The sequence below is a fragment of the Rattus rattus genome, chromosome 1, assembly GCF_011064425.1.
Source record: "Rattus rattus isolate New Zealand chromosome 1, Rrattus_CSIRO_v1, whole genome shotgun sequence".
NCBI classification, from domain to species: Eukaryota; Metazoa; Chordata; class Mammalia; order Rodentia; family Muridae; genus Rattus; species Rattus rattus.
The window spans coordinates 156,079,262-156,140,209 of NC_046154.1; the positions used below are offsets into that span (position 1 = coordinate 156,079,262).

Genomic DNA, 60,948 nt, shown 5'->3' on the forward strand with positions numbered 1-60,948 from the left:
GCTTTAATACAAAAAATAAAAAAAATTCAAAAAGGAACATTTGCTGCTTTTGTTGATTCAAATTCAGCACACTGCCTCTGAGTCTTTGATTCCAGTTTCAAGGGATCTGACACCCTCTTCTGGCCTCCTAGGGCACTGCACATACGCTGTCCACATATATATAGGCAAAACACTCATACACATAATTTTTTTAATTAAATATTTTAAAAATATATAAAGCACATAACTTTTTAAATTAATATTTATAATATATAAAAATGGTATATTAATATTACTTAAAGGAATATATTTCAAAAAAGCACACGCAAACGACTTTGTACAGAATTACCAGGATGTGGGGCAGTGGTGGCTCACCCATTTAATCCCAGCACTCAGACGCAGAGGCAGGCAGATCTCAGGTATGGGGACACTGTGGCGTACACAGCAAGTTATAGGACAGCCAGAGACTCAATAGTGAGACATCGTCTCAGAAAATGGGAAGGAGGACCTCCCTAGGAAGAGGGGATAGAATAGAGCATTATGGATGGGTGGGGTTGGAGGCTGGAACAGGAAAATCAAACAGGGAGAGGTAGGGAAGGGGTTAAGAGGGACTATGGGGAGAGACAGCCCAAAGCAAGAGCCATTTGAGGGACACATGGAAACCTAATACAGTAGAGCCTTCTTAAATAAAGGTGGAGAGAAAGCTCTAACATAAGACACATTGGCGAAACAATGACCAAGAGTTATGCAAGGAACCAACCACCACCTGATTGGACGTGAAGCCCTCTCCATAAGATGGAATACATGCCTGACACCGCTCTGATGGCCAAGAGCCTGAGACTGGATAGGCCATAGACCGAGGAGAAAACCAAACGGTGCTGTTCTACTGAAGAGTGCAGCAACAACATGATTCCGAGTTGATCTGAGCCTCGCCAGACGTCATCAGAGAAGCTCCCTCCCGCAGCAGATGGGATCGGACACAGAGCTGCACAACCAGACAATGCGCAGAGAGGGACAGACCCTGGACGGAGCACTCACTCCTAAAGAGTATGTCTCCGCCAAGTCCCTCCCCTCGGGGCTCAGGGAACCCTGCTGAAGAGGAGGCAGAAAGGTCAGGACTGACACACAGAGGCACTCACAGGACCTGAAGCAGCAGGCACAGGGTCTCACAGATCTAAACCAGGGGATCCCTGTGCCGAGAGGGGAAGTAGACACACACCCCTCCATACCTAACCCGGAAGCTATCTCCAATTGATAACTGCTCACAAAGGAAAAATTAGTTTTCTCCAACAAAGTCTCACTGGAGGGGTTGGGGATTTAGCTCAGTGGTAGAGGCCCTGGGTTCAGTCCCCAGCTCCGAATTAAAAAAAAAAAAAAAAAAAGTTTAAAGTCTCACTGGATATATATATATTTGTTTCATAGTGCTTTGTTTGGGCATGAAATAAAAAACAAAAAAAAATTTGTACTGGTCCTTTACTTATATACGATGGCTTCTATTTTTGTATTTTTTTTTTTTTCCTTTTCTTTTTTCGGAGCTGGGGACCGAACCCAGGGCCTTGGACTTGCTAGGCAAGCGCTCTACCACTGAGCTAAATCCCCGACCCCCCTATTTTTATATTTTAATAGGATTTCTGTGTGTGTCTGCATCTCTATGTTTTTTCGTGCTTTTTCCTTTGGCTCTTTTTTCCTGTTTGGTTTTTTTTTTTTTTTTTTTTTTTTTTTTTTCCGGAGCTGGGGACCGAACCCAGGGCCTTGCGCTTCCTAGGTAAGCACTCTACCACTGAGCTAAATCCCCAGCCCCTGTTTTATTTTATTTTATTATCATCATCATTGTTTTTGATGCCTGCTTTCTATAAAGATTTATTTATTTATTTATTTATTTTTAAAGACTTATTCATTTATTATATATAAGTACACTGTAGCTGTCTTCAGACACACCAGAAGAGGGCATCAGATCCCATTACAGATGGTTGTGAGCCACTGTGTGGTTGCTGGGAATTGAACTCAGGACCTCTGGAAGAGCAGTCGGGTGTTCTTAACCGCTGAGCCATCTCTCCAGCCCCCCAGATTTATTTATTTTTATTTATATGAGTACACTGCTGCTGCCTTCAGACACACCAGAAGAGTGCATCGGATGGATGTGAGCGACCATGTGGTTGCTGGGATTGAACTCAGGACCTCTGGAAGAGCAGTCAAAGCTCTTAACAGATAAACCATCTCTCCAGCCCTGATGCCTATTTTTTTATTTGTTTGTTTTTTTTTTTTTTAATGAGAGAGAAAAGAAAGGGTGTGGTGTTTTGGGTGGTGGGTGGGATCTGGAAAGAGTTGGGGAAGCAACAGTGTAATCAAAATATATTGCATGAAAAAAATCGATTTAAAAAAAAACGGCAAGGGTTGGGGATTTAGCTCAGCGGTAGAGCGCTTGCCTAGCAAGCGCGAGGCCCTGGGTTCGGTCCCCAGCTCCGAAAAAAAAAAAAAAAAAAAAAAAAAAAAAAAACAAAACGGCAAGGGGCTGGGATTTAGCTCAGTGGTAGAGCGCTTACCTAGGAAGCGCAAGGCCCTGGGTTCGGTCCCCAGTCTCAAAAAAAAAAAAAAAAAAAAAACGGCAAAAATACATGAAAATAAATAAAAATAAAAACAAATTTGTTTTAGGAGCTGGAAAGATACCTCAGTAATTAAGAGCTCATGCAGCTCTTCCGGAGGACCCAGATTTGGTTCTCAGCACCCGTACCAGACAGCTTGCAAACACCCGTGACTCCAGTTACAGTGGTCTCTGCAGGCACCTACCTACCCCCACCTCCACGAATATATATAAATAATAAAAATAAATATTCTAAAATATTTTTATCGTAAAACAAAATGTAAGCATGAATTACCCTGCTGATCTAAAAAACATGACATATATATATATATATATATATATTTTTTTTTTTTCCCCCACATGGAAAGGTTTAATGAGAGAAGAGTAGAAAGGGGGATAGATAAAGGCCAGCCATGAGCACGTGGAGGGAAGGGGGGGATGGGGAGATTAGGGACAAAGAGAAGAGAGCAAGAGAGCAGAGAAGAGTAAGAGCAAGGGCAAAAGAAGAGTAAGAGCCATGACTACTATGGGCTCCTGCCTCTCACAGTTATTTCTCTCCTTTTCCACCCTGTGGGACCAGGGAGAGACTCAGGTTGTCAGGCTTGGTGTCAAGCATCATTTACGTGCTGAGCTCTCTCCCCAGCTTACCGTTTAAATGAAGTTCCTGAGGTTTGGAAAGAGTACATCGCGTAAAATTGCAAATGAACAGAATAATGCGGGAAAAATTGAAAACTCAAGTTAGTCTCCTAAAACAGGCTCTTAACTGCTGCACCATGTCGCCCCCTACCGTCTGCCTAATGCACTGACATCCATGCCGCATCACTTTTAACGAGCCGGAGGAGCTCTAGTGTGACGCTGGAGCAGCTAGGTTCAGGCCGGAGAAAAGGAACACCACCAGAGCAACTCTCACTGGCCCTCATCTTTGGCTAGTCACCACGAGAAGCTCAGGTTTAGCCACCCCTGGTGATAACCACGTGAACTCCCAGCACTCAGGGAAGCAGAGGCAGGAAGAGTTCATGAGATTTCGGCCAGCGTGTTAACTCATAGAAAGTCCCAAGCCAGCGTGAGACTTAGACTTGCTTCAAACTTGAAGCAACCCTTCTGCCTCTGACTCTGGTGTGTTAAAATTAAAGTTTCCGGCCACCCCACCTGGTTCCTGAGTGTCTTTTGTTTGTTTATTGAAACGGGGTTTTGCTGCGTTGCCTTGGCTGGCCAATAGTAGTTGGTATGTAGCCCAATCTGGCCTCAACGTTTTGGTGATTGTCCTGCCTCAGCCTTCCAAGTACTAGGTCACAGGTGAGAGCCACCAAACCCGACTCTTGGTCAGATCACCTCTCACCGGTCCATCTGGTCTTTCCTCTCCATCTACCCTGACCTAGGATAGTAAGAGAAAAAGGAAAAACCAGGCATGGTGGCACATACCTTTAATCTTAGCCCTCAGGAGGCAGAGGCAGGATCTACATATGATGTTCCAGGCAGCCAGGGCTCTACAGAGCGATCCTCAAGACACGGAGAGTGACACGTACCTGTAAGTCCAGCACGTGGTAAGTGGAAGTGAAAGACCCCTGGAGTGGGGAGACCCTCACTCAAGTCTCGGGATGACGCGACCCCCCAAGAACTCACACAAGACCGTCCTTGTTGTAATCACATGAGGTTTATCGATAGCAGCCAGTGCACTGGGGTCGAGACTCGTATCCCACGCAGGGGCAGTGGAGTTCGACCCCGAGAGGCTGGGAGAAGAGGTATTTAAAGGGAGAAACCACAACCCGAGGGGGCAGGGATGGCGTCATTGGAAAGTGTGTAGAATAACAGTGAAAAATCACAAGGAAGAACTCTCTGTCTCCCAAGATTGTTTCCTAGGAGAAGCTGTCTCTTACTTCTCAGATTGTTTAACTTCATGGTCCGCTAGTTCCTAGGAGAAGTTGTTTCCTGCTTCTCAAGATTGTTCTCTAAGATTTATGGTCAGCTAGTTTCTGGGAGAAAGCTGTTGAGCTGGCCAATGTAATTATCCATTCTATAGCCCTAGGAGAGGCTTCTTGGAACATACAGTTCTGGGGCCTAACCTGTTTTCTTTTTTTTTTCTGCTCTAAACTTTGTGTCTAGGGGGGCAACTTTAAAACTTTTATCTTTCAGAAGCAGGGATGGGAGTTGGGGTCATCTCTACTGCATAGGTTGAGGCCATTCTGAGCTACATGCGATCTCATCTTACAGATCGATAATAAAAAGCTGTGGCAATCCACTGAGGAGGTTATTCATGTGCAAGTGCCCCACCACTAATACACCCCAGCTCTTGGCTTACGATCCATTCTTACTGGCTTTGAACGTGCTGTTGTAGGCTTATATTATTCCCAACCTACTTTAGTAAGGGTCCTTAAACGCTTCAACCTCCTTTGTAGCCCACTGACCAAAGGCAGGGGAGAAAGATGGTTGGTAGGACAAGCGGGATGTAGACCTGGTTAGAAGTGGTTCTTTGGAGTGATTTCAATTTGCTGCAGCAGCAGTCCAATCCACCAGCAAGGCACCAACCAGGAAGCAGCAGCAGCACATCCAGAAGAAACCTTGAGACTCTGCGATCGGCGCTGAGGCTCTTGGTTTTACTGTCTATTGTAGTGTTAAGTGCAGCCCCCAAGATCTGGAGTCTGTACACAGCCCTTGGGACCCTGTCACCAAGTTAACTCTGATCAGTGAATAAAGATGCTGACAGCCAGGAGCTGGAGAGATGGCTCAGTGGTTAAGAGCACTGACTACTCTTCCAGAGGTCCTGAGTTCAATTCCCAGCAACCACATGGTGGCTCACAACCATCTGTAATGAGATCTGATGCCCTCTTCTGGTGTGTCTGAGGACAGCTGCAGTATACTCATATAAATAAAAATTATTCTTTTTTTCTTTTTTTCTTTTTCTTTTTTCGGAGCTGGGGACCGAACCCAGGGCCTTGCGATTGCTAGGCAAGCGCTCTACCACTGAGCTAAATCCCCAACCCCTATATAAAAATTATTAAAATTATCTTTTAAAATGATGCTGGGCGGGGCTGGAGAGATGGCTCAGTGGTTAAGAGCACCCGACTGCTCTTCCAGAGGTCATGAGTTCAATTCCCAGCAACCACATGGTGGCTCACAACCATCTGTAAAGAGATCCGATGCCCTCTTCTGGTGTGTCTGAAGACAGCTACAGTGTACTTATATAAATAAAATAAATAAAAATAAAAAGAAAAAAAAAAAAAAAAAAAAAAAAAAAACCCTGTCAAAAAATTAGCTTTAAAAAAAAAATGATGCTGGGCAAAAGAGACATAGATTTTGCAGGCTTGCAAGAGAGAGCACAAAGGGGAAGGAACCACCATGGGATATTCGAAGACTGTATAGGAGGGGAAGGAGAGCTTCCATGGGCTAGGAACCAAGAGAATGTGGCCCAGAGGGCTACCTGGTTGGAGTAGACAGCAGCCCAGGTGGAACACAGTTGAAGATTGCTGTCTTTATACAGGCGAGGGTTGGCACAGGATGGGACAGGGCCTATGACTGGGCAGTGAGAAAGTGGGGTGGGCACAGGGGTTTGGTGAGGGGGGAAGAGAAGAGAAAGAGAGAGGAACCCAGGGAGGCAGAGAAGGGTGACCCAGATCTGTGTGGCCTTAAATGGCCATCTTAAGGGGTAGGTTTTTATAGGCCAGTTTATCTTATCTAGGTGGGCTATTTATATCATTATCAATTGGTTGTGAGTTTATTGTGTGGATGTTTTGTGAAATAAAAATTTAAGTTATAAATCTGATTGCTAAATTCCAAGCTTTTGGGGTCTTGATTTTAACGGGTTGCTGGGAGTTGATGCTATAACCATTAGGGGGCAGATGCTGGGAATGTGCGTAGAGTTCGGAGGCAGAGAGCCAGGAGGGCGGCTGCAGCTGGGAACAGAAAATAGCTGGGGGTGGCGTGACATGGTGCTCTAGAGCCAGGCACCACTGAGGTGAATAGACTCTGCTAATGCCATACGTCTCGACGACGCTGGCTATCGAGGGATTGTGGATATTTCTGATATTTACCACTACACACAGTAAATAGTGATAACCTGGGCTTACCAATGGGAAGATAGATTAGCAGCTTGAAGGGTAGCAGCTGCCCAGCTACTGGGATGCCTAAGGCATATTAAAGTTTAAAGGCTGTGTGTCTGTCTTTCATGCGGGAACACAAATGGTCTAAGGCGGGGAAGAAATCCCACACCAGATTTTTAATATTCTTTTCTACAAGTCGGCACAAGTCCACTGAAGCAGGAAGCAGCAGCCGGAACACCACTGTTCTCTGAGGCATTTCTCTCTATGAAGTCAGGACAAGTGCAGATCAGCGAAGAAAGCAAGGTGAACCAATGCCAGAGCGGCATCCACTGTCTGTTGCGTTATACTCTTTCCAAACATCACACATCCTCACAAGCATCCGCTCAGCAAAATATCACATGCCCTTTCTCCAGGCTGCTTCCAGAAAAACATCCCATGACACAACTGAGTCTCCAACGAAACCAAGAATCACCACTTCATGCTATGTAGCCCAGGGTGGCCTCCAGTTGAGGGCCTCCTGCCCTCATCTTTTTTTAAAGATTCTTATTTATTTAATGTATGAGTACACTGTAGCTCTCTTCAGACACCAGAACCCATTACAGATGGTTGTGAGCCACCATGTGGTCACTGGGAACTCAGGACCTCTGGAAGAGCAGTCAGTGCTCTTAACCGCTGAGCCATCTCTCCAGCCCTGCACTCATCTTGAAAATGCTGTGATTACAGGGGTGCACCACCATGCCTAGGATTTGGAGAGTTCTGAGCCGTAGAACAATATAAAAAGTGATATAGAAAGAGCATTCGGGAAGTAGTCCCCTAGTATTTCAGAAGGAGCTGTGGCACAATCTAAACAATAAACAATGTTAGGCAACAGTGGCATGCACCTGTAATCCTAGCACTTGGGAGGCAGAGGCAGGAAGATGACACCATCAACCTGGGTACATTGGAGGCTATCTTGGGCTACACAGTAAGATCCTGTCTAAAAGAAAATCCTGATCAGGATCAGAGAGGTGGCTCAGTGGTTAAGAGCACCGACTGCTCTTCCAGAGGTCCTGAGTTCAAGTCCCAGCAACCACATGGTGGCTCACAACCATCTGTAATGGGATCTGATGCCCTCTTCTGGTGTCTGAAGACAGCGACAGTGACAGTGTGCTCACATAGTATAGGTAAATAAACAAACAAATCTTAAGAAAAGAAAGCAAGAAAGAACATGATGAAGATCTTGCTATATCTCTCTAAGATATTATTATCGTATATGGCTGTAAGAAAGGGAGGGAGTTGTGTCGAGGAGGCAGATAAAGGGGAAAGAGCAGCAGGAGAGATGATGCTCAGTTAAAAACTGGTGCTGCTCCGTTGGGAGGCTCACGACTGCCAGCTCTGGTAGATCCAAACTCCTCCCCAGGCACTACATGCATGTGCACAGGCACACACGTACACATAATTACAACAATAATAATAAAACATTGAAAAGGGCAGGAGAAGGCTGGAGGAAGAAGCCGGAGGAAGGAGGGAGGGATTTTATAAGACTATAGAAATACGAGCACGAGAGGATGGGAAGATAAATACAGAGAGGAACAGCTGCTTTAGGAGACATGGAGAGTGTGTCCTTTCGTAGCCAGGAAGTGGGGCAGGTTCCCAAGTGTGCAGATAGAAACTGTGCTGGGCAGAAGCAGGGAAAGTAATCTGTAGTAGAAGTCACTGGACACCTTTGTGTCTCCGTGAAGTAGGAAGCCAGATCATGCGCTGATAGTGATGGCACAAGGGGTTGGAAGCAAAAAGATAAAAACAAAAAAGTCAGTATTTTGGAACTTCCTGGTAGGAGCTCTCTATGTAGGTAAAGAAGTCCCGCCTGTCCTCTCTCTCTCTCTCTCTCTCTCTCTCTCTCTCTCTCTCTCTCTCTCTCTCTCTCTCTCTCTCGTTTCTTTGAAAGGGGCTTTTATCTTACTCTGTAGCCTAGGCTCCTGGAACTCAGAATCTCACTAGCCAATGCTGACCTAGACTGTCCATCCCGCCTTAGCTTTGCAGAGCCGCTGACCTATTGGGATGAACAGGGTCTCATTGTGTAGCTCTTAGCCCGAAACTGTGTAGACAAGGCTGGTTTGTAGTAGTTATCGTGCCTCTTTGTCCAAAATGCTGAGCTCACAGGGGCGGGCCAGCACACCTGGCATATATACTTTACTGATAAAGATTCTCATTGCTGTTTCAAATCCCTTCTAGGATGTTATATACTGGGTAAATGTGCAGTATATTGCTCCTTAGTCTTGAAAATCATGCCAAAGTAAATAAGGACCCAGAGATAAAGGATCATAAACCTGAACCGGTCCACCAGCTCAGTGCAACTTAGCCACCGCCACCTCTCTGCATCATACCAGCTCGGTGGGCATGCTCCTGCCTCAGATACTTTGTCTTGTCACATTCAATGCTGGAAAGATCTTTTCTCATTTATCTAAATGGCTTGTTTGCCTTTACAGCACCCCTCCCCCCTCTCCTTCTCTGGGAGAGTGTTGGTTTATGAGACCCAGTCTTACCTCAAACTCCCCATGTACTTCAGGATGAACTTGAACTCGGATTCCACACTTCCATTACCTAACGTCTGGGATTACAGGCGTGCACCGGTATCCTAACTTTCCTTCACTTCTTTAGGCTTATGATTAAACATCTCAGTAGTTAATTCTATCAAAAAGCTACTGGGGCTGTAGAGATGTCTTATTGGTTAAGACACACTGGCTGCTCTTCTGTTAGGACCTGGGTTCAAGTCCCATCTTTCGACATGCTGGCTCATAACCATCAGTAATTCCAGTTCCAGGAGCTCTGATATCCACTTCTGCCCTCCACAACAACCAGGTATGCACATGGGCACATACATACAAACATTCATACATACATACGTACATACATACATGCAAGCAAAACACTCATACACATAAAGATAGTGTTTTCAGATGCAGCAGCTACCCTGGGGCATAGTAGTGCACGTCTTTGATCCCAGAACTCAAGGCAGAAGCAGGAGGAGGATCCCTGAGTTCCAGGCCAGCTGGTCTACAGAGTGAAACTTACATGGGGAGGGGGAAGAAAACAGAGGGAGGGAAACAGGGGATCAGGAAGGAGAGGGGGACCAGAGAATGGGAGGGAGACTGGGGGAGAGGCTACTGTAAGAGCCAGAGTTGGGGTCAATCTGAGGCAGTGGGAAATTCCACCACAAACCTCTGAGCACAAGGACCTCCAGGAGGATTAGCGCCAGCTTAGTTCCTGGAACAAGTGCAAGCCAACTGTCAGACGAAGCCACCGACCGCCTTGGAACATCCTGGATGGTCCACTGACCATGAGTCAGTTTGAGGTCGCTTCACTCCGTCAGTAAGTACCCTGCCTAGTTACTACTGTTTGAATTCTGCCCTTATTGTTTGAGATCTGCCCTTATCAAAGGTATATAACTCTCTGTTAGAGTCTGCTCAGGGGCATCTCCTTTTTTTTTTCTCTTTTCTTTTTTTCGGAGCTGAGGACCAAACCCAGGGGGCATCTCCTTCTTGAAGTGGGGTGACCCCAACATGCTGGAACAATAAAACTCCTCTTGCTTTTGCATTTTCTACCGCCTCTGTGAGTCTCATTCAAGGGGTCTGGGTAGAGGTCCGACTGGAACCTCACACTACCCAGAGCTGGATTGTTGAATGAAGCTCAGTTAGTAGAGTACGAGCACGAGGCCCTGGGTTTCCTGCCCAGGTATGAGATAATGTGCCTGAAACCTAAGCACTGAAGAGGTGGTTACAAGAGGATCAGAAAGTCAAAATCATCCTTAGCTCTTTATTGAGTTTGAGGCCAGTCTCAGCTACAGGAGACCATGCATCAGAAATAAACAGTCTGGAGAGATGGCCCATCTGTTAAGAGCTGATACTGCTTTCCAGAGGACCTGAGTGTGTGTTCCAGCACAACACCAAGGGATCTGGTACCCACTTCTGGTCGCTGTAGGCACCTCCACACACAGTATATATACTCATTCATGAACACGAGTAAAAATAAATTTTTCCCCTTTTGTTTTGTTTTTCAAGGTAGGGTTTCTCTGCATAGTCCTGGTTGTTCTGGAACTCACTATGTAGACTGGGCTTGCTTCAAACTCAGAGATCTGCCTGCCTCTTCCTCCCTGTAGAGATGTTTTAATCCGGCAACATGGCTGCTCTGGCAAGGGATCACATCCAAAGACTTTCTAGGTATGTGTGATCCAGCTGGAATGACAGACACACCTTTAATCCTTCTGGGTGGAATATAGAAACACCTTTACCCCACACCCTGTGGAGGTAAAGTTTGGAGAAACAGCAGTGTTTGGAAGTGATGTGTGATTGGTGGAGCGCAGTTCAGTGAGTGCAGTTGGGTTGAGTTCAGGCAATGCAGTGGAGTGCAGTGCAGTTCAGTTCAGTGCAGTCTGGTGAGTTCAGTTGAATGCAGTTGAGTTCATGCAGTCCTGTTCCGTCAGCTGCGAGTCAGTGCAGTGAGTGCAGTGTAGGTCAGCAGAGGTAGTTGAAGCCAGAGAATAAGAAAGAGACAGAAGCTTAGAACAAACTGCCAGAGTAAGTTTGAGGCCAAGCAGAGCAATTCAGTGAGACGCTTAGAGAAGCCAGATTGAATCAGTCAGCCTGGAGAGGAGTTTGTGTCAGAACAGCTGAGTTGAACCAGCCAACCAGAGTTCAGAAAGAACTGGAAGGAGTGTGTTTATTCATCAGTAAGCCTTCAAGATGACAATTACGGGGTTGGGGGATTTAGCTCAGTGGTAGAGCGCTTGCCTAGCAAGCACAAGGCCCTGAGTTCGGTCCTCAGCTCTGAAAAAAAAAAAAGAAGAAAATTACATTAGGTGAATAAAAGTTATTTTTATAGTCCCAAGTACTGGGATAAAGGTGTGTGCCACCACCACCCAACTTTTTTCTTTTTAAAAAGGATTTTATTTTGCTTGGCAGTGGTGGTGCCACTTGGGAGGTAGAGGCCAGTCTGGTCTACAGAGCAGGTTCCAAGACAACCAGAGATATGGAGAGAAGGGGCTGTTGCGGGGGAAAGGCATTATGAAACTTATCAAGGAGTCAGATGGGATTTAAACTGAAGAATTAGCTCATATTTTTGTGGGGGAAGGGGGAATGATTTCTATGCAGGCCTGACTGTCCTGAAACTCTGTAGACCAGGCTGGTCTCAAATTCACGGAGATCCACTTGCCTTTGCCTCCTAAGTACTGTGATTTAAGGCATGTGCCACCAAACCTGACTCTCTTTAGCCAGTTGACTTTGTATAAAAAAGACTTGGATTCTGATGAAAGTCCCAAACGTATAGGAAATGAATATTTATTGAACAGGGCTGGAGAGCTGCCTCAGCAGTTAAAAGTACTGGCTGTTCTTCCAGAGGACCCAGGTTGAACCCAGATGAACCAACCTGTGGGAGAGAATCCACTAGTAATCCTAAGAGTTGAGAGAAAGTTTTATTTTCTAGGTAAGAGGAGGCCAGTGCCATGTTGAGTCATGTGATGTCTCAAGCCCGGGAATTTTAAACAAAGAAACACAGAAGCAGCCTGGGTTGGCAGGCTGTAGGTCCCCTGCTGTGTGATAAGTAATGGCAGATCAGAGAGTTAGAGATTAAAAGCTGCTTTTTAAAGAAAATTGTTTAGAAAGTCTTTCAGGATACTCATATTCCTTCTAATATGGACTCCTCGGGAATTTTGGGTTGAAATCCTAGTTAGACAAGCTACTTCTTTTTTTTTTTTTTTTTTGGTTTTTTTTTTTGGTGCTGGGGACTGAACCCAGGGCCTTGCGCTTCCTAGGCAAGCGCTCTACCACTGAGCTAAATCCCCAACCCCGACAAGCTACTTCTTAATGACAAGTACTATTAGAAGGTGATTAATTTGTTTTTAAAAAGAAGAGAGTACAGAGAGTACCTGAATCACGTGGGAATTTTCATCCATGGTTCGGAACTTAGGGAGAATTAGTCACTGACTCCAAGTAGAGAATTGTGATATTTACAAGTTATTAAGGTTAAGTAAAAATATGTGGCTCTGGGTAGAGAGCTTGACAGATTGATGTATTTTGAGCTAAAGTCCTGGTTTGATAAGTTGCTTATTGGTATTAGACTTGATAGAAGGTGTTTAGTTTGTTTTATGAATTACCCCACTAAAGGTCATATGGTTCATTGATGCCAGCTAGTGAGGGTTTGTGGTTACTTTTGATATTTGCCATAACAGGAAGCTCAGATTCTCTTTTTTTTTTAAAGTTATTTATTTTACGTATATGAGTACACTGTAGCTATCTTCAAACACACTAGATCTCATTGCAGATGGTTGTGAGCCACCATGTGGTTGCTGGGAATTGAACTCAGGACCTCTGGAAGAGCAGTCAGAGCTCTTAACCGCTGAGCCGTCTCTCCAGCCCTCAGATTCTCTTAATGTGGACTCCACAGGAAATTTGGGTTTATTTCCTGATATCACAGAGTACAAAAGCCTATCAGGCTCATTGTTTAACACTATTGTTTAGCTTACTTTTTAAAAATTGTTTAATCTTCATAATGGGTGTGACTTTGAGTTTTATGGTTATATTATTACTCTGGGAGAGAGTGAAAGATACAGCTTTTCTGGTTACAGACTAAGGAACACAGTATTTTGGGAGAATGATTTTGTCTTTGTTTTTTTTTAAAGGCTAATGGTTTTTTTTTTTTGTTTGTTTGTTTGTTTGTTTCTGGAGCTGGGGACCGAACCCAGGGCCTTGAGCTTGCTAAAGCGCTCTACCACTGAGCTAAATCCCCAACCCCTTTGTCTTTGTTTTTTTTTTTGGTTCTTTTTTTTCGGAGCTGGGGACCGAACCCAGGGCCTTGCGCTTCCTAGGCAAGCACTCTACCACTGAGCTAAATCCCCAACCCCTTGTTTTTTTTTTAAAATGTGATTAGGCTCTGGGAACCTCACAGAGTCATACTGATCAGATTTGATAGAGGTAGACCGCCTGAAAAACTAGATTCAAGAGAATCAAACAAAAAGATATCTCGATTCTAAACTTTTGTCTTGAGAGTTGTATTTTGCGGAGTGTGACTTCTTGGATTCCTGGTCTCAAGGACTTTCAGCTGGGTCCAGTCAAGACACATCTGGCTACAGCATTTCCTTCATTCTTCCTACCCCCTACCCACAAGGATATCTAACGCCCAGGCACAGCTTGAAGAAGTTATGGAGGAGTTGTAGCCCCTGGACTTTTGGGGGGCTGAAAGTGGTTATTCTAAGGTTGTTTTATGAGGAATTTAGAAATGGTTGTAATTTAACAGGGAGGAATTAGCTAGATTGTGTTATACAGTCATAATCTCATTTGGTAGCTAGGCTGAGATCATATCTTTGCTTTGGTATAGAATTTATTTGTCTTGCCTCTAGCGCAGGGACATAGTGTGCTCCAATATGGCTGCCTCCATGGATCTGGAGTTGAAGAAGCTTCAAGCCAAAGTTATCGATACTCAGCAGAAGGTGAAACTTGCAGACATACAGATTGAACAGCTAAATAGGATGAAAAAGCATGCACACCTTATGGACACGGGTAGATGAGACTAACATGTATGAAGGTGTAGGGAGAATGTTTATTCTACAGTCCAAGGAAGTAATTCACAACCAGCTGTTAGAAAAACAGAAAATCGCAGAAGAAAAAATTAAAGAGCTGGAGCAGAAAAAGTACTACCTGGAGCGGAGTGTTAAGGAAGCTGAGGACAACATTGGAGAGATGCTGATGGCTCTAAGGGCACAGTAGGAGCTGCTGGGAAAGTTATTCCCTTCCGATCCCTCTCATCCTGCCAAGGCAGGGGCTGTGCAGGACACTGCCATCCTTCTGCCCTGTGGCCCCATCTCTCCGTCACCTTGAGCCCCTTCAGGTCCCAACTGAATGTCTGCCAACACTGCCCAGGACACTCTTCTTTCCTGGGGCAAGCCAGGAGCTCTCAATAGAGGGAAGACTGGAGGGCACAGGGAGAAAGCTGCCCAAGCCTATCACTAGGCATGTGGGTTAGATCAGGTTAGACCAATAAAAATCTATGTCTCAAAAAAAAAAAGAATTTATTTGTCAAAAGGTTTAAAAGTACAAGGTCTAAGCCAGTCCTTCTATTGATGTCATTGCAAACTTCTGAGTTGATTACACCTGTGAGTTCAGGGCAGATAGCAAAGTCATGGCTCTGAGTTTGTAAGAGGACTTTCAAGATATTATTAAGATATAAAGACAACAGTACAGATTACCTTATATAGATAGATGGTTTTCAAAAACGTCAGAAATCCACAAAATTTGAGATTTAAGGTTATTTATCTTTTGTTGAGACATATCTGCCCCTAACAGTTCCCCTTTGGCGGATTTAATGAAGAATGTGAACATCTCTATCTCCAGGTGAGGCAATACTTTGTGGCTAGGCAGCCACTGGACAAAACTGCCTGTTTCATCTGCAGACTAATACTGTCCAGAAAAGGACAAATTATGCAGAATAGTTACTGACAAGCCCTGCCAAGACAGGGTGATCAGCCCTTCAACATGTGCATTTCTAGAGTCTATCTGTTGATTTGGGGCCAGAAGGCTGAAGACTCGTGCTCACATGTTGCTAACAGGGGACTGTGCTACTGGAGATTTGTCTCTACAACCCTTCGGTTCTGAAAGCTGTGTCAGGCTTCCTATGTGTATAGAACACATTGGTCATTCTCATATTTCTGACATAGTTGAAGACTGGTAGTCTCATAGACAACCCAAGCTGTTTAACATTGAAAAAGATAATAAATTTAAAAGGGTGGTTTTTCAGGTGGCATATGATCTCAAACCAGGATATAAGTCAGGTATAGAATTAAAGTCTTTTAGGATAGATGACAAGGTGCTTTAGTTAATGGACAAAATTGATGGACCGGGTGTTGAGTGTATTGTATGTTTTATAAATTGTAGAATGGTAATAACTGTACTCAATTTATATATAAAGGAAAAGGCCTTTTAACTGGACAAAAAGGGGGAAATGTTGTGGTTTACCCTGGAGTTATCTGTATTTTGATGCTAATTCCACTGCCCCAAGGACAGCTGCCTAGTCCCGTACTCAAGTGACTTCACCAGAACCTTCTCTTCATTGAATTTGTAAAATACAGATGAGGGCAAGTACAGGATAAAAGGAGGCCTGTCATTGGAGGAGAGGATGGGCGGGAGAAAATGTTTAAGGGAAAAGGAAGAGAGGGGAGGGGAGAGAGAGAAAGAGAAAGAGAAAGAGAAAGAGAGAAAGAGAGAGGTTAAGATTCCAGGTTGTACCTTTACAGGTTGTTACGAATGTTCTTAAGGGATGGATATGGACAGGGCTTTGTATGTTTAGGTGGGCAATTATATCTTATCAGTTGGATCTGAGGTTATTGTGTTGTGTGTTCTTTCATGTGTAGATTTAAGTGTAAGGGAGTGTGGGGTGGTTGGTCTGGGTGGCCATGGAGTTGGGATGTGTTTCTGCCAAGATATCTAGCAGATTATCTTGGGGCACTGCGGTGCTGGACCTAGAAAAAAGACTGTTTTATTTTTTATTATAATTTTACAACAACAAGGTTCTATGTCTGGTAACCACACTGGATCTCAAAACCATCTGTAACTCCAGTTCCAGGAAACCTGGTGACCTCTTCTGGGTTCCATCGACACTGTATCCATGTAGTACACACACATATATGAGCAGGCAAATCATCTGTGCCACATAAAATAAATTTAAAAGTACTGAACATTTATATTCCAGCCCTTTCTTTATATTCCTACTGGTCCAGTCTACTTTAATAAGACTCATTAGTTTAACTAATTTATGGTGGTTAAAGAAACTTTTTCCTCCCAAGACAGGGTTTTTTTGTTTTTTGTTTTGTAGCCCTGGCTATTCTGGAACTCACTCTGTAGACCAGGCTGTCCTCGAACTCATAACAACTCATCTACCTTTGCCCCCTGAGTGCTGGAACTAAAGGTGTGTTAGCGAGAAACTCCACTTTATACAAGGCATCCTTCTTTGTAGCCACTGTTTGTTCCATCTCTAACTCCAGTCCCTGGAACTCAGGTTCAATGATGCCCCACCCAAAAATGTTCAGCACCACCACCTTGTAAGTTATTTTGGCTTTTCTATGCCCATTCTAGTTCCTAAATAAGGACACCGAGACTTACATTTACTATAAGCTTCAGCAGTAAAGCTGGGCAGATACTGAGCTATTCTAACCCAAGTATGCTGGCCTGGCTCCTTCCCAGCTACTACCTGCCCTCTTAGTCTTGCCCTTGGCTGCTCCTGCTCCACTGGTGTCTCCATGCCATGTAGAGCCATGCGCCAACCATGTGGCAGACGTAGACTAGTACAAACAGGTTAAATAAGTTGCAAGCTAGTGGAGGAACAAGCTTGGCTTAAGGCCTAGGCATTTATTAATAAATAATAAGCCGAGGGCTGGAGAGATGGCTCAGTGGTTAGAGCACTGACTGCTCTTCCAAAGGTCCTGAGTTCAAATCCCAGCAACCACATGGTGGCTCACAACCATCTGTAATGGGATCCGATGTCACTTCTGGTTCACAGCAACAGTGAACTCAATACATAAAATAAATAAATCTTAAAAAAAAAATAAGCTGAGGCCTGGGGCTTGGGTGGAAAATCCTGTGGCTACACCACCCACCTGTTAGGACTAAGTGCTTTTTTGTCTCTGTAACTTGCTTACACAGATACCCAAAGACTGTTTTTGACTGATTGATTGATTGATTGAATTATTTTGAGACAGGCTTTTTCTGTGTTACCCTGTAGACCAGACTTGAGTTGAGCTCATAGAAATCCACTTGCTTCTGCCCCTATGTGCTGGGATTAGTGGCATGTGCCACCACTGCCTGGCCAAAGATTGTTTTAAATTACCCTAACCACTTAACCAGTTCTTACTTGCTTGCATAGACATTAAAGGTCTTCTTGTGGTTTTCCCTTTAAAATCCCTTCCCCATACCCCTCCTTCACGACATGCCTGAGACTGAGCTTCAAGCTGTTACCCTGCTAGGAGCTAATCAATAAATCCTTTGATTATAGTTGAATCAAGTCTTCCCCAGGGGTCATGAACTCTGTAACACATTAAATGGGCGTACCCTCACCCCAGATAGTAAGAGTAAACTTTGGGAGCCAGCAAGATGGCTTGACAGAGAAGGGTTGGATCAGGCCTGACGAACACACACGGTAGATGAATGTAACAGAAACGTTTAAAGGGGAGGGGCAGAAAGATGACTAAGCCCCGTTCTCAGCATCCATATGGTGGTTCACAACTATCCATAACTCCAGTTCCAGGAGATGCCTCTCTTCAGACCTCTGTACACACATGGCTCACAAACATATATGCAGGCAAAATACTCATACACAGAAATATTTTACTTTTTATTTATTTTTTTTAAAGATTTATTCATTTATTATATATAAGTACACTGTAGCTGTCTTCATATACACCAGAGAGGGCATTGGATCTCCTTACAGATGGTTGTGAGCCACCATGTGGTTGCTGGGAATTAACTCAGGACCTCTGGAAGAGCAGTCAGTGCTCTTAACCACTGAGCCATCTCTCCAGCCCCACAGAAATATTTTAAATGGTAAAAAAAAAATGTCTTGGAGAGCCAGCTGTGGTGGACTCATGCTCACTCGGACGTGAACCACCACTTAGTCCTGTGTCATATAAGCTTGGTCATGTCTGTGGCATTGAGGCCTTTAGGAATTTGGGAGCACTAGGAACCAGCTTGACTAGCAGAAGTGGCTAACTCCTGGAGAATGCAGGCACTATTGGTTCCAACTAGTCAAGAAGCTTAGTTTTGTTATTGTGAGAGGGTCTCACGCACTTCAGGCTGGCTGGTCTTGAACAGTGTAGCTGAGGATAACCTTGAAATGCCAACCTCCACCTCCCAAGTGTTGGAATTACAGGTGTGTACCACACGCGGATCATGCCACATGCACCAAGTGTGCTGGTTAGTTTTATGTCAACCTGACACAAGCTGGAGTCACTGGGAAGAGGGAACTTCAATGGAGAAAACGCCTCCACCAGATTGGCCTGCAGTGCATTGTTTGAAGTTGAAGGTTGATGCAGGAAGGACCCTGGGCTGGATGGAGGTCCTGGGAGCTGTAAGCAGGAAGGGTTGAGCAAGCCTCAGGGAGCAGGTCAGTAAACACAACTCCTCCAGTCTCTGCTTCCTGCCCTCACTTTCCTAATGGACTGGGAACTGAGAGTAAAAGATGAAATAAACTCTTTCCTCCCCAGATCCCTGTTGGGCAGTGTTTTGTCACAGCAAAAGGATCCCTGAGACACTAGGCAAACACTCCTAACTGAAGTATAGCCCCAGCCTCCAGCTAACTTGAACTACGGACTCTCCAGCTCCAGGGGGCTAGGATTACAGCTGTGTGCCATCATACCCAGCTCCTGGCCTTCATGATAGAAGCCTGTCACGTGTCTCTGACACCTTGAGTTCCACCATACCTTCCTGACCAATTGTGGATCAAAATAAGCCCTTCTTCCCTGTTTCTGTTACTTTGCTCAGGCAGGTTGGAGAAAATTACATAACATACAGGAGGCCCTAAATTCAATCCCCAGCACTACATAAAATGTTTACAGAAAAAAAAGAAAAAGAAAAGAAAGCTAGGACTGAAGACATGGCTCAGTAATTCAAAGAGCAGTTAAGAGTTCCTTCAGAGGACCCAGGATTGTTACAGCTCAAGACCTTTCTTGAGTCCAGTTCCAGGGCGCCCGACATCCTCTTCTGGACTCTATGGGCGCCGTAGACACAGGGCGTACAATAAAACAATTTAGAAACAAGGTAAATGTGCAATGACACATCTGCACGATGTGTCTGAAGATAGTGATGAATACTATCTCATACACACTAGTTCTGGGCTACACAAGAAGGAAACTGAGGGCCTGTGCAAAGGCAGCCCAGGACCTCAAGACTCCTCGTCAGCTGAACACCAGCCTAAAGTGAGCCCAAGGCCCCATCTGCCTTGAACACTCAGTGTGGTCACCTCAGAAGCAAATTAGATAGGATTCTAGGCTACAGCAAGACCTACCTCAACAAGGTCCATTAAAAAGCAACAAAACCAAACCTGGTAGAAAGGCTAACACTTGTACCAGGTTAAGCAGATGGGCTTTGACATTCATCTCAAGGGAGCTAGAGATCGCTCAGTGCACACCCTGTTTACAGAGGACCCAGCTAGAACTATCCGCTCCGTCGGATCCAACATCTCTAGCCCCTGCAGGTAGCACCCACACATTTTTAACACAGAACTTGAAAGCTAGCCTGGAGTCTTGTTCTATAGCTTGTGACTTTCCCTTAAGACTATAACTTAAGTTGGGTGTTAGATGCCTGACTAGAGGTGGCCGACTATTCCAAAAAAGTAATGAATGAGACAGAGCCTGAAGCCGTTCTGCAGCTCAGGCTGCCCTTGAACTCCCAAATGCTCATAACAAGTACGACAGCTTTGGATTCTCAAGGCCAAAGATTTTGCAAAACCATTTTTAGACTTTTGATCCCCCGGAATTGGGCATTAATAGTTGTGATTATTAGAACCATCTACATAAAGGCACCACAGGTGTGCCTAGTGACCTTCCAGGTCACAGACACTGGAGCCCTTGAAGCAGGGTTGGGAGTGGATGCAAGCCACCATGTGGGTACTCAGACTGAGGGTAAAGGTGCTTGCTACCAAGCCTGACCCCACACCCATAGTGAAAGGGCAAGCTGGCCCCTGCAACTTGTCCTCCATGCCACCTCATGTGCTGAGCTGGCCCTTGTCCATCAGAAGGAACTTATTTCCCAAGAGGTAAAGGTCTTAAAGATGTGGGGGTTCGCACAACTCTAGCAACAAAACTACCAAGGCTGGGAGACCTTACTTTACACTCAGAAACCCAGGAGCTCACAGTGAACACACTCCTGACCTTGTCACTAATGCAGACTCAGGTCTAGAATTCTCTGAGCTCAGAATTTCTATCAACCTGTCAACAGCTTTGCCTTCAATTTGGACTGCCTAGGATCTTACAGTCCTTTTCTTGCTGCTGTGTTCTCTGGATAAACATTTACAAACCTTTCAGCCCAAGGTACCAATGGGCTCAGCTCTCAGCAATGTCAAATGGTCAGCTTAGCCAGAGACGGTCGACACCCATATTTCGGGCATTAAGGCAGAAGGTAAGTAAGGCATTAAGGCTAGTAAGACATGAAGGCATGAGACAATGCCTCAGGACAAAAAATTGGCTGATAACTTTAATATTCTATGATCAAATTAGAGTCTATAGGGATGGGGGCCAGTGAGGGCCCCACACTAGAAAAAACAATACAGAAACCAAGGTAAGGACATTCCATGAATATGGAAGCTTTGGCTTACAATCTGACAAGGATCCAGCGGATCCCTCAGAACCCACTCAAACAAAAAAAAACCCCAAACACCCCAGCCTGTTGACTGTGGAACTCCCTGCTGGCTAGCCTGCAGAGAATGCCTTAAAAAAACAAGGCATACAGAGCCTAAAACACCAAGTTCTGCACAATGGCCTCCAAAGTGCAAGAGACTCGACATAGACACACTCAAATGCCACATAAAGTATAACTTCAGTTTTATTTTTCCATGGTATTTTTCTTTCTGCCTTCATGAAATCACCTCTTTACATGGGCTTTGGTGGAGGTCGTGGCGCAGCGCCCTGAAAAACAAAGAGATGAGCTAAATTAAAAAGATTCAAGTATTCTGCTGTGGTGATCGACTTAATTCCAGCACTCTATAGGCAGAAGAATCTTGAGTCATGGGTCAGCTAAGGCCAGTGACACCTCATAAAAAACCCAAACCCACCCTCTCGTAGTTCATGGTAGAGCCCGTATCAGTTATCAAGCCGAGGACCACGCATCTCAAGCCAAAGAACCCAACCACCGACCTCCTATCACTAATGGTGGTTTCAGGCTATAAAATGAATTTACAGACACCATGCTCTTCACTGAAAACAGCCTAGCTCCTCCTCCGAGAAAAGCAAATATTTTAAAATTGAAATGTGGGTCACATCTGCCATACCAGGCTAAAACCTTAATGGATGCTTCTCTGGGTCAAGTTAAAATATTTACTTACAGCAGGTCTGAATCGTGGTGGGGGTGTTCGGTCCTTCCGGGCCTCACGAGATCGATTCCTGACAACCTTGCTATGGATGGCACAGCTCACGCAGTAGTGCAGCTTGACATAGAGCTTGGGAAGCACGTAAGCTGAGAAATGAAGACGCAGTTTAGATTCTTCTTCTATTGGTCAGAACTACTCTAACTTCTAAGCATGTACAGTTTTACCCACAAATACTCAATGCAAAGCAAACAGGGACGCCAAGATCACACCCAACGTACACTAAGAGTTCAACTCCTGGGGTACAGGTTGCCACTCAAAAGGTTAAGGACTACTCAAGACAGGAGTGGGTCACACAATATGAGAATAACTTTCGTTGGGGAGGAGTCTAACTCTGCTGGAAGGTTCCATGGCTTCCATTCTTGTTATTTAAAGGGGGGTCAGTCAGGGGCTGTGGTGCACGCCTTTAATCCCAGCACTGGAAGCAGTTCTCTTGAGTTCAGGGTCTACAGTGAGTTCCAGGACAGTGAAAAAACAAAGTCATAAACTGTCCGCACCACACACCTCCTCAGTCCCTACACAATTCACGGCTGTGGCTCACTTACCGTCGAAGACGCTTGCTTCAGATATGTCCCTGACTGCAGCGGCTTCTACAATGTTCCGAATGACAAACTTCTTAATGGCCTTATCCTTGGGCACGCACCGGGCGCAGTTCGTGCAGCGAATTGGTTGCACATGGCCGCGACCCTTTTTGGCACGACCGTTGTTTCTCCTTTTTTTGGTCTGTGAATAAAAAGACGCTATTAGAAAGGGGGTGAGACTTCAGCCCTTTCTGGCCGGCCACAGCCCCGTCACCCATAGAAGTCCCCGGGCACGTCAAGTCCAGGCTGGACGGACACTCTGTCACTTCCTCATCCAAGGCTTTGACTCTCACGTCCCTACGATCCAAGAACCCACTTCTAACCCAGTCCTCAGGCCCGCGCGCTCACCACGCGGCGACACTCACCATATTGGAGCCAAGACTCGAAAGAGGACCCGGCGGCTCGCCCGACACTCTTATATAGTACGAGATTCCTACGCTCACGCCGGAAAAAAAAAAACAAACCAAAAAAACCTCAGAGACGTGTGATTCTATCTACTCTCTAGCAACTATTGTACGCGAATTTACCTAATTATTTAGCGTTTCCGATGAAAGGTAGAGTTGTGATAAGTCCCTAGAAATTGTGACGCAAAGTACCAATGGGACTATTTACCGGCGGAAGACTAAAATGTTATACGCTAACGAACCAGGAAGTGAATCTAGGCTCTATAACATCCGGTTTACGTAACCTCCGGAGCGGAAGTTATCCAGAATTCGGATGCACACTCCCTATTTAGGAGACCAAAAGAAATGCATTGTGGGAATTGTAGTATGACTTGGAGAGGTCTCTCTATCCCGGAGTAGACGGACTAAAGGCGGCGCTACACCACCGTAAGACGCCATGATTCATTTCTTAGAAATGTGTATTCTAGGTGTAGGAATTAGAAGACCTGGGAGAAATAAACCATTTTGTAAATTCATCTTTCCAAATAAAAGCTTCAAATGAGACAAATGTTTTGTTGATGGGGCTATTTGGGGTTTTGTTTGAACCATCTTTTAAATCTTTTTCTGAGGAAGGGTTTCTCTCATGGAACTTGCTCAAACACAGATCTACCTGCCACTGCCTCGCAAGTGCTGGGATTAGGCCACCACGCTGGGCTTGAACCACCTTTTTATTTCTAGATCCCATTAACACAGGTGAGGCACTTTTCACTTCATTTTGAAACACAGTCATGTAGTCCAAGCTGACCTGGAACTCATTTGGTAGCCAATGTAACCTTGAATTTCTTCTTCTTCTTCTTCTTCTTCTTCTTCTTCTTCTTCTTCTTCTTCTTCTTCTTCTTCTTCTTCTTCTTCTTCTTCTTCTTCTTCTTCTTCTTCTTCTTCTTCTTCTTTTCTTCTTCTTCTTTTCTTCTTCTTCTTCTTCTTCTTCTTCTTCTTCTTCTTCTTCTTCTTCTTCTTCTTCTTCTTCTTCTTCTTCTTCTTCTTCTTCCTCTCTCCTCCTCCTCCTCCTCCTCCTCCTCCTCCTCCTCCTCCTCCTCCTCCTCCTCCTCCTTCTTCTTCTTTTTTTTTTTTTTAAGATTTATTTATTTTATATATGAGAGTACACTGTCTCAGTCTTCAAACACACATCGGGTCCCATTACAATTGTTGCTGGGAATTGAACTCAGGACCTCTGGAAGAGCAGTCAGTGCTCTTCCCGCTGAGCCATCTCTCCAGTCCAAATTTCTTTTCTTTTCTTTCTTTTTTTTTTTTTCGGAGCTGGGGACCGAACCCAGGGCCCGCCTTTACCACTGAGCTAAATCCCCAACCCCTAGTCCAAATTTCTTACTTCTTGAGTCTACCTCCCAAGTGCTGGAATTCCAGGCAACCCAGAGTTATCCTGCTCGGGTTAAACGTGCTAATCCTACAGACCAGAGGACTGGATTTCTATCTCCAGAACTCATATAAAACTTTGTTGGCTGGGCGGCACACATCTGTAATCCTAGACTGCTACATGAGATGGAAGGCTGAGACAGGAAGCTCACAGGAAAGCTTGTCTAGGAGCTCGGTGGTAGAAACAACACAAGACTGTATCTCGCCAAGGTGATGACTGGAACTGGGTTTTGAAAGTTGCTGTCTGACGTCACATACTTGCTGTGGCACACACACAATTTTTTTGCTGTTTTTATTTTGCATATATGTGTGTTTTCCCCAAAGGTGTGTACACACACCACATGCATGCCTGGTGCTCAGAAAGATCAGAGGAGCTCATCCACACTAGAGTCAGAGTTACAGAGGTTGCCAACCGCCTTGTGGGTGCTCAGAATGGTACCTGAGTCCTCTGCAAGACAAACAATGGTTCAAACCGCTCAGCCATCTCTCCAGTCTTGAGTGAGACTTGATGAATCTGAGAAGCTTCTGCATGGCTAAAACAACAAGCAACCAGGTAAAGAGGAAGCCCACAGGATGGGACAGAATCCTTTCCAGCTGTAACTCCTGACAGAGGTTTAATATCAAGAATATACAAAGAACTTGTAAAACAAGGAGTCCAAATAAACAATGACCCATAGGAAAAATGGGCCTGGAACCTGAATAGAGACTTCTCAAAAGAAGAAAAAAAAGTCTGAGTTTTGTTTTGTTTTGTTAGTTTCTTTCAAGACAGGGTTTCTCTATGTAGTCCTGAATCTCCTGGAACTTGTTCTGTAGACCAAGCTGCTCTGGAACTTAGAGATCTGCCTGCCTCTGCCTCCCAAGTGGGCGGAGAAATATCTTTTTTAAAAGACTAATTTATTATCATATTTATATGAATACAATGTAACTGTCTTCAGACACACCAGAAGAGGGCACCGGATCCCATTACAGATGGTTGTGAGCCACCATGTGGTTGCTGGGAATTGAACTCAGGGCCTCTGGAAGAGCAGTCAGTGCTCTTAACCGCTGAGCCACCTCTCCAGCCCAAGAAATACCTTAAAAGAAAAAAATTCATCTCTAGCAATTAGGGAATTGAAAAATCAAAGAAAAATCAAAACACCTCTGCAATTTTTTTCATCTTACTCCAGCTAAAATGGCAAAGATCAATGGGACAACTGACAGGAAATGGCAGAGAAGGGGCAGAGGATTCATTCCCTGTGGGTGGGATAGCAATCTGGTACAGCCACTGTGGAGATAAATCTATCACACGACCCAGCCATACCTCTCCTCTCCCCTACTCTGCAGATCCGTGCTTAGACACACTCACTGCTACTCTAGTCACAGTAGCCAGGAAACGGAACAACCTAAATGTCCTACAACTGACAAATGAATAATGAAAATGTGGCTCATATACACTATGGAAAGCTGTTCAGCTGTAAACACACACACACACACACACACACACACACACACACACATGCTCACTCTCACACACACACACTTTCACATACACACACACACGTACATGCCCACTCACACACACACTTTCACATACACACACACTCTCACACACACTCACCACTCACTCACACTCTCACACGCACATATTTTCACACACTTTCTCTCACATACACACTTACACACACACATGCTTACTCTCTCACATACACTCACACTCACACATACATGCTCACTCTCTCACACACACACACACACACTCACACACACCAGGCTCACACTCTCACACACATACACCACCCCACACACACACACACACACACACACACACACACACACACACACACACACACGCAGAATCATGAACCTAGCAGGTAAATAGATGGAGCTAGGGCTGGAGAGATGGCTCAGTGGTTAAGAGCACCCGACTGCTCTTCCAGAGGTTATGAGTTCAGTTCCCAGCAACCACATGGTGGCTCACAACCATCTATAAAGAGATCTGATGCCCTCTTCTGGTGTATCTGAAGACAGCTACAGTGTACTTATATATAATAAATTAAAAAAAATCTTTAAAAAAAAAAAAATAGATGGAGCTAGAAAAGTCATCCTGAATGAGGTAACCCAGACCTGGAAAGTTCACTGGAGGCTCCTAGCTGCAAACCTTCAGGTGTGAGTTCACATTCTAGAGCAACTGCAGAAGTGAGGACAGTAAAGTGGAACCATTGCCACGATGGATCCAGGGTTGGGGAGCAGTAGCGGGGAAGCAGCAGAGCACATGTGAACTAGTCAAGGGAATGGGAAGGGGGGTTGCTCCTAAGGGAAGAAGATCAAAGGAAATGCAGAAAAAGGTGGGAAGAAGGTAAAAGAGAACAGTAGTGTACTGTTGATTTGATAGAGACATGGGACCTCCTTAGGGAATGAGAGGGAGGTAAATACAGAAGGAAGTAGATGAAATAATTATTTCTGTAAAGTCACAAGAAATCATACTGTATTATCTACTTAATAAAAAACCCTGTAACTCCATGTATAAATACACACACATTTTTTTTTTCCAGAGCTGAGGACCAAACCCAGGGCCTTGTGCTTGCTAGGCAAGCGCTCTACCACTGAGCTAAATCCCCAACCCCACACACACATATATATATATTTTTTTTGGTTCGTTTTTTTGGAGCTGGGGACCAAACCCAGGGCCTTGCACTTCCTAGGCAAGCACTCTACCACTGAGCTAAATCCCCAACCCCTACACACACATATTCTTAATGCATCTTCTCAATGGTGCTCCCTCCAAGAGCAAAAGACCACTAAATGAAAATTCCAGTACCAAACGAATCCCTCTTTTGAGGTGTTGGTCAGGGTTGTCCAAGAGACTCCCAAACATGCAGCCTGTTCCTGTTGCCCTCAGTTACTCCTCTAAGAAGGAAAGTGTGTTCCTGTCACTGCTGAGGATAGGATGCATGTCAGTAGCAAGGCCCAGAGCCCCTGGTTGGAACTGACCCAAATGCTTTCTCCTTACTAGCTTTTGTGATACCAAGGGCACGACGCAAGCTTCCGAAGGAGGGAGTCAGTCTACGGTTCTACTCAGCTATGATGTCTGAGAACTACACCAATGACCAGCATAGCACACTAGCCTAAGGGGCAGTAGTGGCACTCATATTTTGGCAGTAACCAACAACTCCATGGAGGGGGACCATGGGAGCCTAGTCAGTGCTAGTGAAGGCATGGCTATTGGAAGAGAAGCTACCACTTCTAATTTGGCATGCTAGCATAATCCCTAGCAACAATCTGTAAACATCTGTCTGTACACCCACAGATAAGTGTAGACTTCACCCCTCACCAAGGCAACTGCTCTTTGCAACAGATGGAGGCCACTACAGAAAACCACAACCGACCAAAGTGCAGAGCTGCAGAGCTCAGTCCCAACGGATACAACTATGAAAAACACTGCTGCACCTGAGGCTCGGGGAACATTACAGAAGAGGGGGCAAAAGGTTGTGAGAGCCAGAGGGTCAGGGCGTTTACTGCTGAACAAGGAGGATACCAAAGATCACGTCAGAAACTGGATGGGGAAAAGCCCAACGGGCCTCAGCCCTGCAAAGAACTATAGGCAGCTGAAGAAAACTGGGGCAAAGCGAGAAAGGTGGCTCTCCCTGGGGAAGACACACCAAGTGGTTATCCTGTGGCAAACGGTAAACACTGAAGAAGACATACTGGCAGCATTATACAGACTGGGCAGGCTACATCTAGAAATATATATATTCTATACATATATACATATGTGCGATATAATGCAATATCATTATTATAAGAAGAAAAAGACCTTGAATTTGAAAGAAAGTGGGGCTAGTATATGAGAGGGTTTGGAAGAAAGAAAGGGAGAAGTGTTACGGTTGAAATATAATCTAAAAAAATTTTAAAATAATATTACAGGCGAGTCGTGGTGGCCCACGTCTTTAATTACAGACTTTGGGATGCGGAAGCAGGTAGATTTCTGTGAGTTCCAGCTGGGTTACAAAGAGAGACACCCCTGTCTTTAAAAAGAAAAGAAACAACTGTCCTGCTAGACCAGCAGCTTTAGTAGTGTCTGGTTTTCCACTCAGTCTTAGACTTGTCTATGTCTTGAACAGAGAAATAGTTGGTATGAAGTCTGCCTTCCTCCCAGAAGGAAAACAAGGGAAAGGGAGTCTCCAAGAACAAACAGGGGTGTTAAATTACTCGTGTTTATTTATAACAGACCTTCAGCCAATACAGTACAAAACTTACAGTAGTATTTCTCCATTACACAAATATTTACTTACAGTATGTTACATATACAAAATGCTTTGCAGTAAGTCTCAAAAGCTGGTTTAACTCCCTTTGAGAAAGGAGAAAAACTCTTTAAAAAGAGGGAAAGTCAGGAACCAGAGGAAGGGACACGAGGTCAAGGGTCAAAGGGGACACTGAACAGGCTGCAGAGGAACGGTGGGGAGAAGGAGAGGTGGTATTGCACTTGCTTCTGTGTTTATTCTATTTTTGATCTTCATAATTTCTGATTAAAAATATATATATATATTATGTACACAAGGAAAGAAGCTGCCAGAAGTATTATAAAATTCCACCTGCAGCTTGGACACAGACGAGCACGCACACACACACACACACACACACACACACACTCACACATACACAAAGGTCTGGAAAAGTGTCTATTTAGAAATTCTCTCCCTTCCCCCCACTTTTTTGGGGTGTTGTTTTTGAAAAGTAATAAAAAAAGAGAACACCTCTTTTCTCTGTGTGGGTTTTGGCGGTTTGGTTTTGTTGTTCTTACTGTTTTCTTCTTTTACTTTTTTTTTTTTTTTTTTTTTTTTTTTTTCAATGCAAAAGGATCTGGGAGAGAGCATGAGGATGTTTGAGGTTCCAGAGCTGGAAGGCTCTGAAAAGTAGCATTTTGTACCTAAGACCCTGGTTAAAGTGCAGTGGTGGGCTGGAGAGAGACAAAGCCCTCTCCTCCCTAGCACCTGGTCTTGTCCCTACACCTCTGCTCTCATGGGCATTAGTATAGCCTCGGAGGAGGAGGAGTATAGTCCTTCGTGTTCCTGGGAGGTCACCGGTGCTAAGGCTGACTAAACAAAGGGAGTGGTGGGCACTCTAAGGCTCTAATGCCTCGGAGGAACTAGTCCTTCTGAGGTATCCTCAAATATGTGGTGGCAGTCGCAGAAGAGGTGGGAGCAGGTCTAATGGGAAGAGGCCCAGCAGCCAGAGTAGTTCAGGACAAGCCCAGTGACCTCAGCTGTGCTGCTGGCCCAGGGAGGAATTAGGGCCAAAGCTCTGCTATGAAGACCCTTTACTTCTCTCAGGACCACCCAGTTCTCTGTCTCTGGCAGCACCCGCTTATTGCTACATTGTCAGGGAAGAAGAACCACCCCAGAAAGCTTCTCTCTGCCAATATGGTCCTTCTTGGAAGCGGTGCCACAAAGGAAGAGGAGAAGAAAGTGGTTTTCCCCACCCCCACCCCGCCACCCTTCTCGTGAGAGGGGAAAGTAGACTCTCTTCAGAATGCTTAAGAGCCCCAGTCCCAGGATCTGATCTAGCCCACCCTTTATCCTGCCTCTCGACATCCCTAACAGGGATCGAGGAAAGTAGGGAGAGGCAAAAGAGAGAGAAAGGGCCCATGGAAAGGAAGATGGACAGAGAGGAAGAGAAAGGGAGGGGGAAGACCAAGACTATAACTTATGAGGTGTTGCGTTTGGTTTCTTTTCTTTGCTTTTTTTTTTCTTTTCTTGTTTTCTTTAAATATAGAAAAACAGCCTTTGGTTTGAATCTCAGAGAAGCAGAGAGTGGGATGGTTGTGGCCTTGGCAGGGAACTATAGAGAGACTTCCACGGCAATGGAGTTATGCCTCCTCCTGCATGGTCTCACGAATCCTCCATATCTGAATGGCCAGAGTCTCTGCGACCACCAGAGAAGACTGCCTCTCCTGCCATGTGTCGGAGCTGGATGTGGAAGGGCAGTGGGGATGACTCCCAGTTGCGTCCGTCCCATTTTTGCTAGGACACGGTAGAAGGGTTGACGGGCACACACCTGTCACTCATCCTGGGACAATTTTTTGGTTATACTGAAAGTTGGCAGAGAGAAAAGAGACATCCCTTTCCCCCTGCCATTGTGATCATAACAGGGCCCAGGAGCCTGGGAACGTGACTGTGAGTCCTGCTGGAAGGAAGAGGAAAAAGGCAGCGTGACTGACGGGGTTGAGAGACCCCCTGGTCATTGAGCAGCAACCCACTGGTTTCTCCTAAGATGGGGACAGAAGGAGTCCTGAGAGCCTAGGAAGGTCACTGAAGTAAAAGAGTCTGAAAGGTGGAGAAGAGATTCCCACCCATCCCCTTCCCCGTGCCAGCAGCTCTCGGTGTGTCAGAGAGAGGGTTGCAGGCCTAGCTTTAGCCCCTGAGAATATAAAATGGGGGCGTTCCAAGGAGAGAAAAGCCACCACTGAAAGGAGTGGAAAGTTGAGACCAGAGTGGTGTCGAGGGGGGAGCCAGGGAGAGGGAAGGGTGGTCTCACATCCTAGAGGGAGATCCTGAATGTAGCTTTTAGGGATCTTGGATTCCCAGGTGAGGTCAAGAGGACCCTCAGTCCACAGTGCCTAGGGAGCGTTTCTACAGCCCCTCCTACCTGCAGATGAGGAAATTCTTCATTCATTTAAGAATAGTGCAAGCTGCCTAGAGTGAGTGGGCACAAGAGGTATGGAGTGCCGGGTTGAAGGGTCCCAGAGAGGAGATAATGCCACAGACCTAAGGTGGGGCCGTTGGGAGGTATCAGCATCAAAAGTGAAGGGTCAGATAAATAAGGGTGAGGATTAAAGCAAGAAGCTCAACGTCTCTTAGCACCGAGAGGAGCTTCCAACCCCTGGAGCTGTCGGAGGATGTGGGATCCACAAAATAAAAAAAATAAATAAAATAAAAAAGTCTAGGCTTAGAGCAGAAGGGAGCCAAGGGCAGAAGAGTGAAGGAGTGACCAGAGATTTCAGTCAATTAAAAAAGGCCAAGGAAAAATCACTAATTAAAAGAGCAAATGTGCCGGGGAGAGAGGTTAGAAGGAGAAATGTAAGCAAGAGACTTGTCTGGTCGCAATGCTCAAACCGGTCAGGGTAGAGGGGAACAGGCAAAGACGGTCAGAGTCAAGTGTGAAGTGAGGTGGCCAGTGGATGGGGCGGGGCTACAACGCAAAACTCCTTAGGGTATAACAGGGATTGGGTTAGACACCTGTAGGTGGGTCGGGGCGGGGGCGGGGGCGGGGCGGGGCGGGGGCGGGGCGGGGGGGCGGGGCCGAGAGCGGGCTTGGGGAGAGAGGTTTCTAGCCCACCTTATGTTCCCCCCGGACGATGTGGGAAGAGAACTCATACCGATCCTGGCTGTGATAACCACAGATGTTACACTCGAAAGGGTCTCTGAAGCCATGGCAACCCATGTGGATGGTGAACATGACGTGGTCCAGAAAGAGGATGCGGCAGTGTTCACACTTAAAGGCCTTCACAGGCTCACCGCTCTCACTCACCACCCGAAGCACTTCCTTGGAGGGGCCTGGGGTGCCCCGCAACAACCCCTCTTGTGGTTTGGGGTCCTCTTTGGCATAGGCGGGACTGTGCCGGCCCACCACTATGGTGGGAGGAGGTTGAGGTGGGGGACCCTGAGGGAGGGATACCACCCCGCCAATCCGATCTTCATGGTTGCTCTCTGTATCTGTGGAGTCCTGGCAGCCATTGCTGGGGGATGCCCCGGGGTCAGTCAAAGAGCCTCGGGCTCGATAAAGGAGGGGACCTCCGTCTCCCAGGTCCTCGGGTCCCTCACCTGCTTCTCGTGACCCTGGAAGCTCCAGTCGGCTGGGGAGGGGCTGCATTTGGGTGTACACAGAACTGATGACAGGTGTGAGTTCTGAGATGCAGTTGGTGGGCGGAAGGCGGAGGGGACGAAGGTGCTCGGTACCCACAAAGGCTAGAGACCCTCCGAAGCCAGGCTCCAGGCCATGGTGTGCCACCAGCTCCACGTCCTTTTCATAGCCACCGCTGGGGTTCACATCATAGGGAAGGTCTGAGAGGCTGAAGCGCATCTGCTTTTCTCCTGTGGAGGAACAGATCTCGTTGGCGTTGGGTTTGAAGACCCCTAATTCTTTGTTTTCTAACTCAGGAGCCTAAATATAACAAACAGTATCCTCGTCCTTATTAATGAGTTCTGGGGACCCAACCCAGGACTGCACACGTGCTAAGCACACATTCTCCCACTGAGCTATATCTATAGCCCCAGGGGACCTCATTCACTTTCCCTGAGGGTCAGGCCCTGGGCAGGCTGTAGTCCTAGAGTAAGGCCTCTCTATGAAGTCATCACAACAAAATGTTTCAGATCCTCAGAGATGTCATTTGCAGGACAAGGAACCACAAGTTGGCTAGGCTGCCTGGTCTGTGGTCCCCAGGGCTCTATTCTTTCTCTGCACACACACACACACACACACACACACACACACACACACACACACACACACACACACACACACAGCTAGGATTATGAGCACCAGACATCATGCCTGGCATTCTTAGGTAGGTTCTGGGGTTGAAAAACCTGTTCTCATGCAAGCCCTTTATAGACTGTGCTGTTCCCCAACTCTCTTAGAAGCATGAATTCCCTCCCCATCCACTCCCATCTGAGTGAGCGCACATTCTGAGCACCACAGAGACCACTTGGCTCATTTTTCCCCCATCAAATCTCCAGGTCTCTCTGGTCTAATGGCAATGGAAACTGTGGTGTACTTGAGCTGTGGCCCGAAGCTGCTATCTCCTTTGGGACAGGAACTCTTACCTACAAACTTCTGTGGGGTGGAGCGCTTGCGTTTGGTGAGGCTGTTGGCCAAACGGTCGATGAAAGTTGGCCGCTCTGTCGATGGGTGCAGCATTGAGTCAGGCACCATCTCCAGGTCACGGATTTCATCACCTGGAGGGGAGGGGCAGGATGGGAGCTGCTGAGTAAGGGTGGCATTGGCCCAGCAGCCTTGCCTGGAGAAAACCAGCCAGCCAGTAGTCGAGGAAGGTTACACCTGCAAACTGGGCTCTCTCTCCCCCCCCTTTTTCCTCCTCTACCTCCCTCTCTTTCTGTCTGTTTTTTTCCTTTTTCTTTTTGTGTTTTATATTTTCCCGACAGGATCCCACTTATGCAGCCCTGGCTGGCTCTGAACTCACTGTGCAGATAGACCAGGCTGGCCTAGAACTCACAGAGATCCACCTGTCTCTGCTGTTTGAGTGCCAGGATTAAAGGAATGTGTCACCTTTAGATCTTTATCTTAAGCTCAGTCCAGGAATGATCATTTGCGGACAATCGTACACTTCTAACCCCTTTATCTTCTATTCTTTGTGCTTCCTCTCCTGCTCCTATCTAGCCTGAGAGGATAGATTCAGACTTCCTCTATGCCAGGATCCCCCTTGTACTGGCTGGTGTTGTGTGTCAACTTGACAGAAGCTGGGGTTATCACAGAGAAAGGAGCCTCGGTTGAGGAAATGCCTCCATGAGACCCAGCTGTAAGGCATTTTCTCAATTAATGATCAAGGGGGGAGGACCCAGCCCATTGTGGGTGGTGCCATCCCTGGGCTGGTGGTCTTGGGTTCTATAAGAAAGCAAGTTGAACAAGCCAGGGGAAGCAAGCCAGTAAGTAACATCTCTCCATGGCCTCTGCATCAGCCCCTGCTTCCTGACCTGTGTGAGTCCTAGTCCTAATTTCATTTGGTGATGAACAGCAATGTGGAAGTGTAAGCTGAATAAACCCTTTCCTCCCCAGTTTGCTTCTTGGTCATGATGTTTGTGCAGGATTACAAACCCTGACACCCTGTAGACCTTCCTGTATGTCTGGATCCCCTACTGACCTGCCCCAGAGCTGTGCTGGCCGCTCATGGGGCGCTTAGGAATGGATGCTTGGAAGGTTCACTAGGAGCAACCTCATCCCTTGCCTGAACTCCTGGTCCTACCCTCAGCTCCTCTGTAGTACAGCCCACAGCCCCACCTGGCTGGCCAGCCAACGTCTGGGCATCGGTGCTGAGACTCTGTAGGTAGTTGTGGCAGCGCTCCTTGTGCTCCTCGAGGGTGCTTTGCTGTTTGTAGCTCCGGCCACAGTAGTTGCACTTGTAGGGTTTACCCACGGTGGGAGAGGAGACTGCGGAGGGGAGAGCAGAGGCAGCGTGAGAGTAGCTTCCCCCTGTACCTGGTCATGCAGGAGCCACTGCACAGTGGCTCACAGAGGAAAGAACGTTGATAACTTGATATTTTTTCCCCTTCCCTAACTCCACTTACAACAGAAGAGAAGGTGAACTACATCTGAGGAAGCGTTGGACAACGTACAGCTAAGGGAAGGGACCGTGGCACACTGCTTTAGGCTGGCAGTGGGATTCTAGATGCTCTGGCTGCTTCTGAAAGGAAAGGAGGATGTGAGGACTTAGTAGGGGATCTTCCCAGCTAAGTGCACAGGCCCCGCCCCAGGATCTCAGAGTCTGGGGCTCGGACCGTGGTTTAACCTTTCTGGGCAGCGGGCGGGGGCAATGGCTGTTTATCAGACAAGGGGACTTTTTGCTTGCTGCTCTCGGCTTTGGTTGGAGGGAAACTGAAGCAGCAGAAAGGGCAGCCCTGAGCCCTGCCCATGCAGGAGGGCAGTGGGGTTTTTTTTTTTTTTGATCTCCAGCCCTTGTCTGTTTTACTGATCTTTTTCTTTCTCTGTCATTATACGGAGGTATCAAGAGCCCCCCAGAGAGCCCTGCACTGACAGGAAAAAGGCAAGGAAAAGAACAGAGAAGATGAAGGAAAGGAGCTTGCGTTTATTGTTGTTGTTTTTGGTTTTTTTTTTTTTTTTTTTTTTTTTTCGAGCTGGGATCGAACCCAGGGCCTTGCGCTTCCTAGGTAAGCGCCACCGCTGAGCTAAATCCCCAGCCCTATTGTTGTTGTTTTTAAAAGGACATGTTATAAAGCTCTAAAAATGGGGACACAGATTGTTAACTTATTTAAACACAATTCTTGGAGATTTTTTGGAGAGGAGGAAACTCAGAGGAACAAGGTATATTTGTGTATTCGTTGCTACCACTGCGCGGCACGGCGGCAGAAGGCATTGCTAGGAGATTGGTAATTATTATTCAGCCCCACATATGTCTCTGTTGGCTACGTCTAAATCGACCTTTGCCATGCTGCTCTCCACCTGTAAATGACAGTTTAGAGATGGGGTGAGTGCCGGGGCCCTCTCCACCATGTTGGGAGAGGATCCTCTAGCCCTTTATTGCTTACAATGTGATTATAGCAGGAAGCATCTCACAGAGATGTGACCTCCACTTCAGTCTCCTTTCCCCTTAATCTCCTATGGGACAATATTTGAAACCTATGCAGTTGACCTTGTTAAGGGTCCGTGTGGTTGCAGGGCCTTGTAGAGAATATCTTTAATCCTAGTACTTGGGAGGCAGACCCAGTTGCATCTCTGAGTCTGAAGCCAGCCCGATCTACATGGCAAGTTCTATGCTATCCAGAGGTAAACAGTGAGACCCTTTCTCAAGAGAAAACAAAACTGGCATTTTGTGGGGCCAAGCTATCCTTGCAAACCGGGAGTCACCCTGGGAGCATGTGTTTTGGCCATGGGATCTTGATGAAGGCCGGGTAGGCAGAGTCCACAACATTTATTTCCTTTCTCACAGCATCAGCTTCCTTGTGAAACCAATGCGGGCCTTTGTGCTGGGGCTGTAGCTCATTTAGTAGCATACTTGCCATGTGTGTATGTCTGTGTGTGTGTGTGTGTGTGTGTGTGTGTGTGTGTGCATGTCTGTGTGTGTGTGCATGTCTGTGTGTGTCTATGTGTGTGTGTCTGCATATCTGTGTGTGTGTATGTGTGTGTGTCTGCATATCTGTGTATGTGTGTGTCTGCATGTCTGTATGTGTGTATGTGTGTGTGTGTGTCTGTATATCTCTGTGTATGTGTGTGTATCTGCATGTCTGTGTCTGTGTGTGTGTGTGTATGTGTGTGTGTGTCTGTATGTCTGTGTGTGTCTGTGTGTATGTGTGTATGTCTGTATGTGTGTGTCTGTGTGTGTGTGTGTGTGTGTGTGTATGTGTGTGTGTCTATATATCTCTGTGTATGTGTGTGTGTCTGCATGTCTGTGTGTGTATGTATGTATGTGTGTGTTTCTGCATGTCTGTGTGTGTCTGTATGCCTCTGTGTATGTGTGTGTCTGCATGTCTGTGTGTGTGTATGTATGTGTGTGTGTCTGCGTGTCTGTGTGTGTGTGTGTATGTGTGTGTGTCTGTATGTATGTGTGTGTGTCTGCATGTGTGTGTATGTATGTGTGTCTGCATGTCTCTGTGTGTGTATGTATGTATGTATGTGTGTCTGCATATCTGTGTGTATGTGTCTGCATGTCTGTGTGTGTCTGTGTGTGTATGTGTGTGTGTCTGTATATCTCTGTGTATGTGTGTGTGTCTGCATGTCTGTGTGTGTCTGTGTGTGTGTCTGCATGTCTGTGTGTGTCTGTGTGTGTGTCTGCATGTCTGTGTGTGTCTGTGTGTGTGTCTGCATGTCTGTGTGTGTCTGTGTGTGTGTCTGCATGTCTGTGTGTGTCTGTGTGTGTGTCTGCATGTCTGTGTGTGTCTGTGTGTGTGTCTGCATGTCTGTGTGTGTCTGTGTGTGTGTCTGCATGTCTGTGTGTGTGTGCATCTGCATGTCTGTGTGTGTGTATGTCTGCATGTCTGTGTGTGTGTGTGTGTGTGTGTGTGTGTGTGTGTGTTTGTGAAGCCTTAGGTTTGATCCCCAGCTGCTCATAGGCAGGAGTAGTGGTGTATTCCTTCGAACCCAGTGTTCAGGAGAGAGGGGAGGAGGACCAGGATCAGAAAGTGAAGGTCATTCTTGGGTACACAAGGACTTTGAGATTGGCTTGGGATACATGAGAGCCCTGTCTCAAATAGTGAAGTATCTGCTGGGAATCCTCAAGCCCCTTGCCTGCCTCTGAAATTCTTATGGTCACAGAAGGTGACACAGATAATTGCCTGTAGATTACAAAGCAGAAGTCAGCGATGATCAGAGAGAACAAGGGGTCCCAAATCTGGAGCAAGGTTGGCTGAGGAGGCAGAAGGCGCAGTGCCTCTCTGTGCCCCTAAGCCCTATCCGGTGAGGCTGAGGAAGAAAGAAAAGCCCAGGAAAGATTCCGAGGACAGATGCCACTAATTCTCCATCCCACCTTCCTTCCCCTCAATCCTCAGATCCCCTCTTCCTTGCTGACTCAAGTCTCTGGATCTGACCCCCTCTCCAATCTGGCCAAGAGTCCAAAACTTGGTAAAATATCTGGAAAGTTCTCCAATTCTCTAGTTCCTTCACAGATGCTCAATCTTTCACCATTTTTGTTATTTTGAGGCAGGGCCTCGTATACCCCAGGCTGACTGACTACATGACCTTCCTGCCCCTGTCTCTCGGAGACAGCCACACCCGGCTTCAGAGCGTCTTGAGTGAACTAGCGCCTGTTGCTTCAGTTCCCTCACAGCGATCCAACCACTGACCCCTGGGTGCTCTGTGGACTTGCTCTTGCCTATGAAAACACTACCACTTCTTGGGATGCAAGGCAGAAATGAGGTAGTCTTCCCCATTTGGTCCTAGTTCCTGTCCTCCTGGTTTTGGAAGCTTGTAGATTTATTTATAGGAACCATGAGAAGGTAGAGGGAGGACATGCAGTGACCATCCAAGACCTCTGGTATTTTGGGAGTAGGAGTGGGGTCAATATGGTAGCGGGTAAAGGTCCTGATGCAAGAGAGTGGGAAGAGAGGCTCCCATAGGGCTCAGAATTAGAGGTGATGGACCACACGGCATCATTACAGTGTTTAGAGATGAAGGTAGAAAGAAGGAACATTAAACCATGCTCTTTTTTTGCTTCATGTCACAGAATATGGCAGTAAAAAACCACAGTGAAGACTCCCACAAGTTTCTCACAGACCCCGTGTGCCCTGTCAGTGCTCTCTGTTCCTCAGTGGCAGACATTATAGTATCCCTCTCCAGAGAAGAGTTCTGAACCACTGCCATTTTCTGCAGGTGCTGGGTGCCTCTTTGTTCCTGCGGATCAGTCACTCACCTGAGTGTGTGCGGAGGTGGCCAGTGAGGGCGTCACGCCGGCGGCAGGCGTAGTTGCAGAAGGGACATTTGAAGGGCTTCTCCCCTGAGTGCAGCTTGATGTGACGCAGCAGATTCCCCTTCTGTGTGAAGGAGGCACCACACTGATTGCAGTGGAAGGGCCTTTCCCCTGCAGGTGAAAGGACAGGTCCCAGAGACCGCATGAGAGGCGTGGAGGGAAAGCCTTCCAAGTACACTCTGGAGGGGCAGCAGGTGCCACACATACCAGGCCTACATTACGGAGGCCAGCCAGGGGCCCTTTTACCCTGGAAAGGTGTGGACTACAGGTGTGCGACTTGAAACCAGAACTTTGGTAGAAGACCTGCAAAAGACCATTGCCCCAAGTAGTGAGTCCACTCTGCCCAGGAGCTCAATGTCTGAGGAGGATAAACAGGGCTCTGTACCCCCTAAGCAGCGCTCTGTACCCCTTTACATTTTTTTTTTTTTCTTTTTTTTTTCGAGCTGGGGACCAAACCCAGGGCCTTGCGCTTGCTAGGCAAGCGCCTACCACTGAGCTAAATCCCCAACCCCTACATTTTAAGATGAGAAGACCCTGGAATTCTGTCCCTTTTGGACCAAAAGCTCCCCCCACTTTTTTTTGGTGTTGAGATCCACCACAAGGCCTTACACATGTACACACCCCACCATCGATCTACACTGAAGTTTCAAGACTCCTTCTAGAGGTACCCACTCTCTGAATATCTCTGTACATCCCTGAACATACTGAGAAACGTAGTAGGAGCTTTTCTTTGTCACAATGGCTGAAGGAAAGGGCCAGGTAGTTAACGACGTTCCGAGGGGCTTATATCCCTTTTCTCTTGTTATCTATGAAACATGCTCTAATGACCTTTCCATTTCTAGGAATTATTTATTCATTTTTTTATGTATATTAGCACACTGTAGTTGTCATCATGACACCAGAAGAGGGCATCAGATCCCATTGCAAATGGTTGTGAGCCACCATGTGGTTGCTGGGATTTGAACTCAGGACCTCTGGAAAAGCAGTCAGTGCTCTTAACCGCTGAGCCAACCAGACCCTTCCATTTCTAAGCACCACCCCCCTCCAGTGGGTCTCTTCAGCCTCCTCCTTCCCTACCAGAGTCTTAGCACAGCCCTGCCTCCCAGTCCCACCCAGAGCTCTCCCGTAAGGCCTTGGGCTTACTCACCAGTGTGGCTGCGCTTGTGTACCATGAGCACATTGGGTCCAATACAGACCATGCCGCAGACGTCGCACTTGAGTTTGCCGTTGGGTAGCCGGATGCCGCCAGGGGAGTGAGGCTCTGGTCCGCTTCCATCGCAGTAGCCCAAGGGCTCCGACAATGAGTCCTCCACAATCACACTGTCATCCTTATCCAGGAGCCGTTCATCCGGCCCCAGCAGTCTGCTCGACTCCTCATCGCTGTACATCTCCACCTTGATGGAGTTGGCTGGGGGTCGGGGGACTGACGTTTAGAATACAGATAGGCAAAGGGGCAACCATTCCCAGGGGCGAACGACACTGTGATAGTACAGCAGGGTGCCTGACTGCAAACACTGACTTAGGCTTAGGTGCCCGAGTCAGGAGGGACAACGGCCTATGTGTTATCTCAGGTGAGGATCCCAGAGTCTGAACTGAAAACAGTGGAGTGGGGTGTGCACAGGCTGACTTCAGTCACTGGGCAGGAGGGGTAGCTGCCGAGGAGCCTTTGCAATCTCTTGGCACTAAGAACGATGTTTGGTTGGGTGCGGTGGCACCTATCTGTAATCCCTGCACTTGGGAGGCAGAGCCAGTTGGATCTCTGTAAGTTTATGGCCAGCCTGGTCTACATAGTGAATTCCAGGTCAGCTAGGGCTACACAGGAAGATCCTGTCTTTAAAAAAAGAAAAAGAAAAGAAGAAAAGAAGGAAGGAAGGAAGGAAGAAGGAAGGAAGGAAGGAAGGAAGGAAGGAAGGAAGGAAGGAAGGAAGGAAGATGCCTATGTTTGTCTTGGGCAGGAATCCAGCAGGTAACAGAGGCTGGAAAACAGGCCTGGGAAGACTGGAGGGGAGAGCAGGCTAGAAGCAAAGTGACACTGGAAGACAGGTATCCTATTCTCCCTGTGAGAAGGAACCCCCACGTCTCTGCCCAGCAACCTGAGGGGACACGGGGAGGAGCTTTGGCACTAGCTCTGACCTACATTCTCAGCTATTTCAACCATTTAGAGAATGTCACAGATCTAGAGCCAGCTGGGGAGGGGCATTCAGGGACCCTGTCTGGTACACAAGTGGGGTGGAGTTGGTGAAGTCCTGCTACTGTGTGTTTTCCACCTCTCTCTCTACCCTGATGTCCATTTCTGTCTCCCGGAACCTTTATTCCCCTGCCCAAGATTCAGACAGGGTTTCTCTGTGTAGCCCTGTCTGTTCTGGAACTCACCCTGTAGACTAGTCTGGCCTCAAACTTACTGGCATCTGCTTCCTGAGTGCTGGGACTAAACACGTGTGCCACCGTGCAGCTGGGACCTTTACCTTAATGTCACCCATAGATGTTTTAACTTTACCTCTGGCTGGCGTTAGCCATTCTTTCCACAAGCTAGGAGAGCTCTAGGTTCTGGCCTCCTTCCCACCCTGAGAGGCTCTGAGCAGGAACCAGAAGGAGATGATGCGGAAATGGTGGCCAGGGGAAGGCAAACTGAAGGCCAAATAAAAAACAGGGCTGCCTAGTGCTAGGAGTTGGGAGAGGATCGTACTTACCACTGAGCGAGCGGCTGGGTGAAGAGTGCTGGCTGTTTGGGGTGCTCACCGAGGGCCCCACTGGGGCCCCAAGGAACTCCTTCTCGAGAGATGAGTCCCCGCTACCTTGGAGGAGAGAACGGAGGGCAGGTAAAGCTTGGGCTGAAGCCATCTATAGTCCACTACCTAATGTTTAAGAGAAACTTCAGTTAAATATCACAAACATTTGTCCTGTAGCCATGCACAAGGTAGGCTGAATGTTGAGCACCCTACCTGGTGCCCCAGCAGCCGGGTGCCCTGGGCTGACTCTGACTTCCGTGAACTCAGCAGCCGTCAGACTTACCCTACCTTTATCTGTGCCTGAGGGGAAGAGCATCACCCACTGCCTAACACTGCAGGAAACGGGCCTAGGACTGGGCGGACCAGGGGAGAACAGAGATCAGGGACATTTTTACCTACTGTTCTCTCTGGAGCTACCAGGAGCAGCTTTGGAATCTGTAGGAGAGGGATCTGGAACTGTCTGGAATCTATTGATAATATCAGTAGCAATAACGATAGCAGCTAATTACTAATTACTGATTGGATACTTGTATCAGGCCTTAGTCTGTGTGCTGGGACGTCTCCTTTAAGCTTCACAATCACCTTATGAAATAGGCACTGGGATATTACTTCAATTGTATTTATTTATTTATTCATTATTTATTGGATAAGGAAACACAAAAGATGTTATATTATTTGTTTAAACTGGTAGTGGCTGAGTTGGGGGTAGGATCACAAACAAGATAAATGCCAAGTCCTTGGCCACTGCTTGTCCAGTCAGGAGTCACTGCTTCAATGGGGGTGAGGTGGGCTCATTAGACTTTCTAAATTCAGTCAAATTTTGAAGATTCTAGAAGCTTTCTAGCTGATCCAAGTCCAATCGCATATTTATATTTGGTATTCTCTCGAGAGCTAAATATCAGTTATCCTATGCATATGTCAGTTTTAACTTGTTGACAAAATACTTTGTAAAAAACACTTTTTAAAAATTCTGTTTTTTTTTTTTTAAATCCGGTAACATACCTGAAAACATGAGTGAATTAAAAAAATCCCCCCTCCCCACAGCCTTCTGCTGTGTATATGAATACATGTATATGAATGAAATCAAAACACGTGTAGATAAACACACAAACACAGATCACACATGTAGATACACATAAAGAGAACATACCTACTGGGATAAACATCACAGCCGTCTATTTTATCTGCTAACATGAACATGCATGGGTATATGCACAGAGGCCTAAACATGGAAGAGAGAGAGAGAAAGAGAGAGACCCTAACATTCACCTAAAGTTCACCTAGGTTAGTAATTTACCCACTTTCCCAGCTATGCACATACTTACTTTCACAAAATAAAGATTCCATTATAAAATGGTTGGAGTCCTGGGCCTGAGGCAAGAAATCCGGAGCACACCCTCCTGAGAGCTCCCTCTCCAGCTTTGGTCAGTGGGAAGAAAACAACCACTCAGGACTTTGGGACCATTTCCCATCACAACCTCTCCTAAAGTCCCGTTCCCCGTTCTATCCCTCGGAAGCCTGAGGAACCCTGTTCACGATCTATAGAAAAAGCCTTATGCCTTGAATCTGATTTCCCCTGCTGAGGTCCTGAGGCGAGCAACGGTTTTCTTAAGAAGTTGCCTTAAGTCAGCACCAGACACAAACCATGACGTGAGCGGCTCAGGACCATTACGACTTGTAGATTCAGGTCCAGTTTTAACGCATGCCCTTTCAACTGAGTTTACTGAGGTTCGAAGGCTAGCTAGGCTGAAAATGGCTAAGTAAATTCACAGTCCTCCTGCCTCAGCCTTTGAAGTGCTGGGATTGTGTGCATGCACCACACCCAGCTTCTTAGTCCTTTCAAAGGTTAGTGCTGACCCTACTCTAAATCACCCAGCATTAATAAGAAGGGACCTGCTGATCCTAAAATGAATGAGCTTCTTAGAAATTATTATCTGGTCCCAGACTCCTGGAGCTGAGGCTGCCTCTAAGACTAGGGGCTAGCTTTCTGGGAAACGATACTCTTAAGGGGAAGCTTAGGGACATTGAGGGGAAAGCATTCTTTGTGGCTCTCCCAGGGAAGGGCTGGAAACAGGAGGGAAAGCAGGAGCCTCAAGGCGCACTAGAAACTCCAGAGGCTCTTTGATGCTGCTGTCATCCCTAGGATAAAGGCAAGAGGGAAAACACACTCAAGGCTACTTTCATGGCACTAAAATCTAAGAAGGATCTGTGTCAAAGGCCAGAGGGTCTTTGTGGGGCTCCAGGGACTTAGACTTCTGCCTGAGGCTGACAGGGACAAAAGTCAGATTTGGGAAACTCATCAGTTCCTCTCTCAGCCTCGGAAACCCCAGTGAGGGAATTTCAAATGCCTGGGACTTCCAAGAAATCTCAGACTGTCAAAGCCAAGAATTAAGGCTGCTCTCAGGTATCAGAGACATTTTCTTGGTCAAAGCCATCATAGATTGGCTGAACCTCCAGGGAGCAAAGCTGAATCGTGAGGTCCACAGCAAAGCAACTAAGAGGTGGAGAAAGGGCAGAACCGCGGCGGGGGAAGGGATGGGGAGCACTCGCGCTAAGCTAAGCGTCTCTCTCACACACCGACGGAGACCAGCCCTCTCCTGGATCCCTCGAGTGGTTGCCTCTGGGGAGTAGCCTGGAGCTCTGCAAGCCTCTGCACTTCTCTGTAAGGGATCTCTCTTCTTGACCATGGGCTCCGGGTGGCAGGATGCTAGCCTGCTATCAGGGACCAGTGAGTGCATGAGCAAAGAAAGACTGCCATCCCCGGTTCTATTGTGGGCAGGAGGCTGAGGCCCCTCACGTGTCGGTTCCAGGCTGAAGCATCTGCTGTCAAAGCTCTTCTTCCTATCGCAGTTCTTTCTAGTATCCATTCCCACCTAGGCCTGTTTCGGCATTCCACCCCTGGCTGCTCTACCTCTGTCCCCAAGGCCTAATCAAGATGTCACCACAAGCTCCCACTGTCCAAGTCACCGTCTTCGCTTAGCAACACCAAGCACCCTTTCCCATCCTCCCCAAGTGTAAGGAGGAACGCCCCCTCCCCCGCTACACACACAGCCCCCATCCTCTCCCTCTCCTCAGGCTTGGGAGTTGTTACTGAATTGACTCCCTAGCCCCATCACCCCCCTTTCCCCCCTCCGCTAGCCGCCTTCTGCCTGAACTTACATTATCCTTCCCTTGCCGGTGAGACCCTGGGGTGCGAACGCGGCCGCCGCCTTGGAAACGGCGAGGGAGTGCGGGTGGTGTGTGCATGTCTGCGTCTCGGTGGCAGGCAGGGGTGAGCCCAGCCACTCACCTTCCAGGAAGCGTGGATTCCTGGAAGTGAGGGGAACAGCCGTCATTTCGCAGGCAGTGGCAGCCGCACGGTGAGCAGGGGCCCACGGCTGCAGTCGGCAGAACCGCTCAGCCCCGGGTGTATGTGCTGAGAGCCTCGTGTGTGTGCGTGTGTGTGTGTGTGTGTGTGTGTGTGTGTGTGTGTGTGTGTGTGTGTGTGTGTGTGTGTGTGTGTGTGTGTGTGTGAGAGAGAGAGAGAGAGAGAGAGAGAGAGAGAGAGAGAGAGAGAGAAGAGAGGAGAGAGAGGAGAGAGGAGAGGAGGAGAGAGAAAAGGGGAGGCGTGGATGTGGGGGGGGGGGCAGGAGAAAACGAGGTGTGTGTGGGGATGCTAGGCTACAGCATCCCTTTTCCAAGACGGTGGAGGGGTGGGGAGTGGGGTGCATAGGGAGGGAAGGCAGATGTGTTTGCCCTCCTGCCCAGCAGACAAAGAAGAACTGCACAAATGCTTGAGAGGAAGGCAAGTGTGTGTGTGTGTGTGTGTGTGTGTGTGTGTGTGTGTGTGTGTGAGAGAGAGAGAGAGAGAGAGAGAGAGAGAGAGAGAGAGAGAGAGAGAGAGAGAGAGAGAGAGAGTGTCTCAGGCTTGTGTGGGGGGGGTGTCCCAGGGAAGAAGGCCCAATCCTCTGCCAGCTAGGGAAGCCAATGCCCCAGAGGTCATGGGGCCCGGGACACAGGGGCAGCCTCCAGGATCTAGAAGTGGCAGAAAGCTCCTCCCCCAGCGAACTCCAGCTCCTGTCCCTCTACCCCTCCTTCTGACAATCCCCTCTTCCCATCACTGACTAGTGGAGGTCTGTGACCCTGAGCTCTTTCTCATCTGGTTGGGTCTCCCTGTCTCTCCTCTCTCCTGAGCCTCTGGGGCTCTGGCGGCTGGAGTCCTGGATGGCTCTGTGTCCTCTATCTGGATAAGGCCCTTGCTCCCTTCCCTTCCAGAGGAGCTGCTCGCCGCTGCGCTGACCTACTTTGGAAGACTGCTTTTTCTGATTCCAAGAATTTGGGGATGGGAGGGGCCGTGAAACTTTTGGCTGCCAATCCTTGCACCCCTCTCTCCTCAGGTCCTCTTAAGTGTTTCAGAGCAGCAGGACAAGCACTGCTCCATCTGGTTTGTGCAACTCAGTTTCTGTTTTCAGTGTGTGTGTGGGGTGGGGGTGTAGGGTGGGAATCTGTGTTATAAATTAGTGGACTCATTAGTGGACTCTTGTTTCCCCCATTTCTTCCCATGGGAACTATCTGTACTTTTAGAAAGGAAGTTGGAGGGGGATGCTTTCAGAATCAGATTCTGTGAGATGGTAGCATCCCTTAGTGGAACAGGAGACTGCCTCCCTTTATTGGGTGGCCAGTGGGGAAGGCAGAGAGCTAAGAAAAAGTGACCTAAGAAAAGGCTCATAAAAAGCCAGGCACTGAGGACAACTCTGCTGGATCAGCCGAGGAGAGGGATGGCGTCAGTAATGGGTTCTTAGATGCCCTATCACGAACCCTCTTGGCCATGTCTGGCCCTGAATGGGGTCATTCTTTAGACCTGTCAGTCCTGCCCTGACTTTGTCTTTTTGAAGGTAGCTGTTGACATCCAGAGTGGGGTGGGTTTCTCTTCTGATTCGGAGACCGTTTGTGCTGGGCCCACTTCTCAAACAGGCTGTGCTGACCCACCTTAAGCAAGTAAGGCTTGGTTCCATAACATGGTGAAGCAAATAGCTTCAGAGCTTTCCTGCTAGCATCCAGCATTCTCCGGAGGTGCAATGAGAAGAGCCCTCGGGCCATTTCCCCAGGCTCCTTCACAGCTTCCCATTTGCCTTCCTTATGTCAGGGATTGGATCCTGTCCATCTGACAGCCAACACCCAGCACTAACCAGGTCCTCGGTGTTCTTGTTGCTCAACAGTGAATAAACCTGACTGAACTGGAGGTAGCAGAAATGGCTGGTTCCTCGGAAGGGCCTCCTTCAGGTAAAATGACACACCTAGACTGTGTCACTCTGTCTGGCGTGTGGCGAACAGGGCACACCTGTTCCTCAGCTGACTCCTTCAGAGCCACTGTCTTTCGTGCCTTATGCAGAGGATGGAGGTGGTTCTCACGTGTGTCTGACTGATTGTACTCTCTCCATCAGGACACGCCAACAATTCCTGTTTGGCTCTACTTTAAAGTAAACAAAATACCTCATAGCCCATTTCCACAATGGCGCTCGGGCTCTTCGCATGAGGCGAAAGCTAGCCTTGAATTCGTAATCTTCCTGCTTCTGCCTCCTGGCTGTTGAGATTACAGTCATCATAGTCTTTACTGTATTTTGTTGTTGTTTTGAGACAAATGTCTCCCTTGGCTGGCCTAGAACTGCCTGAGTAGACCAGGCTGGCCTTGAACAGGATCTACCTGCTTCGTACCATCCTGCAAGACTCACCATCTTCCCTTTTACCATGAGTTAGGGTCATACTATGTACTTCAGGATGCTTTAGATCTTGCGTTAGCCTCCCACAGACTAGTGTTATAAATGTATGGTATCATGCCTGTTCCTTTGGCCCTAACTTTCTAATGGTTTAAAAAATATCTTGAAGACTAACTTTCTTTCGACCCGGACTGGACAGCACACTCTTATAATCTCAGCACTTTGGGAGTGGAGGGAGGGCGCCAGGAGCTCCCATTCAGCCTGGGCTGTGTACCAAGTACAGGGCAGACTAGGCTGTAAAAGTCTGCAATCTCAAAAGACAAACAAACAAACAAAAACCACTAACTCTGTCTTAGGCTCTGTCTCTACTCAGGAAACCTGCGGACAAAACCCCTGCCTTCGCACCTTGGGGTGACAGGTGTGCCTCGGGGCCTATGGCGTGCTGAGGTCAAACAGAGCCTAGTACATGTCAGGCAAGCAGCCTACGGAGCTGCACCCCAGTCCTCTCCTCCCCTTTTTCTTTTTGACTTATTAAACCTGATTGTCCCGATACTTCTACAGTGCATTCTTGTACTAGGTAATGATCTCTTCCCCTCTATGAGGATACTTAGCAGATGTGAGTAGCCTGTGACATGCTATCGTGTGGAATAGGTCTGGGGAGAAGGAGAAATGGGTTCTCTGTCCCTGTCTTTTTTTTTTTTTTTTTGGTTCTTTTTTTCGGAGCTGGGGACCGAACCCAGTAGGCAAGCACTCTACCACTGAGCTAAATCCCCAACCCCCTCTGTCCCTGTCTTTAAAGGATGCAAACCAGTGGCCTTCTGGCTGAATTCAGACCGTATCAATTATTATTTTTTTTGTTTGTTTGTTTGAGATAGGGTATCTCTATGGAACCCAAGCTGTCTTGAAACTTACTATATAGACCAGGCAGGCCTTAAACCTACAGAGATCCACCTGCCTTGGTCCCCCAAGTAATGACCACACACAGACCGGACTTGCCACATGGAGGACTTCTTAAAATATTGAGTGATTCATTTACTTACTTTTGAAATTTTTAATTTCTTTTTACTTTTAAATTTTATTTATTCTTATTTTATGCACACTGGTGTTTTGCCTGCATGCATATCTGTTGAGAGTGTTGGATCCCTTGGAATTGTAATTACAGACAGTTGTGACAGTTATTTGTTTGTTTGTTTGTTTGTTTGTTTATTTTTCGGAGCTGGAGACCGAACCCCAGGGCCTTGCGCTTGCTAGGCAAGCGCTCTACCACTTATTTATTTATTTATTTATTTATTTATTTGGCCTGGAACTCACTTTATAGACCAAGCTTGCTTCAAACTCCTAGATATCTGCCTCTTAAATGCTGGTATTAAAAATGTGAGCCAGGCTGGAGAGATGGCTCAGTGGTTAAGAGCACTGACTGCTCTTCCAGAGGTCCTGAATTCAAATCCCAGCAACCACATGGTGGCTCACAGCCATCTGTAATGGGATCTGATGCCCTCTTCTGGCCTGCAGGTGCATACATGCAGGCAGAAAGCTGTATGATGTATACATAATAAATAAATGTTTAAAAAAAAGAAAAGAGGGGTTGGGGATTTAGCTCAGTGGTAGAGCGCTTGCCTAGGAAGCGCAAGGCCCTGGGTTCGGTCCCCAGCTCCGAAAAAAAGAACCAAAAAAAAGAAAAGAAATGTCAAAAGAAAGGACATTTCCATTAAAAATGTGAGCCATCAAACCCAAGATTGGTTTTATTTCCTTAAATCAGGGTCTGATTCTGTGGCCTTGTCTGGCTTCAAATTCATGTTATTCCTCTGGCCTCAGCTTTCCAAGTAATGGGGCTGCATGATCACATCTGGCTTGAGTGGTACATGTATCTTTAGCCTCTGCACTCAGGAGGCAGAGGCAGATGGATCTCCATGAGTTCAAGGCCAGTCTGGCTAGCTATATAGAGAGTTCCAGACCCGCCCCCCCCCAGGGCTATGTGATGAAACCCCTGTCTCTAAATAAAGAAAATCGATTTGGATTTCTACTGGATGTGGTAGGGGTGATAACATAGCAGCTCATGTCTGTAACTCAGTATTTCTGAAGCTCGGACAGGAAGAATTACAAGTCTGAGGTCAGCCTGTGGTCACATAGTGAGTTCCAGATCAGCTTGAGCCATATAACAAGATAGGCACTGAGTAGTGGTGGGGGAGGTGTTCTCCATCTATGACAGTCCCTGCTATTCTATTTACTATCCCCCCACACCCACTCTTAAGTTTTCGAGGATGGTGCATTCTGCTTGGCGGGACAGAACTCTGCTTGGCTGGTGGCCTCAGAACATATGAAAAAGAAGCACATTTTCCTCCCATCCACTTGCTTCAGATCATCCATTCCATCCATTGCTATCCCCCTTCCCTCTCTGCAGCACTGTTAGAGATATAATCCACGAGGGAGCAGGTAGTGACCCACGCCATTAATCCCAGAACTCGGGACAGAGAGGCAAGAGGATCTCTGTGAGGCTGACCTGGTCTACAGAATGAGTTCTAGGATAGGCTCTACAGAGAAACCCTGTCTCAAGAACAGACCAAAACAACCTAAGAAAGCCACAGGGCATTGCACACTACCACGCTGAGTGGCAGCAGAGACTGACACTTAGTTGAGAAGGAGCGTGTGCCAGGACCAGAGGCTGTCTGCCTTCACCCACGTCTGCTCCCGTGTCCACCTGAATAGAACATACAGAAGGCATACCAGACATGTAGGAGCGGCCATTGCAGTCTTCTATGTCCATCTTCAGAAGCCCCTGCTGAAAGAGAAAGGCTTGCTGTTAGCAGCCACAGCTGGGGCGGGATGAGGTTTCTTTTACATTCTGGTGTAAACAAGAAATCTAAGGGATCAGGACAACAAAAATATTTTGTTTTGGTCCTGGGAAACAGACAAGGTTTATAAGTGCCTCAGCCTACCTTTCATCCATCTATCAACCTACCCACCCACCTACCTACCTACCCACCCACCTACCTACCTACCTACCTACCTACCTACCTACCTACCCACCCACCTACCTACCTACCTACCTACCTACCTACCTACCTACCTACCTACCTACCTACCCCTACCCACCTACCCACCTACCTACCTACCTACCTACCTACCCACCTACCTACCTACCTACCTACCTACCTACCTACCCACCCACCCACCTACCTACCCACCTACCTACCTACCTACCCACCCACCCACCCACCTACCCACCCACCCCCCACCCCCCCACCCCCCCCACCCCCCCACCCACCCACCCACCCACCCACCCCCCCACCCCCCCACCCCCACCCACCCCCCCACCCACCCCCCCACCCACCCACCCACCCACCCATCCCCCCCCCCCCCCCCTCCCCCCCACCCCCCCCACCCACCCCCCACCCACCCACCTACCTACCACCCACCCACCCACCTACCCACCACCCACCCATTCTACCCACCTACCTACCCACCCACCACCCATTCCACCCACCTACCTACCCACCCATCCCCCACCTATCTACCCACCCACCCACCCACCACCCATCCCTACCCACCCACCCACCCACCCATCCACCCACCCACCCACCTACCTACCCACCTACCCACCTCCTGCCTACCTACCTACCCCCTACCTACTTACCCCCTACCGACCTACCTACCTACCTACCCACCCCTACCCCCCCCACCTACCTACCCACCCACCTACCTACCTACCTACCCACCCACCTACCTACCTACCTACCTACCTACCTACCTACCTACCTACCTACCCCTCCCTCCACCCACCCACCTATCTACCTACCGAGATGTGCAACCCTGGCTGGCCTGGACCTCATTGTTTGAGCTTCTGTCTCTGCCTCATAAGTGTTGTCAACCCATTTTCTTTACGGCACCCAAGCTTCTGAGGTAGATGTCCTACTTTACTGAGGAGCGACTCTGGATTTTGAGGGAGTGCCCTTGCTCTTCAGTAGAACTGATGTAGCAGATGGGTTACACTACCTCCCTCCTCTGCTCCCCAAGAAGGCAAGGGAACAGCCTCATAGAGGGGCAGACTTGGCCATAGATGCTTGCTTCCAGCACTCAGAGGTGAAGCCTGGAGGATCTTGGGCTATGAAGTGAGATTTTGGAAAGGGGGGATCCATATTCTGTTATTACAGATATCCTCTTCTTTTAGGGTGCATGTAGCAGAAGGGAGGTAGTAGAGAAGCCCTGTCAGGGTTCAGTGATTGTGTCTCTACGGATCATATCATAAACTTTTTATGTGTGTGCTGAACGTGCTAGGCATATGCTGTACCACTACCACATCACCAAGCCTAAACTCACCTCACTTTTGTTTTAGCTCTGGCTGTCCTAGTACTTTCTATGTAGACCAGGCTCTGGCTGGCCTCAAACTCAAGAGATCTGCCTGTCTCTGCCTCCTGAGTGCTGGAATTAAAGTCCTGCATCAACATGCCTAGCTCCCACGTCTAGACATTCTAATTTATGTTCTATTATTATTATTATTATTATTATTATTATTATTATTATTACTACTACTACTATTATTTGAGTATTCAGTCTGCGTGTACACCTGCACACCAGAAGAGGGCATCAGCACATGGGTGCTGGGAATTGAACCAAGGTCCTCTGGAAGAGCAGCCAGTGCTCTGAACTGCTGAGCCATCTCTCCAGCCCCAGGTCTAGACTTTCTTTCTTTCTTTTTTTTTTTTAAACATCTTTATTCATTTATTGTATGAGTGCTCTGCTGCATATACATCTGCACACCAGAAGAGGGCATCAGATCCCATTACAGATGGTTGTAGCCACCATGTGGTTGCTGGGAATTGAACTCAGGATCTTAGGAAGAAGGGACAGTGCTTCTAACCATCTCTGCAGCCCCATGTCTAGACTTTCACATGACTTTCCCTACTCCTCTGGTCAATGTTTATTTTATTGTGTTTTTTAATTTTAAAAATATATTTAAATCAGCAGGGTAGTAGTGGTACATCCCAGCACTCAGGAGGCAGAGACTTGAAGATCTCTGGGGGTTCCAGGCCAGCCTGGTCTACAAAGCAAGTTCCAGGATAGCAGGAGCTATTAACAAAACAAAGCAAAAACCCCAACACACACACACACACACACACACACACACACACACACACACACACTTATAACTTTAGGTGTATGAGCATCATACCTTTGTATATTTGTGTGTACCACATGAGTTTAGTGTCTAAGGAGGCCGGAAAAGGGCACTGAAGTTGGAGTTACAGATGTATGTGAGCTGTGTGGGTGTTGGGAACTGAACCAGGGTCCTCTGCAAACATAGTAATTGCTCTTAACTCTGAACTACCTCTCCAGCCTGACTCTGTTTATGTTAAAGACAAAGGAAAAAAGTGCACACTCCTGTCAGCAGTTAGGAACTGGAAGCAGGAAGAACAGAGTTCAAGACCAGGCTCAGCTATAGTGAGCTTGAGGTCAGCCTGGGATACGTGAACTCTTGTCTCAGGCTGGAGAGATGGCTCAGCGGTTAAGAGCACCCGACTGCTCTTCCAGAGGTCCTGAGTTCAATTCCTAGCAACCACATGGTGGCTCACAACCATCTGTAATGAGATCTGATGCCCTCTTCTGGTGGCTGAAGACAGCTACAGTGTACTCACATAAAATAAATAAATAAACCTTTAAAAAAAAACATTTAATTAATAGCACTGAGGGATTTTTGTCTGTCTGTTTTTTTACTGTTTGTTTATTTATTTATTTTAAGACAGAGTTAGGGTTGGGGATTTAGCTCAGTGGTAGAGCGCTTGCCTAGCAAACGCAAGGCCCTGGGTTCGGTCCCCAGCTCCGAAAAAAAGAAAAAGGAAAAAAAAAAAAAAAGACAGAGTTTCTCTGTGTAGCCCTGGCTGTCCTAGAACATGCTCTGTAGACCAGGCTGACTCGAACCCACAGAGCTCTGCCTGCTTCTGCCTCTTGAGTGCTGGAATTAAAAGCATTCAGCAGCACTGCCTGATGAGAGAGAATTTTTTTTTCCTTTTCTTTTTTTCGGAGCTGGGGACCGAACCCAGGGCCTTGCGTTTGCTAGGCAAGCGCTCTACCACTGAGCTAAATTCCCAACCCCGAGAGAGAATTTTAAAATACATATTAATCTATTTATCTATTAATCAGTTAAAGTGATAATTTATTGCAAAAAACTATCTCTTTAGGTGTTCTTGGGGAATTTTATATCTAGGCATGGTGGTTTAAGTCTGTGAGCCTAGCACATGGGAGGCCAAAGCAAATGGATCTCTTGAGAGTTCAAGGACAGCCCGATTAGTGAAACCTGGTTCTAGGCTAGCCAAGGTTACACAGTCATAAGACCCTGTGGTAAAAAACAAAACAAAACAAAAAGGTCTTGGGGATGGAGAGATATCTCTGTGGTGAAGAACAGTGGATGCTCTCTTCCAGCGGACCTGGGTTTAAGTCCCAGCACCTGCGTAGCGGCTCACACCTGTCTAACTCTAGTCCCAGGGATCCAATGTCTTCTTCCAACCTCTGTAGGCACTGCACACACACAATGCAGCACAGATATACATTCAAGCAAATTCTCTTATACAGAAAATAAAAATAAAAAAGTCAAAAGAAAAACTGACTGTCATCCTTGGGACTCCAAGATACTACACTCAGGGTTGCGCTGACTTTCAGGTAAGTGCTCACACACAGAAAATGAAACAAATACATCGTTTTAAAAAGTCTACATGGTGGAAATTTATATACATCCTAAATTGTTTTTGCCACTCTTCTAATAGGTATAAATGCCCCATGGGAAACCAGAGTGCAGCAGGAAAACAACCCGAGAGGCCTCCAGGAGCCCCAGGCTCTTTAAAGACTCTTAGGAAGGCAGACAGAGAAAGTCTGGCTTGTTGGTGAGGCTGTCTTAAGGGGAGTGTAGATGGGCTCACGGGGGTGGGGGGTGGGGGGGGGGGTGGGGGGGGGGGGGGGGGGGGGGGGGGGGGGGGGGGAGTGGGTGGGGGTTGGGAGGTGGGGGGGTGGGGGTGTATTTTCCTGCCCAAGTCTTACATGGAGCAAGGCTCATGAGAAGTCTGACATACCAGTAGAGGGCATTGGATCCCATTACAGATGGTTGTGGGCCACCATGTGGTTGCTGGGATTTGAACTCAGGACCTCTGGAAGAGCAGTCAGTGCTCTTAACCGTGAGAAGTCTGAAATGCAGGCTTGTGTCCATCTGCAAAGCAGTTCTCCCTTTCATTAACCCCAGGGATCCTGGGTGTGTGTGGGATAATTCTTGTCTCTACCTCCTACAATGGACCGAGCTTAGGAACCAGGGCTAGAACAAGCCACAGCTCTTCGGAGGTGAGTGCATTTCCAGTTCCAACAAGCCACAATTATAAGTGATTGCTTAAAGTTTCCCCTAGGGGCAATGGTTAGAGGAGCCTGAGAGCACATGCTCAGAACACCCTTTGGAACTGGCCACAAATCGAGAAGTGGTCAGAGATCCCAAGACAAGGGAGGTCAGTCTGTACTCAGAAATCATCAGCTCCACAAATGGCCTTTGGGATGTTTTTTCAAAAACAACTACAAAGCTCAAAGTGTTAGGCATGGCTTCCCTCAAACTTTCCCCTCCCCCATGCAGAAGAGAGGATTTTCCTAGTTTCTGTTTGGAAATACTGAGGGTTAAAGCAGTTAAGCCACTGTCTTAAGGCTCATGTGAGACTGAACTGAAAATTAGAACATGGCTCTCCTGCTTCTCTGAGGTGCACTCTTTCTTTTAAGATCAATTTTCATCATTTTTAAAGTTTGTGTATGTGTGTGTATGTGTGTGTCTGTATGTGTGTGTGTGTGTGTGTCTGTGTATGTGTGTGTCTGTGTGTGAGTGTGTGTATGTGTGTGTGTATGTGTGTGTCTGTGTATGTGTATGTCTGTGTATGAGTGTGTGTATGTGTCTGTGTGTGTCTGTGTGTGTGTATGTGTATCTGTGTGTCTCTGTATCTGTGTATGTGTGTGTCTGTGTGTGTTTGTGTGTGTGTGTGTGTGTGTGTGTGTGTGTGTGTGTGTGTGTGTGTGTGTGTGTGTGTGTGTGTCTGTGTGTCTGTGTGTGTGTGTGTGTGTGTGTGTCTGTGTATGTGTGTGTCTGTGTATGTGTGTGTCTGTTTGTATGCATGTGAGTGCAGGTACCCCTGGAGGCCAGAAACATTGGATTCCCCTTTGTCCTGGCTGGTTTTGTGTGGCAATTGGACACAAGCTAGAGTCATCACGGAGAAAGGAGCTTCAGTTGAGAAAATGCCTCCATGACATCCAGCTGTAATGTCAAGTATTTTCTCAATTAATGATGGTGGCTGTGGGGAAGCCCATTGTAGGTGATGCCATCCTTGGGTAGTGGGTTCTATAAGAAAGCAGACTGAGTCACCATGGAGAGCAAGTCACTAAACAGCACCCCACCATGGCCTCTGCATCAGCTCCTGCCTCCAGGTTCCTGCCCTGTCCTGACTTGTTTGTTTTGTTTTGTTTTGTGAAACAGGGCTTCTCTGTGTAGCCCTGCTGTCTTGGAATTAACTTTGTAGACCAGGCTGGCCTCAAGCTCAGAGATCTGCCTGCCTTTGCTTCCCAAGTGTTGGGATTAAGGGTGCACGCCATCAAGTCCAGCTTTGTCCTGACTTTCTTCAGCAATGGACTGTGATGTGGAAGTGTAAGCAGAATAAACTCTTCTCCAACTTGCTTTTTTGGTTGTGGTGCTTTGCTGCAGCAATAGAAATCTTAAGATACCCCTGGAGTTAGAGTTACAAACCAACTTGAACCACCCAACGAAGGTATGGCGTCCTCTGCAAGAGCGGCGTGTACCCTCAGCCACCGAGCTGCCTCTCCTGTCCCTACAGAGCACGCTCTTCATCATATTCCATTGTTTCCTTTCAAGATCCAGGCTAGGGCTAGGGCTGGTGCTGTAGTTCAGTTGATAGAGTGCTTGTCTGGTATACACGAAGCCTTGGGTTGGATTCCTGGCATAGCTGCTCACCTGTCATTCTAGCATTCTGGAGACTGAGTCATAAAGAGCAGAAGTTTAAGGCCATTCTCAGATACAAAGTTGAGTTTAAGGCCACTGTGGGCTCCAGGAGAAACAAAACAAAAAAGCCCTTTTTCCCTTTAGAGTGACCGTTGTAGGAGGTTCTGTTCCTTAAAAGGCAGAACAAGTTCAGCTGGTTCTTCAGTTGAAACATTGTCTCAGGACGAGTGGCTCACTCTTGGATCCTTGATGAAATGGCCCAGAAAGATCTGAAGAGTGTTTCCGTGTGTGTGTGTGTGTGTGTGTGTGTGTGTGTGTGTGTGTGTGTGTGTGTGTGTGTGTGTGTGTGTCTGCGCATGCGTGCGCACTGCTGCTGCCAATACAAGTCAGAGGACAATCCCAGATATCATTCCTCAGATGCCATCTACCAGTGGCTGTTGAGGTGGGGTCTCTCATTGGTCTGGAACTTGCTAAGTATACTAGGCCAGGTGGTCAGCAAGCCTGAGGAATCTGTCTGTTTTCACCTTCCCAACACTGATGTTATCCATGTACAAGTACAGCCATCATGCCTGGTCCCCTCCTCTTTTTCTCTCTCCAGGCTGTCCTCCAACTTCCTTTGTAGTTGAGGACGATCCTGTTGCACCTATCCCAAATGCTGGGATTACAGGCGTGTGCCACAATACCCAGTTTTATGCAGCACTGAGAATTGAATTCAGGTCCTTTTTTCTACTTGCTAAATAAGCACTCTTGGACTAAGCTATATCCCCCAGCCCCTCCCTGCCCTTTTAATGTAGGCTCTGGTCCTTAAGTTTGCAAGGTGAGTAAATATTTTATCTGCTGAGCTGTCTCCCTAGATCCCAGGAATGTTTTCTGAGTTAGACTTTCATCCTAGTACAAACTGAGAGCCCTCCTTATTCTTTTTTTTTTTTTTTTTCCTTTTTTTGTTTTTGACCTTTTTTTTTAATTTCCCGCTTACCCTCTTGGTTTTTTTTTCCCTTTTCTGCAGGGCTTTTTTTTTTTTTTTTTTAAAACAAGAACAGTTTATTGAATGCACACACCAGAAGAGGCACCAGGTCTCATTACAGATGGCTGTGAGCCACCATGTGGTTGCTGGGATTTGAACTCAGGACCTCTGGAAGAGCAGTCAGTGCTCCTAACCACTGAGCCATCTCTCCAGCCCCCTCCCCCCCCTTATTCTTAATGGCTCTTGGCACTTGCTGTGTGCCATAGTTTGAGCAAAATCAGTGCTCAGTGATCCTAAGGTGGGAATTCTGCAAGTGAGAGTGGTCTTCAGTCTGCTGATCTCAGTCTTGGTTTTCTGAAAGCTCGGATGGACTTTACTCTTTGCTCAGCCCTCAAGGCACCACCTCCCCTAGCTGAGCAGGCAGTTCTGAGTTTCTCCTTAGAGTTAAGTTAGGCAGAGCCTGCTGGAGACACTCTGGAAAGGGTGCTGGAGGGGGAAAAAAGTTAGCAAGCCAAAATAAGTTTTGCTCCAAGGTCTCAGAGATGGGAAGGAAGGCACAGGAATATGTGGGGCCTGGTGGTACACACCTGTAATCCCATCACCTGGGAGAGGCTGAGGCGAGAAGCCATGAGTCTGAAGCTAGCCTGGGTTACATAGTGAGTCCTAGAACCAAGCCCTAGTCTCAACACACACACACACACACACACACACACACACACACACACACACACACACACACTCGTGGTGGTTCCAGCTCTTGAAAGGCCGAGACTAGAGGATTGCCACGAGTCTGGGGCTAGTCTGAGCTACATAACAAGACCCTGACTCAAAACAAAAGCAAAATGATAATGCCATTCAGTAATGGAGGGGAGGCATGTGCACTTGTAAATTCTCAGTGAACTGAATGCAGAGTAACTAGAACGGCCAGTCTCTCCCCCTTCTGCCCACTAAGAAGGAAGTACTCAGTAGGGGATGGAAAAGAAAATCAGCCGGTCTGATCTCTGGGACAAAAGAGCCCCACCCCAGACTGAAGCCAGGTCTTCACACAGGCTAGGCAAGTCTCCTTGGCACCCCTCACTTTCATTATTCATTTGATTTAAAATAGTCTGGTGTGTGTGTGCGTGTGTGTGGTATGTGGTGTATGATGTGTGGGGTGTGTGTGAGTGTATGTGTGTGTGCGGTGTGAGTCTGTGTGATGTGTTTGTGTGTGTGTGTCTGTGTGTGTGTGTGTATGTGGTAGGTGGTGTATGATGTGTGATGTTATGTGTTGGCTGTGCTTGTATATGTGTTTTGTGTGTGTGTGTGTGTGTGTGTGTGTGTGTGATGTGCTTGTGTGTGGAATGAGTCTGTGTGATGTGTTTGTGTGTGTGCTGTGGTATGTGGTATATGATATATGGTGTGTGTGTGTGTTGACTGTGTTTGTGTGTGTGGTGTGTGAGTCTGTGTGATGTTTTATGTATGTGTGTGTGTGTGTGTGTGTGTGTGTGTGTGTGTGTGTGTGAGAGAGAGAGAGAGAGAGAGAGAGAGAGATACCAGAACAGACCTATGTAGGAGCTGGTTCTCTTTCTATCATTCGGGTCTCAGAGAGAGGTAAGCACCTTTACCCATGAGGCATCTCACCAGCCCCCTCTCCATGCTTTGAATGACACATAACCAAAGTCCTCCATGGCACGGACTTTCTCCCACATGCTATTCCCTTTAAGCAGGAATGGCTAAAAGTGGCGTCCTTTCTAGAGAGAATTCCCTGCCCATTAATTTCCTAACGGGTGGTAATGCAGTCAGTCCAGGGTCTGACTTCCAAATGCCTGCTCAGCACCCTACCAGTCTGTGTCCCAAAATACTCAAATGGCTCTATTTAGGAAAGACATACGAGAAAGTGAAATTTCCTCCATATAATAAACAAACTGACATTTATCTATTTATTGATTGATTGATTGATTTAAGGATTTTTTTTATATGAGTACCCTGTATCTATCTTTAGACACACCAGAAAGGGGCATTGGATCTCATTACTGACGGTTGTGAGCCACCATGTGGTTGCTGGGAATTGAACTCAGGACCTCTGGAAGAGGAGTCAGTGCTCTTAACCACTGATCCATCTCTCCAGCCCCAAAATTTAGTTTTTAATTGTTCTTTTGTTTGTTTGTTGAGACAGGGTCTCTCTGTATAGCCCTGGTGGTCCTGGAACTCTGTAGAATAGGCTGGCCTCGAACTCAAAGATCTGCCTGCTTCCCACTCCCAGAGTGCTGGGATTAGAGGTCTGTGCCACTGCCTAGCTATCTTTTAGTGTTCTTATGTTGATTTTTCGAGACAGAATTTTATATACCCCAGGCTGGCCTCCAGCTTGCTATTTTGACTGAAGATGACCTTGAACTCCTGATCCTCCTGCTGCTTCTCCCTCCCAAGTGTGGGCCATGAGTCACCATGTCCTATTTTATTTTATTTTATTTTATTTTATTTTATTTTATTTTATTTTACTTTTGGGATGGGGGTCTCACTCTATAGTCAAGGCTGTCCCAGAACTCACTATGTAGCCTAGGCTGGCCTCAAAATTATTTCTTGATTCTTTTTTTTTTTTTTTCGGAGCTGGGGACCGAACCCAGGGCCTTGCGCTTCCTAGGCAAGCGCTCTACCACTGAGCTAAATCCCCAACCCCTCAAAATTATTTCTAAATGGTGGGGATTATGGGCATGAGCCAACAAGTCCTGCTATGTACTGGGTTTAATAGGCTAAAATAATATGGTTATTTCCAGTAAGTAAAATTATTCAAACCTGCCAAAGAATTCAGTTTAAAGGAATGACATGCTAAAACTTGAGGATTTAGAACACATGCCCTGTGGTCTAACAGACAGAAAAGTGGCAGAAAAGGTGCTGGGAAGACAGTGAGGTTGGACCTGGCAAGCTCCATGACATACTTTTTCATGGGGCGCATTGGTTCTTTGTTTTGTTTTGTTTTGTTTTGTTTTGTTTTGTTTGAATACAAGGTTTCTCTGTGTGCGCCACCACCAGGACATACTTTTACTTCTGGTTATTACTTCAAACAGCTGGAGGGAGAGGTGGGAACATTTCCCCGGTTCCCCTTAGGACCTGAGATTGAGATGAAGCCCAGTAGTTCTTAACAACTTCAGACACAGTTTCCCGAGTCTTGAGTGTGGGCCGCTCAGGAACCCTGAGTAGACAGTACCCTCAGCCTCTCCTATGTGTGCCTCCGTACACAGCATGAAATGCGAGCAAAGAATGCTAGAGGCTGGGTTTGCTTCCTACGGAGGCGGCTTTACAGAATTGGGCTACAGAGGGAACAGGGCTAGAGATTAATGCAGACAAACGTAGACCCTTTTTAAGGAATCAGACCCAAACTGAGCAGCGCCGGCTCCAACAGGCTCTTTAGAGCAAACTCGTAGGCACTGAAGGAGGCACACACTCAGCTCGTGCATCTGTCCTTATAGCAGACTCATCTTTACCCCTGGCTATGCCTCGGAACCTCCGGTTCATGTATAAACCTGGTAAAGAAGACCAGTTTCAGGATCGAGTGCTTTGGGAGCAGAGGGGGCGGGCTCATCGTGCTAGGAATGCCAGGGTAGGGGGAAATGCCACCTCATTGTCTCCTTTTAGACCCCAGACGACTGTGTCTTTTCTCCTTTTCTCTCTGCTCCCGCGTGAAGACTGCAGGAGAGAAAAGAGAGAGAGAGAGAGAGAGAGAGAGAGAGAGAGAGAGAGAGAGAGAGAGACAGAGACAGAGAGAGACAGAGAGACAGAGAGACAGAGAGAGACAGAGAGACAGAGACAGAGAGACAGAGACAGAGAGACAGAGACAGAGAGCTGAGGTTTTTATGGGAAGGATGGGAACCTTTGCCACTGCAACTCCTTGATCCATATCTCTATATTTCAGGATGAAGAAACTAAGGAAGAAGGCCAAACAAATTACTTCCTGAGTCTTCTGGATCAGCATCTGAGGATCCAAGCCCAGCGTTTAAGGAACAACTCTTTGCGGTCACTACTGTTCAGCTGTATATGCTTGGAGGGGTAGAGAAAATAGAATGGGGAAGTTCCATGTGAACTATAGTAATTCTTTTTCTTTTTCTTTTTTTCGGAGCTGGGGACCGAACCCAGGGCCTTGGGCTTGCTAGGCAAGTGCTCTACCACTGAGCTAAATCCCCAACCCCAGTAATTCTTATTTTTTCATTCACTTATTTTTTAAATGTATGTTTTTTCTTTTCTCTTTTATAAATTTAAAGTAGTTTTTTATTTTTTAATTTACTTATTCTTTTGTAAGTACACCGCTGCTGTCTTCAGACACACCAGAAGAGAACATCCGATCCCATTACAGATGCTTGTGAGCCACCATGTGGTTGGTTGCTGGGAATTGAAC

At 47.0% G+C, this 60,948-nt stretch overlaps 2 protein-coding genes, 1 long non-coding RNA gene and 1 pseudogene across 5 annotated transcripts; 2 read left to right on the forward strand and 2 right to left on the reverse strand.

Annotated features, from left to right (window-relative positions):
* The first annotated feature begins 13,993 nt into the window (after window positions 1-13,993).
* LOC116889877 lies at window positions 13,994-14,336 on the forward strand (annotated as a pseudogene).
* A 6,797-nt stretch (window positions 14,337-21,133) lies between these two features.
* On the reverse strand, window positions 21,134-22,738 carry Rps26 (ribosomal protein S26). 2 transcript variants are annotated; one of them, XM_032909159.1, is made up of 4 exons: window positions 22,643-22,738; window positions 22,242-22,419; window positions 21,655-21,785; window positions 21,134-21,258 (listed from the first exon to the last, which is right to left on the reverse strand). In XM_032909159.1, the coding sequence occupies exons 1-4, from the start codon at window positions 22,643-22,645 to the stop codon at window positions 21,187-21,189; spliced, it is 384 nt and encodes a 127-aa protein (XP_032765050.1). In that variant the 5' UTR covers window positions 22,646-22,738; the 3' UTR covers window positions 21,134-21,186. The 2 variants fall into 2 exon arrangements, with proteins under 2 accessions (XP_032765050.1, XP_032765054.1); XM_032909163.1 differs by having other exon boundaries at window positions 21,134-21,238; window positions 22,643-22,734.
* An 8,654-nt stretch (window positions 22,739-31,392) lies between these two features.
* On the reverse strand, window positions 31,393-49,411 carry Ikzf4 (IKAROS family zinc finger 4). 2 transcript variants are annotated; one of them, XM_032909174.1, is made up of 8 exons: window positions 44,111-44,373; window positions 42,277-42,370; window positions 40,913-41,017; window positions 39,370-39,630; window positions 38,166-38,333; window positions 34,085-34,234; window positions 32,893-33,024; window positions 31,393-32,160 (listed from the first exon to the last, which is right to left on the reverse strand). In XM_032909174.1, the coding sequence occupies exons 1-8, from the start codon at window positions 44,195-44,197 to the stop codon at window positions 31,397-31,399; spliced, it is 1,761 nt and encodes a 586-aa protein (XP_032765065.1). In that variant the 5' UTR covers window positions 44,198-44,373; the 3' UTR covers window positions 31,393-31,396. The 2 variants fall into 2 exon arrangements, with proteins under 2 accessions (XP_032765065.1, XP_032765075.1); XM_032909184.1 differs by lacking the exons at window positions 42,277-42,370; window positions 44,111-44,373 and adding an exon at window positions 49,372-49,411.
* LOC116906296 lies at window positions 44,228-60,681 on the forward strand. Its single transcript, XR_004388590.1, has 3 exons — window positions 44,228-44,310; window positions 46,150-46,213; window positions 60,469-60,681. It is a non-coding gene; the product is annotated as an uncharacterized LOC116906296 (long non-coding RNA).
* Window positions 60,682-60,948: the final 267 nt, after the last annotated feature.

Coding starts and splice junctions, on each gene's coding strand:
- Rps26 (XM_032909159.1), bottom strand. Junction 21,786..22,241: donor TGAAGCAAGCGTCTTCGACG/GTAAGTGAGCCA, acceptor TTCATTTCTCAG/CTTACGTGCTTCCCAAGCTC. Junction 21,259..21,654: donor CACCACGATTCAGACCTGCT/GTAAGTAAATAT, acceptor TTTTTAATTTAG/CTCATCTCTTTGTTTTTCAG.
- Ikzf4 (XM_032909174.1), bottom strand. CDS start 44,197: ATGCACACACCACCCGCACTCCCTCGCCGTTTCCAAGGCGGCGGCCGC. Junction 41,018..42,276: donor GGAATCTTTATTTTGTGAAA/GTAAGTATGTGC, acceptor CTCTCCTCCAAG/GTAGCGGGGACTCATCTCTC. Junction 39,631..40,912: donor ACCCAGCCGCTCGCTCAGTG/GTAAGTACGATC, acceptor CCCGACCCCCAG/CCAACTCCATCAAGGTGGAG.